The sequence below is a fragment of the Raphanus sativus genome, chromosome 5 (assembly GCF_000801105.2).
Source record: "Raphanus sativus cultivar WK10039 chromosome 5, ASM80110v3, whole genome shotgun sequence".
NCBI classification, from domain to species: domain Eukaryota; kingdom Viridiplantae; phylum Streptophyta; class Magnoliopsida; order Brassicales; family Brassicaceae; genus Raphanus; species Raphanus sativus.
The window spans coordinates 21,076,349-21,140,540 of record NC_079515.1 but is presented as its reverse complement, the minus strand read 5'-3'; the positions used below and the strand labels follow the sequence as shown (position 1 = coordinate 21,140,540).

At 35.2% G+C, this 64,192-nt stretch overlaps 12 protein-coding genes and 1 pseudogene across 17 annotated transcripts; 6 read left to right on the top strand and 7 right to left on the bottom strand.

Moving 5' to 3' along the window:
• Nucleotides 1-6,486: 6,486 nt before the first annotated feature.
• Nucleotides 6,487-7,101, top strand: LOC108858491 (RING-H2 finger protein ATL1). The gene has a single exon (XM_018632407.1). It carries the CDS (start codon nt 6,487-6,489, stop codon nt 7,099-7,101), a length of 615 nt encoding a protein of 204 aa, XP_018487909.1.
• A 6,299-nt stretch (nt 7,102-13,400) lies between these two features.
• Nucleotides 13,401-16,224, bottom strand: LOC108859720 (uncharacterized). Of its 3 annotated transcripts, none has more exons than XM_018633627.2 (7): nt 16,169-16,224; nt 15,815-16,074; nt 15,151-15,372; nt 14,874-15,004; nt 14,382-14,718; nt 13,893-14,272; nt 13,401-13,769 (listed from the first exon to the last, which is right to left on the bottom strand). In XM_018633627.2, the coding sequence occupies exons 2-7, from the start codon at nt 16,068-16,070 to the stop codon at nt 13,596-13,598; spliced, it is 1,500 nt and encodes a 499-aa protein (XP_018489129.1). In that variant the 5' UTR covers nt 16,071-16,074; nt 16,169-16,224; the 3' UTR covers nt 13,401-13,595. The 3 variants fall into 3 exon arrangements, with proteins under 3 accessions (XP_018489129.1, XP_018489128.1, XP_056867112.1); XM_018633626.2 differs by having other exon boundaries at nt 16,173-16,221; XM_057011132.1 differs by lacking the exon at nt 16,169-16,224 and having other exon boundaries at nt 15,815-16,150.
• Nucleotides 16,225-24,909: 8,685 nt separating this feature from the next.
• LOC108859650 (signal peptidase complex subunit 1-like) lies at nt 24,910-25,506 on the bottom strand (annotated as a pseudogene).
• On the bottom strand, nt 25,271-29,105 carry LOC108858490 (NADP-dependent malic enzyme 2-like). The gene is made up of 11 exons (XM_056985776.1): nt 28,807-29,105; nt 27,296-27,386; nt 26,809-26,883; nt 26,580-26,731; nt 26,317-26,488; nt 26,134-26,229; nt 25,956-26,027; nt 25,786-25,869; nt 25,600-25,698; nt 25,460-25,507; nt 25,271-25,384 (listed from the first exon to the last, which is right to left on the bottom strand). The coding sequence occupies exons 1-11, from the start codon at nt 29,103-29,105 to the stop codon at nt 25,271-25,273; spliced, it is 1,302 nt and encodes a 433-aa protein (XP_056841756.1).
• Nucleotides 29,106-31,407: 2,302 nt separating this feature from the next.
• Nucleotides 31,408-31,896, bottom strand: LOC130494931 (uncharacterized). Its single transcript, XM_056985775.1, has one exon. It carries the CDS (start codon nt 31,894-31,896, stop codon nt 31,408-31,410), a length of 489 nt encoding a protein of 162 aa, XP_056841755.1.
• A 2,742-nt stretch (nt 31,897-34,638) lies between these two features.
• LOC108863045 (TNF receptor-associated factor homolog 1b-like) lies at nt 34,639-40,145 on the top strand. 3 transcript variants are annotated; one of them, XM_018637342.2, is made up of 13 exons: nt 34,639-34,800; nt 35,353-35,555; nt 35,781-35,892; nt 36,004-36,092; nt 36,183-36,251; nt 36,320-36,452; nt 36,620-36,778; nt 37,104-37,452; nt 37,641-37,753; nt 37,835-37,982; nt 38,065-38,513; nt 38,596-38,707; nt 38,790-40,145. In XM_018637342.2, the coding sequence occupies exons 2-13, from the start codon at nt 35,381-35,383 to the stop codon at nt 39,945-39,947; spliced, it is 3,066 nt and encodes a 1,021-aa protein (XP_018492844.1). In that variant the 5' UTR covers nt 34,639-34,800; nt 35,353-35,380; the 3' UTR covers nt 39,948-40,145. The 3 variants fall into 3 exon arrangements, with proteins under 3 accessions (XP_018492844.1, XP_018492843.1, XP_018492846.1); XM_018637341.2 differs by having other exon boundaries at nt 37,832-37,982; XM_018637344.2 differs by having other exon boundaries at nt 34,662-34,800; nt 35,388-35,555; nt 37,832-37,982.
• A 398-nt stretch (nt 40,146-40,543) lies between these two features.
• On the top strand, nt 40,544-44,003 carry LOC108856879 (calmodulin calcium-dependent NAD kinase-like). Of its 2 annotated transcripts, none has more exons than XM_018630777.2 (9): nt 40,544-40,704; nt 40,833-41,072; nt 41,554-41,777; nt 42,037-42,101; nt 42,400-42,621; nt 42,717-42,846; nt 42,954-43,270; nt 43,399-43,543; nt 43,618-44,003. In XM_018630777.2, the coding sequence occupies exons 1-9, from the start codon at nt 40,689-40,691 to the stop codon at nt 43,861-43,863; spliced, it is 1,605 nt and encodes a 534-aa protein (XP_018486279.1). In that variant the 5' UTR covers nt 40,544-40,688; the 3' UTR covers nt 43,864-44,003. The 2 variants fall into 2 exon arrangements, with proteins under 2 accessions (XP_018486279.1, XP_018486281.1); XM_018630779.2 differs by having other exon boundaries at nt 40,545-40,704; nt 40,836-41,072.
• Nucleotides 44,004-44,333: 330 nt separating this feature from the next.
• On the top strand, nt 44,334-45,586 carry LOC108857572 (40S ribosomal protein S15-1). Its single transcript, XM_018631565.2, has 4 exons — nt 44,334-44,479; nt 44,574-44,722; nt 44,809-44,866; nt 45,164-45,586. Exons 1-4 carry the CDS (start codon nt 44,477-44,479, stop codon nt 45,410-45,412), a joined length of 459 nt encoding a protein of 152 aa, XP_018487067.1. The 5' UTR covers nt 44,334-44,476; the 3' UTR covers nt 45,413-45,586.
• Nucleotides 45,587-45,740: 154 nt separating this feature from the next.
• On the top strand, nt 45,741-46,446 carry LOC108860353 (PRA1 family protein D). Its single transcript, XM_018634245.2, has one exon. It carries the CDS (start codon nt 45,896-45,898, stop codon nt 46,313-46,315), a length of 420 nt encoding a protein of 139 aa, XP_018489747.1. The 5' UTR covers nt 45,741-45,895; the 3' UTR covers nt 46,316-46,446.
• Nucleotides 46,447-47,515: 1,069 nt separating this feature from the next.
• On the bottom strand, nt 47,516-49,127 carry LOC108861251 (uncharacterized). The gene is made up of 2 exons (XM_018635082.2): nt 48,905-49,127; nt 47,516-48,822 (listed from the first exon to the last, which is right to left on the bottom strand). Exon 2 carries the CDS (start codon nt 48,560-48,562, stop codon nt 47,591-47,593), a length of 972 nt encoding a protein of 323 aa, XP_018490584.1. The 5' UTR covers nt 48,563-48,822; nt 48,905-49,127; the 3' UTR covers nt 47,516-47,590.
• A 2,374-nt stretch (nt 49,128-51,501) lies between these two features.
• Nucleotides 51,502-53,555, bottom strand: LOC130512493 (uncharacterized). The gene is made up of 5 exons (XM_057010550.1): nt 52,924-53,555; nt 52,721-52,847; nt 52,304-52,615; nt 51,989-52,201; nt 51,502-51,910 (listed from the first exon to the last, which is right to left on the bottom strand). Exons 1-5 carry the CDS (start codon nt 53,262-53,264, stop codon nt 51,530-51,532), a joined length of 1,374 nt encoding a protein of 457 aa, XP_056866530.1. The 5' UTR covers nt 53,265-53,555; the 3' UTR covers nt 51,502-51,529.
• Nucleotides 53,556-54,650: 1,095 nt separating this feature from the next.
• LOC130512743 (uncharacterized) lies at nt 54,651-56,418 on the bottom strand. The gene is made up of 4 exons (XM_057011026.1): nt 56,286-56,418; nt 55,648-56,191; nt 55,459-55,558; nt 54,651-55,371 (listed from the first exon to the last, which is right to left on the bottom strand). The coding sequence occupies exons 1-4, from the start codon at nt 56,377-56,379 to the stop codon at nt 54,700-54,702; spliced, it is 1,410 nt and encodes a 469-aa protein (XP_056867006.1). The 5' UTR covers nt 56,380-56,418; the 3' UTR covers nt 54,651-54,699.
• Nucleotides 56,419-59,711: 3,293 nt separating this feature from the next.
• LOC108815779 (E3 ubiquitin-protein ligase NLA-like) lies at nt 59,712-60,791 on the top strand. Its single transcript, XM_057010884.1, has 3 exons — nt 59,712-60,405; nt 60,487-60,545; nt 60,632-60,791. Exons 1-3 carry the CDS (start codon nt 60,250-60,252, stop codon nt 60,735-60,737), a joined length of 321 nt encoding a protein of 106 aa, XP_056866864.1. The 5' UTR covers nt 59,712-60,249; the 3' UTR covers nt 60,738-60,791.
• Nucleotides 60,792-64,192: the final 3,401 nt, after the last annotated feature.

Here is a 64,192-nt window from a genome sequence, read left to right as displayed (position 1 = left end):
ACACTACAGAGAGGAAAATAATACATGGTCTAATTTCAATTATTCAGCATAGTAGCTACGACATACCTGAGCATTCATCAGTTAGATTAATTGATTCCGTCAACAAATGAAACACAGCGGATAGCGAGAGGGGATTCAGAGAGTTTGAAGTTGTTGTTGCTCGGTTTAACTTCGAACAACCCACTTATCGAATTGAGTGAACCTTCACCGAACAGGTGTCCGAACGTGTTGAGACGGTGGGCGTTAACGGAGCCTTGGATGACTGTGTCGGAAGAGCAACTGTATTTGTGAGACGGCACTAAAAAAAATTGTGCAATTGCAGCCTTCCGGTGGATTTTTCGGAAATCATCGCTATTGCTTGATTTGGTTTTCATAGCTATTGCTTGATTTGGTTTTAGGTTTTTCGTGGTTTCTCTTGTAGCAGAGAAATCAATATGAGTTTATATAAGCTAAGAAACAAAAGAAGTCAAAACGCTTCCATGTCTTCGATTGAAAAAATAACTGAAAGGAATTTATTGAGAATTAGTTATTGTGGAAGAACGATTCAGTTGAAGACGAAGTGGATGGTGACATGGCAGCACAAAACTTTTCTATTGGCTGATTTTATGTGTCTACGTGGACACTCTCTTTGCTCTACTTATTCTCCTTTTAGTATTGTATTGATCATCATCATATAGGTGATGATTGGTTTGACTGTGGTTTTAAATTTTAGCTGTAACAATTTAGCTGTAGGTAAATTGGTTGTAGTTGTAAAATTGTTATTGTAGATCTTTTTTTGCAGAGACTTTTGATTTGGTTAAATTTGTTGTAGCTGTAAGTTATAGGCTGTAAATATTTTAATATAAAATATGTGAAATAAGCCTTGTTTGAGAACTCGCTAGACGTTACGCGTTCGGTCGAGTAGCGCCTAGCGCCGAATCAATTAAACGGAGATTACGCGGGGATTAATCGGGGAGGAATTTTACAGTTTTTATGTTCATTTTAGGTATATATATTACTAATGTGAACATAAACGTTGTTGTCTTGTATCCTAGTGGTAAAGTGGCGTGTGTTTGATACCTATGGACCCGGGTTCTACAGAACTAAGGTTCATTTTATAAATTTTCCTGGTTTTTAGGTTAAATAAATTACCAAATGACCAAATTACCCTTTTCTTCAAACTTCTCCATTAGGTTCTCTGCAACATCTCAGCCGCTTTCATTTTTTTTTTTTGCGATTTCATTGATTTGTTTTGTTATTCTTGTAAGTTATTATCAAAATACATCAAATCTAAGAACATATTATGATTCTAAACCTAAAATCTACAAAATCAATCAGTTTTTCTGTTATTCCGATTTTTTGGCCGATTTACACCAATTCGTCACGGTTCTACTCCGCTTCACGTATATCCGGCAGTTAATCGTCCGCCTAGCCCGCGTTTTAGAACAAGGGAAATAAGTAACATATATATAAAATAATTAATTTTTATCAATTAAATAATTTATATTAATATTTTTTTTATAAATTATCAAAGTTTACTGTTATTTAAAATATGATATCTAAACAATAATTATGTTATTTAAAGTATTTTAATAATTTTAAAACACCCAAAATTATAAATTAAATATTTATAGATGTTTTTAATTATGATTATTTAATTTATTTGATATTATAGATGGTTTTATTTTACTTTACAGATTCTACAGCTTATAAAAAAAAGTTTTAAGTTTTTTACCTAAAATACATTAGAAAACAATTTGCTTTAATTTTTTTGCTGTAGCTTTAAATATAAAGTTAAAGCATGATTGGTAAAAAGTTATAGAAATTTGATATAGATTTTAACTATCAAAAATAAAATTAGAACATAATTGGTAAAGTTTAGTGATTTAAATATAAATAAAACTAAAACAATGAGATAAATTTCAACCAATCACCCATAAACAAAATTTTCTATCAAAAACAATATATAATAAAAAATATGTTATCTATTTTCTGGCTTCGCCACATAGGCGAACATGTCAGAAAATCGAGTTTTATGAGTGTAACACGTGTGAATGGCAGACAAACTCATTGTTTCATTTAATCTGCAATCTGATGGGCTTTATTCTGGGCCAACTAACAAACAAGAAAGCTTGTTTTCTCCACCTTCTTCTTCATGAATCTCATTCTTAGGGTTCAACGTTGCTGCGTAGATTTGGTTCTATGTGCCATCTATGGCGGTTCTGAAAAGGTGTGTGGTTTATCACTTCCTCTATAAACGTCAAATCTGTGTCTGTTCATGTTGTTTTGGTCTCTATTCTTAATCTTTGAACGGTTACAAATCTAATTGATTGATTAACAAAAGCTTAACTCTTCATGTATCCACTACAACCACGATCGTGTATTCAATGATTCTTATCCTTGATCCAGGCGGTGATTATCTCCTATAAAAGGTATATCTTCTTCCTTTTAGCATCATCCATATGGTTTTTTTGATATCGAGAGAAGTTTTATTTACAGTATTTTGATACGTGAATTCTTTGCTGAGCCACGTTTACAAATGTCTGACGCACTCACGTGACCGACCAAGCAAGCATCATGTGCTCCTGATCCGCCTAACTGTCGAAGTCTAAGCTCAGTAGCCCACGTGGCGCATTACGATGCATTCTGCGGACCTCATTCGTCAAATAGTCTTTAACCAATGTCAAATTGAAATATATAACCTTTTGTTAGGAGTCTTTATGTTTTTTATATTGAGCAATCAAATATTTACTATATTAGTGGAAACGGTAAAAATATATAAGCTGAATACACTATAGTTTTCAACTCAATATAAAAAACCTTCCTTGAGTTAAAATTACAAATAGTATATGATATGCAAGTCTTTGAGTAATGGCAAAAAAAATCTACATGAGTGGCCATATACCCGTGGTGCATTCAGAGGCGTGCCTACAGTGTATTGAAAAAGGCATTCGCCTCAGACCCCCAATTTATATAACACTCTTAGAACCCCAAAATTTTAATCAGTTTATGTTTTTAGTGGTTTAGACTTTGGTTTTAAAAAAATCTTTTCCACCAGAGTCGACTAACTCATCTTCTGAATTCATGTATATTTGTTTTCTATATGACATAATATAGCACATGATAAATTTATTCTTGTACAGTGTTAGATTTGTATATTTAGTGAAAATGATATATTTTATTTGAAAATTGTTTTCATTATAGCTGTAAATAAGTTTATTTTAAAAACTTGCCTTAGGCCCCTATAATTCTTCGCACGGCACTGGGGGCATTGATCATAACTTATAATTATGGCATAAATAAATCTTTAGTTTTCTCGAATATGTCTATTTCACAGTTGTTCCCATGTGAAATCTACTGAGTTTTCACAAGTTTCTGGAATGCATAGTTTAAAATGTCGGGTCTCAGAAAAATTTCAAAAGTCAAGTCAGTACAACGTAATTAAGTTACATATGATATATTCTTCTGCTGGTCTGTTAAGGTAGTATTTATTTATTTGTAAATATGTAACTACAAATCTGAATCTTGTTTTGTCGATTTGTGATTTTCATATTTTCCACTATTTTTCTGAGAACTGTAATATCTCGGTTTGGGGAGGGGAGGGGAGGGGAGGGGAGGGGAGGGGTAGAAGGGGTGATGCAAACTTAATAAGGAATTCTTTTGCCCTGTACTAAATTGAGAGTTCAGATCCTATTGGAAGAAATTACTGCACAATTGTCTCTCAACATTTCTTACGGATATGAGTTTTTGTTTTCAGTTCATTAGAAAATCTGGTACACAAATTTAATATGTGGGTTACATGCTCTAGAAAATTAAGCTTTGGTTTTTAGATTTTAGTTTCTAGTTATTGGATTTTGGTTTTTGGTTTTTACATTTTAGTTTTTAGTTTTTTGGTTTTTGATTTTGCAGTAAATTTCAGTTTTTGTAAAATCCCGATTGTTTGTTTTAAATTTTGATTTTTAGATTTTGTTTTTTTTTATTTTAAAATTAACAAAATGAAATATTATTAATAGTAGATATTTATTCTGCAAAGTAATATATAAAATACTATTATACAAAACACACATAAAATTATTTTTTAGAAAATAATGCAAAAAAAAACTATCATGAATCTCATACAGAAAATTTTGAAAATCTATACTTAGTAAATTTTTTTAAAAGGAAATATTCATAATCTTATTTAATACTAAATAAAATTTAAAAGAGTAGGAAATTTATTTTATAAGTATGAAATAGTAAAATAAAATATTAGTTCTTTTCCTAGTTAATATTAAGGAAAACCAAATGAATACAAAATATAAATTATAGGTATCAAATAGTAAAATAAAAAATCTAATTTATCTAAATAAAATAAAAATTGATTATATATATATATGTGTAATTCTTGTTATGACTAACTTCAAATACATAAATAAATAAATTTATATTATTGATAATTTTCAAAAAAAAATTCTGAGTTATTTTGTATTTACATCAGTTTATTGTAGATGTATGTTAGTTTTTGGTTTTTCAAAAATTTGATCAATGGTTTTTTTGGTCTGATATCTTAAAAAATTAACATGATATTTTAAACAAAAACAATTAAAAAAATGAAAAACCACCGTAAGTGAAGAAGAAATCGCAAAAATTTGGAATTTGGTTTTTATATTAAAAACAGTTATTTGCAAAAACTAGTTTCTCTATATTTTAAGAAATCTATATTTTCAAAATCATGATTGGATGCAAAATGGATTTTGGAAAAACAAAAACCAAAAAACCAATTCAAAAACTGCAAACAATCATCTTCAGTCTGTCTTGGATTTGAAATCTCCCTAGTTATAAATAAAAAGCATGGCATTTTTTTTGGAACGATCAAGTTTTTAGAGATACAATAATCAGCTTTTGAAAATTAGTTTCCACTATATGTTGTGTCTCCATCGTGGCCACGTTTTCCTTTTGTAGTGTTTGTAAATCTGAGAAATAATAAATGTATAGTATCTCTTTCAAAATATCCATGTCAATGCAAAAGTCGAGTATACATATGCACCTTATATAAAAATCGAATACATAAATTATATACACAGACTTACAGAAGACACAACTGTTATTACTGAAATATTTTAGCTGTGGATTTATGAATTTTACTTAATACTATTTTCTGAAGATAGGAAACTATTGATAAGAAACATTTAATTTAAAATGTTTTCTTTTTTTCTCATGCAATTTTAATACTAAGGCTCATAAAGCCTGTTTTCTTTTTTTCTCATGCAATTTTAATAGAAAGCCTCAGTTAAAAAAAAAACATTTAATTTAAATATACCATGAAACTGTATATCTCACCGAACATGTTCTGTCAGTGTCACTATCACTGTGAGCTAAACTCGAAGAGCATGACATACACGATAAGAGTATGGAAAGATTGTGGCGTCCTTAATTTTTATTTTGTATTCTGTCTGCCAGTGTCATCTGTTACTCTCGGGTTCCATAAATCTAAAATAGGAAATGAAAAATCATAACGAAAACAAAGCGGTGGATTTGACTTTTCTTCTAATTCTCATGTATTTCTTCACGGTGCTAGAAAGAGAGACGATAAGTTTACTACTAACTTTGTGTCTTTTTCTAACGTGTTGAGCCACGGCTTAGATCTTCCATTATTTTGGGGGTTAAAGATTTATGCAAAACTTCAATAAATTTCTCAATTTAAAGTTAAAAAAACTCATACAGACAAAAACGTGAATATTGATCGGTATTTTACAAATCTAATTTTAAAGTCTCAATAATAATTTGGAAAGAAATAATCCTCAAATTAGCAATAACAGTCGTGTTTTTCTTTTGAGAGAGAACTGGCTTTCAACTAACAATCATGGTTACCTGGAGTTTACAGAATAGATAAGCGAATCCAAGTTTATCATCAGTACATATGAATAAATATAAAGTATGCTACATGGAGAAACAACACTTAATTTCACTACCAGAAGATCCAAATAAGTTATAATCAAAATGCCGATTAAGTTAATCCACTTGGAATAAGTAACTAGTTTTCCCTTATTGCTTACTCTTTTAAAAGTACAAAAACTGTTTAAACAAAAGAAATCTTACAGCAAACGAGTCACATAGATCGAGAAAATCAAAATAATAAAAGATTCAGAAGGATGATAGCTTAAACGTTGTAAACAAGAAACAAAGATGATAACTTGAACAAATTAAAACATTAATCATATAAAAGAGCCTCTAAAAATCCCACCAACTCTCTCTCTCTTTCCACGGCTTCGTTTACTTCATTTATGTTTTTCTCCTCTACCACACTCTGCTCCTCTCATCTGGTCTTTCTTTGTCACACGCACATTCGTATATATTTACAAATACATCAGGTTCTTGTTTAGAGAAAGATTCAATAGAAAAATTATTTGATTTCTTCATATTTTTTTCAACTTAGTATAATCCCTACAGTTCTTACCAGGGTAGATTTTACATTTCTTTAACATTTTTTTCCTAAGGTTCCTTCTTTTCATAGATCTTTTTGAGTCAATGGATCTAACGGACCGTCGCAACCCTTTCAACAATCTAGCTTTTCCACCGCCGCCCCCGCCTCGATCCACCACCTTCACAAGCCCTCTTTTCCCAAGATCAAGCTCTTCCGCCACGAGTTTTCCCATTCTCGCCGTCGCAGTGATAGGAATCTTAGCCACTGCATTCTTGCTTGTAAGCTACTACGTCTTCGTGATCAAATGCTGTCTTAACTGGCACCAAATCGACATCTTTCGCCGCAGAAGACGAAGCAGTGACCAAAACCCTCTAATGATATACTCTCCTCACGAGCTAAACCGAGGTCTCGACGAGTCCGCCATCAGAGCTATCCCAATCTTCAAGTTCAAGAAGAGAGGCGTTGTTCAAGGAGAAGAAGATCAGGACAAGAGCTCCCAAGAATGTTCTGTTTGTTTAAATGAGTTTCAAGAAGACGAGAAGCTGAGGATTATTCCTAATTGCTGCCACGTGTTTCACATTGATTGCATTGATATTTGGCTTCAGGGCAACGCGAATTGTCCCTTGTGCAGAACCAGCGTTTCTTGGGACGCAAGTTACTCTCTTGACCTAATCTCTGCACCGAGTTCTCCACCTAGGAACAGGAATCTGTTGGAATAAGTTTGCTCAAAGAACAGGAATCTGTTGGGATCTACCACCATCCAATGTCCAATGCTAAATTCGACTAACTACACAGTATGGGCAATAAGGATGAAAGTAGCTCTTAAGATTCATGAAGTTTGGGATGCTGTTGAAGATGAGAAAGTCGATGGTAAGAAGAACAACATGGCGATGGGTCTACTGCTACAATCTATACCCGAAGTATTGACACTTCAGGTAGGAGAACTTGACAGCGCTAAGAAAGTATGGGAGGCAATCAAAACCAGACATCTTGGAGCCGAGCGAGTCAAAGAAGCACGATTAGCAACATTGATGAGTGACTTTGATCGACTCAAGATGAAGGATACGGAATCAGTTGATGAATTCGGAGGGAAGTTAGCTGAAATTGCTTCTAAATCTGCAGCCCTAGGTGTGTCAATAGAAGAGCCTAAGATGGTGAAGAAACTTATGAGTAGTCTTCCTCGTAAGAAATACATACAGATTGTGGCCTCGTTAGAACAAGTGCTGGACCTAAACAAAACGAGTTTTGAAGATATCATGGGTCGCATGAAGGCGTATGAGGAACGAATACATGATGACGAGGAACCACAAGATGATCCACCAAAGCTTATGTACACTAACGATGATGCTCGAGGATCACAGAACACACAACAACGTGATCAGCACGATCAAAACAGAGAGACTCGAGACTATAACAGAGACTATAGAGGACGTGGCAGAGGAGGAAGGTCCCAATACAGAGGAAGAGGCAGAGGAAGGAATAATGGAAGTAGAGATACATCGAGAATAACGTGTTATCGATGTGATAAGATCGGGCACTATGCCTCAGATTGTCCAGACCGCCTCCTAAAGCTACAAGAAGCCATGGAGAATGACAATAGTGACACACACGAAGCAGACGAGTTGATGATGCACGACGTTGTCTACCTTAATGAGAAGAATTGTCTACCTGAGAAGTTTGAGAGAAGTACAGATGCAGAGGACATCTGGTATTTAGATAATGGGGCCAGCAACCACATGACGGGAGACCAAAGATACTTCTCAAAGCTTGATAAGACAATTACAGGAAAAGTGAGGTTCGGTGATGACTCAAAGATTGATATCAAAGGGAAAGGTACGGTAGCGTTTGTGGACATGAATGGAGAGGCTAGAAAGATGAATGATGTGTACTTTATACCAGAACTGAGAAGCAATATTATTAGTCTGGGTCAAGCAACAGAGTCAGGGTGCGACATAAGGCTGAGAAAAGAACTCCTAACTATGCATGACCAACACGGAAAGCTGCTGGTAAGAGCTACACGATCTAAAAACAGACTCTACAAGGTGAGAATGGGGATCAGAGATACATCACACCTTCACTTGAGTGAGATAAGCGAGTCAAGCCGATGGCATGCAAGACTTGGGCATGTCAACACTGCAACCATGAAGGTTATGATGCAAAAGGAACTAGTTACCGGAGTCTCTAGTATAAACGTGTTGAAGGAACTATGCTCTTCGTGCTTACTTGGGAAACAAACAAGAAACATGTTTCCTCAAGCAACGATGTTTAGAGCAAACCGACGACTGGAACTACTACATGGCGACCTCTGCGGTCCAATAACGCCAAGTACGATGGGTGGAAATAAATATATCTTTGTGGTCATAGACGACCATTCAAGATATATGTGGATAAGTTTGCTCAAAGAAAAGGGCGAGGCGTTTGAGAAGTTTCAGAGGCTAAGAGTAACGATAGAACAGGAGACTGGAGAACGCATAGCAACATTTAGAAGTGATCGTGGTGGAGAGTTCACGTCGTACGAGTTCAACAAATTCTGTGAAGACAAGGGGATCAAGCGAGACCTCACTGCTCCGTATAGTCCACAGCAGAATGGAGTGGTAGAAAGGCGAAACAGAACACTAATGGAGATGACTAGGAGCATCTTAAAACACATGCATATGCCAAACTACCTCTGGGGAGAAGCTGTGCGACATGCAGCCTATCTAATAAACCGTATAGCTACAAGGTCACTGAAGGACATGACGCCGTACGAGGTTCTGCGAGGAAAGCGTCCTAATATAAGTCACCTCCGCATTTTCGGATGTGTATGCTATGCCAAGATCGTGAAGCCACACTTAAGGAAGCTGGAGGATAGGACACAAATGTTGGTTCACCTTGGAACTGAGCCTGGATCCAAAGCATACAGACTGCTTGATCCTGAAAAGAAGAAAATAATTGTCAGTCGCGATGTGGTGTTTGATGAAAAGAAAGGATGGAACTGGAAGTCGATTGACGGAGAGACAAGAAGCTATGAGGACTTTAACGTCACATTAGGAGAATTTGGAAACCACGGAATAAACAAAGCAACAGATCATATGGATCATGCTCAGTTTAAGGCGTTGGAGGAAGAAAACAGAGCTGAAAAAACAGAGGACGTGGATACAAGCACCATAAATGAAGAGAACACTAGGAGTGATCAACCGGTGGAAGCCCTGAGACGGAGTGAAAGACAAGTGGTGCGACCAAAATACCTTGATGACTACGTCTTGCTTGCAGAGGAAGAAGGAGAAATACTACTATTGTGCTTGAATCAGGAACCGAGAAACTTCACGGAAGCAAGAGAACTAAAAGAATGGATAGATGCTTGTCTTGATGAACTACAGTCCATTGAGAAGAACAAGGTGTGGAGCTTGGTTGATCTGCCCGATGGAGTAAGACCAATAGGATTGCGATGGTTGTTTAAGATCAAGTTCAACTCTGATGGATCGATCAAGAAGTACAAAGCACGTTTAGTGGCCAAAGGTTACGTACAGCAGTACGGCATAGACTACGAGGAAGTGTTTGCGCCTGTTGCTCGACTGGAAACCATCAGATTACTTGTAAGCATTGCTGCTACACGAGGATGGGAAGTACATCACCTTGACGTGAAAACAGCGTTCCTACACGGTGAACTGAAAGAGACTGTGTATGTGAGTCAACCAGAGGGTTTCGAGGTGCAGGGAAGTAAGAAGAAGGTATATAAGCTACATAAGGCGTTGTACGGATTGAAACAAGCCCCACGGGCATGGAACGATAAGCTTAATGGAATACTTCTCGAGTTGGGATTCACAAGATGCTCTAAGGAACCTTCTGTTTACAGAAAGACTGTGAAAGAAAATATACTTGTTGTGGCGGTATATGTTGACGACTTATTTGTGACTGGAGCAAGCCCGTATGTGATCAAAGAGTTCAAGAGAGAGATGGCTAGTAAGTTCGATATGAGTGACTTGGGAAAGCTGAGCTACTACTTGGGAATCGAGGTCAGTCAAGAGGAAGGTCGTATAACTCTAAATCAAAGAAGGTACGCATTGAAGATACTAGAAGAAAGTGGCATGAGCAACTGCAATATGTCACATATACCTATGGAGCACGGGTTACAACTGGAGAAATCAATTGAAGAAGACAACATTGATGCAACAAGCTATCGAAGGAGTGTAGGTTGTCTGAGGTATTTGCTCCATACTAGACCAGATTTATCATATGCTGTGGGAATCTTGAGTCGTTACATGCAGAGTCCTAAGGTTTCGCATGGAGCGGCAATGAAGCATTGTCTCAGGTACTTAAAGGGGAGTGCGTCGCTAGGCCTTATGTTCACGCGATCAGTACCAAGTGTTCCAAGACTTATAGGGTACAGTGACAGCAGCCATAATATTGATCCAGATGATGGAAGAAGCACTGCAGGTCATATATTTTACTTTGGAGAAAGCTTGATTACTTGGTGCTCAGGTAAACAAGAAACAGTTGCTCTTTCAAGCTGTGAGGCGGAGTTCATGGCAGGAACAGAGGCTGCCAAACAGGCTGTATGGCTGCAGGAGCTGCTGAGTGAGATCACAGAAGAACCGGAGCAGAAGGTAGTAATCAGGATCGACAATCAATCTGCTATAGCTCTTACAAGAAACCCGGTTTTCCACCGAAGAAGCAAACACATACACTCTCGTTACCACTACATACGGGAGTGTGTTGAGAGGGGTAAGATTGTTGTGGAGCATGTCGCGAGTGATCAACAGAAAGCTGATATACTTACCAAAGCTCTAGGAAGAACCAAGTTCAAGGAAATGAGAGAACTGATTGGTGTGCAAGATGTGACAAGAGAAGATTTCAAGCTTAAAGGGGAGACTGTTGGGATAAGCTTGAAAAGAAAAGAAGATTGAGATGCAAGAGTTTAGCCTAATCCTACCGAGTCATGGAGATAGATACATAATATAATTAGGAGTTATCTAAAGTTATGTAATCTAATAGGATTAGGATAAATACTAGCCTATATAAGTATATGTCGTGTGTGTGACATAACTTGTAGGGTTTGAGGATTGAAGACTTGTGTTTTGAGTCAGTTTCACAAGTTAATAATAAGGGAGTTATACTTATTTGATCTTTGAATTCTATAGAATCTTGAACCAGACGCGGTTTCAGGAGGCGACAATGAGTTCTTTGTGATTGAGCTTGGGATCAGTAATGGTAATAACAGACAAAGCATGAGAAGCAGAGACTTTCTTGCAGATCAAGCTACCTCGGACGAAGCGTTGATAAGTCGAAAGTTTGATCTTCATGCAATGCATAAGAGAGAGAGGATGTTTCACAAAGTGACGAGTATGGGAGATGAATGCATCAATACTCGTGGCAAAGATAGTCAGTTTAGTGAAATCCAGCCCATAAGAAGGTCGATCTCGATGGATTCTTCACTGGATCGCAAGCTCTACCTGGCTGTTCAAGAGGTGATTGGCCGGAACAAAGGGAAGGCGGCGATGGTGGCCGGAGACGGTGGAGGTTGTGCGGAAGATTGTAGCAGTAGTGGTGGTGATAATAACAGAGTGATGAAGAGATGTTTCTTCTCTTTTGGAAGTAGCAGATGTTCTAGAAGTTCCTCAATATTGCCCGTTTAGTTGAACCTTGTCTTTCCTCTTCTTTATTTTTATTTTAAAACTTTCTATATTATTTATGATTTTTTTTTAAAAGAGTTAGAGATGAATCTTTTAAAATTATTTTGGAGGGTGAGGTTGGAGAGAAATGTATGTTCACTGTTTATAAGTCAAAGAAGATAATGACTAGTTGAATAGTTTCAAAATAGTAGTGAATAGTAATCTATACTTAAAAAAAGATGTGAATAGTATTCTCTTTGCATCAAATGTGCTAAGGAATCAAAAAAGGCACACCAACTGTATAGGTGATTTTCTTATCTTTTAAATTCAGAAAAATAAAACAAATTTTATGATAACAGACTGAAATTTGGCTAGGAGTCGAATTCTTTGCTAGCCATATGTTAATACTTTATATTCCAAGAATTCTCACAAAGCTTGTAAATTTTCAAAACCTCTTTTATTTGAGTTCATGTCCTCTTAGACAAGAGACCTCCAACGGTATCAATACAATGATGAAGAAAATGGACAGGGAAAAAAATAAACTTTAAGCAAACTCGTAATTAAGGAATCCAAATATAAGTTTGAGTTTGTAATAAGGTGAATAAGCAAAAAAAAAAAAACTCTAATATAAAACTCCATATTTAAATTAAGTACATAAATAGCAAGTCGACTGAAGTGAACAAACTAAAAGATATATAGCGAGCTAGGACAGCCTAAGCGGTTCTTTCAATCTTTGATCTCAGATGTATCTGCAGCCAAAGCACCACTTACAATCTTGATCTCGGGAGCAAGAGACCCATTTTGTTCCCCTAGCTCAGGCATGTCACACGAAGCGCTTGTGCAGGTCATGTTACTTGGATTAACTGACATTCTAACGAGAAAAAAGAAAACTAGCTAACGTCTTTCCTTTATTGTGCAGGTCATGTTACTTGGCTGGAAGTTAGTTTGGCCATCTTCAAATACCGGGAGACATTGACGCACCATTACTGATTAGAATAACCTGTGCTTGGTGTTCCATTTTGAAAAAAAGTCACTTCAACTTTATGTACAGGTAACACTCTCGCTACACTCTAAAACTGATAAAGAAAAAGTCACACTTAACTAATAGTCTCCAACTTAAGATCATGCCAATGGCTTCTGGTTAGTACATTGCCACCGGGTATGGGACATTACCCTGCGGCAGCAATTGCAATTGGCAATGGATATGGGAATGCCTTATGCAATGGGCTTAAGATCATGCCAATGCCTTATGCCTCTGTTTGACCATTTCAGGCTCACCAAAGCTGGCTCAGGATAAGAACACTTCTCAGTGGATGGTATTTGAAATGCCTAGTTGTGTTAGAATACATTTCCTGGCAGCTGATAACTAATAAGGTCCGGTTTGGCTAGGATGCGAGCTATGGAGATGTAACCAACTAGTTATGGAATATCTTAATTCACTTACAATAAATAAACCGAGGCATGATAATAGGTATATGTTGAAAACACGTTTCCACCTAAAAGTTGACAAACCATTGAATAATTAGAGAAGCACAAAATGCCATAATAGAGAACAGCATGTGCCAATGTATTTAGCTTTTCTTCTTCTTTCATCTTTTTCTTGACGTCTTACGAGTTTTGCTTTACGAGAAAGTTCTGCTGAAAAGTTCAATTTCTTTATCTTTGGCTTTACGTTCCTCTTCTGCTTTACGTTGGCAGCTCCTCAGACCAGCTCTAAAACACGTCAGAACATGTTTAATCGTAGTAGCGTCCTCTTTCTCATAAGAACTGCAATCCTGAGGGTAAAATTGCAACTCCTGCTCTTGACAACACGGAAAGAAAAGGTCAAAAAATTTGGTAAAACACACAACTAGCAAATTGTTAAATCAAAAGGACCCACCCGAGTTATACAAAGGAAAAATGCTAAATGTCTTCTTTACCTTTAGTCCATGTTCTTTACTGTTGAGATGCGTAATAAAACGTTCAAAGTCTTTCGCATCAACCTTGAGATCACATGTTGAGCAAACCAAGGCAGATTCACCCCTTTCGTCCTTGTCAAGTTCATCAACGTCTGAACGTAACACTGTCAGTAAGCTACGCCAAAGGAAGAAGCACCCTTCACTTGTAAAGCTTAAGCTGAGTGCAGAGTCTACTTTTCTAGCATCATAAGGAAAGAGTGACCGGATAATATTGTATCCCTGCGACTCTAGACGCTCAAGAGTTACACCGAAGACTCGTTCACCGGATAAGAGCATGAAATTAGTAGGAGATGGGTTTTTGGTGCTCCACCAATACAGACTATCTTTAATTCCATTCACCTCTGTTTAAGAAACACTAAACACTTAGAGAACCTAAAAACCCTAATTATTATTATTATTATTTTTTAAAATAAAATAAATAAATTAGGATGTTGAGATATTGTTATTAACCTGTAGGAACGTGATGGAGAGCGATTCCAGAGGAATAGATGGCTTGCAGGGCGTCAAGAGGGACGTCTGTTAGAATACCAATGGCAATTATGGTGAGAGGACCCATGTAGCCTAAATTGTTCACAGCACTTTTTATACACGGACCGATAATACGAACATCGACGTCAGCGGGAACCGGACACCTGTTAAGGTCCCACCAGACCCATGTTGGAGCCTGAGCCTCAGTATCGGTCGGCGCCTTGGGGTAAATCATAATCTTCTGGGCAGTAGTAGTAGCATCTTCCTTCTGATAATAATAATCGCAATGAGGCTCGGGGAAATATGGATCCTCCTCCACCTTGACAACAAAGAAGAAGATAACATTTAAGTCCAATTTGGCAAAACAAAACTAGTACTCCCTCCATTTCGTTCTATATGTAATTTAAAATTGTTAAATCAAATAGACCCTATAGTTAGACAATGACAAATGTATTAATTGGGTAAGGTGCTTACTTCATGCCCTGGACTGCTGAGGTGCGTGATGAAACTTTCAAAGTCTTTGATGTCAAAATAGCCATCGCATGTTGAGCAAACAAAGGCTGGGATTTCACTGCACTTATCTCCCTCCTCCAATTTAAGTTCACCTAGTGGAGAAAATGATTATTAAAAATATGTATAAAAGATATACATAAATAATATATATATATATATATTTTTTTTGAATTTCATACAAGCAACCTTGAATCAAATTTAAATATTTGGAAACTGAGAGAAGAAAAAAAGAGAGGACCTGCCCGTAGCATTGCTAGTAAGCTTTGCAATCTATGGTTTGAGGTAGAGTAAAGAGCAGAGGAGGAGGCAGAGAAACTTGGCCGGATAACATTGTATCTGCCGCCCATTCTTAGAGTCGCAAGAGGTGGATCGAAGCGTACAGAATCAGATACAAGCATGACATTAGCTGGAGGTAGATTTTTCCAGCCCCACAAAAACAGTTCCAAGTAAACGCCATTACCTGTTTCAAAATATATTCAGAGAAAGGATTAGAGAGATGGATTACTCAAGTGCCATTAAAACGGATCACCATATTTCAGTCGACAAGAAACCCGATCCGTACCCTGTATAAAATACCTGAATGGGTCTTAGTTATTAGTGGAACCCATAACCCCAAAAAACCCAAACATACATTTGAAAAAAAAAGAAAGAAAACTGATAATATACAGTATAAATATGGTTTCCATGATGTGATATAGTCCGATGGATGTATTATATCGGATCTCAATCAATACTATGTGACCTATGAGGTGTGTTACAAAATCGAACTGCAATAAGAAAAACCCTCCTCAGCCTGCCTGCCTATTCCTATCTATGTTTCACAAACTAAACAGTTAAGAATCTAAACCCTAAACTAAATAAACAGCTGAGAATATAAATTCGAATGATGAGATATTTTTAACCTATAGGAACGTGACGGAGAGCGATTCCAGAGGAATAGATGGCTCGCAGGACGTCAAGAGGGACGTCTGTTAGCATGCCAATGGCAGTGATGGTGAGAGGACCGGTGTAGCCTAAAGTATTCACAAAGCTTTTTATACACGGACCGATAATACGAGCATCGACGTCAGCCGGAACCGGACAACTGTTGATGTCCCAAAAGACCCATGTCGGAGCTTTAGACTGAGCATCCGTCGGCACCTTTGAGTTCATCATCATCCTCCTTTGAGATTTAAGAATAAAAACCAAAAATATATCAAATTCAAAAGTTGGGAGAATGAATCGGACTATAATCTAGATGATCGAAAATCACCTACCCACCTCGCTTTTAGTCGAATCTAAAACGCTAGAAGAGAAGAAAAAATATTTGTAAAATAACTTCTTTAAGATTAATTTTCCTTTAATACAATCCTAAAGCAAATATATTGTGAAAGAATAATTGATGGTAATTTTTCTCTTAAAATTTTGACATGTGTTAAAATATATAATGATTAATAAAATATATAATAATATAATAACAAGAATGAATTTTGTTAAAAAGTAACTATAAATTCATTAATAGTAATTTTCCATGTTTAAATCTCAAACAAAAGATAATTGCACAATATTATTTGATACTAATCTTCCATCTAATATTGTGAAATGTGTTTTACATATATATAATGATTAAAAATATATAAACTAAGATAACAAAAGCGAATTATGAAATAAAATAATTTTAAAATTTATTTAGTAGTAAAAAAGTACATTAAAAATTATTTAATAATTTTTTAAAAATAATTTCTTTAAAATCCTAAACATAATTTCGAAAAATTATTAATTAACATGATTGTGACACATGAAAATTATATATTTAAAGTTGTGATATATGTTAAACTATATCACAATTAAAATAAATATACTAAGATAATAACAATGAATTTTTCTTAAGAAAATAATTATATAGTAATTTTTAATTTCTAAAGTCTTAAACAAAATATAGTTGCAAAAAATTATTTGATATTAATTTTCTTTTAATATTACGACATAGGTTAGAATATCTCATGATTAAAAATATATATACTAAAAACAAAATTTAATTTAATAAAAATATTTAATAGTAAAAGTTAATTATTTAATTGTAATTTCTTACAAAATTTCCTTTTTAAAAAATCCAAAAGAATAAAAGAATTGAAGGAATATGTGTCAAGAACATAAAAATTTATCATTTAAGGTTGAACTAGGTGACCGGCCCGCACCCTGTGCGGGCATTGTACAATTTCAAATTACGGACAAAATATTGTTCAAGTTTGGAAGTAACAGATTTTATATCATAAGACCACCGTTTTTGGGATAAAACATCAGGCACAGTAAAAATGATGGTAGTCAATATTTTAAAAGGACGAGATAGAACAAAGTAACTTGGGTATCAAGAGGTAGTTATTGTGTGTATGTATAATTGCAACGTCCCAAAATAATTTATGTGTTTAAGAAGATATTTTTTTTTTCAAATCTGGAATTAATAGTGTATAGTTAGAGAAGTAACATATTTTACATTATCACTAATTAGAATGAGATGGTATATATGTTGTAATTATTTATTTTAGGTGAAAATTATTTTATGCATAAATTTGACTCGTAAAATTTATGGAGACATGTTAAAAGAAAAGATAATAAAACTGAAAATATTATCCATAAATTTTATAAAGTATGAAGTACAATTCTCAATAAAGAAAACAACTTCAATGAGAGACCTGAAAAAAAAAATCAAATTCATTTATGGATTAAATAGTACAAAGTTTTAGAAGTAGCGGATTTTATATCATAAGACAACCGTTTTTGCGATAAAGCATCAGACACAGGAAAAAAATAGATAACAATTAAATATCATGCCTATGGAATATTCTGAAAAACTTGTTTGTAGACAACATTCAATGTTTTTGTCTTCGGCTTCATTTCTTTACCAGTTATTAGGATTTTTAATCCAGATCTCGACTTAACTCTTGAAAGTGTAACATATAGCTGCCATGAGAGAACATTGGTCTAGGCAGAAACATTATTAATATCTAATCAAATGTTTTATGTATTATTAAAACTAAATTTGTTCTTCATATGTTTTATGTATTATTCATATAAATATGTATTATTCAAATACAATTCATATGTTTAATGTATTATTAAAACTAATTTTTTTCTTCATTCAGTCTTTGTGGTTCAAAACTATAAGCCTTTTAGACATTACTTCATTCAATCTACTTTGATGTTTAAATTATTATCATATACTTTGAAATATGAAATAAATAAATCACGCATGTGCGGACATCGATATGATTTATATAATGCATGTATAGCTATTATTATTAGTGCATAAGTGGATCGTAATTATATTTCACTCTCGTTGTATTTTTGTATCTTACTCATTTAGGTTTCTCCACATATAAGTCTCTCTCCCTCTCTCTCATCATAAACCTTTTAATTTTTTGAAAAAGATAAAAAGGTAATTACGATCATATCGTGCGTGCGGTCATTCATATGATTCATATATTAACCGTCTAGCTATTAGTATAAATATATAAGTAGATTATAATTCTTTCTCAATCTCTATGTATCATTATGTCTAATTCATATACTACATGTTACTGTTACTGTTATTATTATAAGTGCATAAGTGGATCGTAGTTCTCTCTCTCTCTCTCTCTCTCTCTCTCTCTCTCTCTCTCTCTCTCTCTCTCTCTCTCTCCCCCCTCATCGTAAACCTTTTTTTTTTGAAAAATATAAAAATGTAATTTTTTTTTAATTCACCGATTATCTTTTAACTACCACAATTTTAATTTATATGGGAATGTTTCCTAGTTTAATATTTTATCATGAATTTTTCTTGGGTGAATTACCTACTAATCATAGTTTGCCAATTAATGTACAGCTTTTTTAAAGATAATAAATAAAATAATAATAATTTGTGTTAAGTTTTTAAAATAAATAAAAAATATTAGTAGCTGCCAAAAGATGAATTTTTTTTAACAATTTTAAAACCGTCACAATAGAGTTAAATCATAAATACTAAACACTATACCCTAAACCCTTGGACAAAACTTAAACCCTTGGATAAAAATCCAAACACTAAACTCTAAATTCTTGGATATACCCTAAACCCTTGGGTAAATCCTAAACACTAAACTGTAAATCCTTGGGTATACCCAAAACACTAAATCTCTCTCTCTCTCTCTCCCCCTCATCGTAAACCTTTTTTTGAAAAATATAAAAATGTAAACATTAATTAACCGATTATCTTTTAACTACAACAATTTTGATTTATATAGGAATGTTTCCTAGTTTAATATTTTATCATGAATTTTTCTTGGGTGAATTACCAATTAATCATAGTTTGTCAATTAATGTACAGCTTTTTTTAAAAATAAGAAATAAAATAATAAAAATTTGTGTTAAGTTTTTAAAATAAATAAAAATATTAGTAGCTGCCAAAAGATGAATTTTTTAACAATTTTAAAAACGTCACAAAAGAGTAAATCATAAATACTAAACACTATACCCTAAACCCATGGACAAAGCTTAAACCCTTGGGTAAAAATCCGAACACTAAACTCTAAATTCTTGGATATACCCTAAACCCTTGGATAAATTCTAAACACAAAACTGTAAACCCTTGGATATACCCAAAACACTAAATCTCTCTCTCTCTCTCTCTCCCCCTCATCGTAAACTTTTTTTTTTGAAAAATATAAAAATGTAATTCTTTTAATTCACCGATTATCTTTTAACAACAACAATTTTGATTTATATGGGAATATTTCCTAGTTTAATATTTTTTCATGAATTTTTTTTGGATGAATTACCAACTAATCATAGTTTGCCAATTAATGTAAAACTTTTTTTTAAAGATAATAAATAAAATAATAATAATTTGTGTTAAGTTTTTAAAATAAATAAAAAATATTAGTAGCTGCGAAAAGATGAATTGTTAAAAATATTTTTAACAATTTTTAAACCATCACAAAAGAGTAAATGTATAAACACTAAACACTATACCCTAAACCCTTGGACAAAGCTTAAACCCTTGGATAAAAATCCAAACACTAAACTCTAAATTCTTGGATATACCCTAAACCTTTGGATAAGTCATAAACACTAAACTGTAAATCATTGGGTATACCCAAAACACTAAATCTCTCTCTCTCTCTCTCTCTCTCTCTCTCTCTCTCTCTCTCTCTTCTCTCTCTCTCTCTCTCTCTCTCTCTCTCTCTCTCTCTCTCTCCCCCCTCATCGTAAACCTTTTTTTGAAAAAAAAAATGTAAACATTCTTTTAACTCACTGATTATCTTTTGACTACTACAATTTTGATTTATATGGGAATGTTTCCTAGTTTAATATTTTATCATGAATTTTTCTTGGGTAAATTACCAACTAATCATAGTTTGCCAATTAATGTACATCTTTTTTTAAAGATAATAAATAAAATAATAATAATTTGTGTTAAGTCTTTAAAATAAATGAAAAATATTAGTAGCTGCCAAAAGATGAATTTTTTTTAACAATTTTAAAACCGTCACAAAAGAGTAAATCATAAACATTAAACACTATACCCTAAAACCTTGGACAAAGCTTAAACCCTTGGGTAAAAATCCAAACACTAAACCCTAAATTATTGGATATACCCTAAACCCTTAGATAAATCCTAAACACTAAACTGTAAATCCTTGAGTATACCCAAAACATTAAATCTCTCTCTCTTTCTCTCCCCCTCATCGTAAACCTTTTTTTTAAAAAAATATAAAAATGTAAACATTCTTTTAATTCACCGATTATCTTTTAACTACCACAATTTTGATTTATATAGGGATGTTTCCTAGTATAATATTTTATCATGAATTTTTCTTGGGTGAATTACCAACTAATCATAGTTTGCCAAATAATGTACAACTTATTTTAAAGATAATAAATAAAATAATAATAATTTGTGTTAAGTTTATAAATGAAAAATATTAGTAGCTGCCAAAAGATGATTTTTTTAACAATTTTAAAACTGTCACAAAAGAGTAAATCATAAACACTAAACAATATACCCTAAATGCCTAAACCCTTGGACAAAGCTTAAACCCTTGGGTAAAAATCCAAACACTAAACTCTAAATTCTTGGATATACCCTAAACCATTGGGTATACCCAAAACACTAAATTGTAAACCCTTGGGTATACCCAAAACACTAAATCTCTCTCTCTCTCTCTCTCTCTCTCTCTCTCTCTCTCTCTCTCTCTCTCTCTCTCTCTCTCTCTCTCTCTCTCTCAAATTAGTGTTACTTTCCTATTTGTAATTTGTTAATTTTTTATTAATAACTTACTTTATTTTCATTGCGTATTACTTACGCAACTTGGTATCATATTTATTACTTTGTTTAAATAATTCACCTTTAGTTAATTTGGTTTTAATAACTTACCTTATATTAAATACGAATTACTTTGGCAAGTTGATATCATATTTACTGCATACCAATTTATGATAATATAATAGGTGTATTAATGTTCTAAGATCACATATCCTAGAAAACAATCAGATGAATGTTGTAACATACACTGAATTCACTGTTTGAATTTTGCATCATATACTCAAGTCACTCAACGCGAGTATACTATTGATAACACGTTAAAACTTAAACAACATCAATGAACTTCCGTTCAAATGCATGATTGATTCAATCTCCTCCAAAGATAAACTCTCAATTTGATCTTCTGATAAACTCAAGTCTGAAAGAACAGGTAAAAAAATATATTTACCCAGTCACAATTTCTAATGACGTTTTCTTTTGATAAAAACATGAGATAACTTGATTTATCCGTACTTTTCCTTTGGTTACATAATATATCTTGTGATAGTTTTCCCAAGTAGCATTCCAAACGTTTTCTGGATTTGTGATACTATGTGTTAGCAATAGGATACAAAACAACTTGCGTAGATCCTTTGTTGATGCCCAATAACATGCTTCTTTAATAGTTTCAATATTTTCTTCATCATCGTCCTTCCGGATAACATAAGAAGTTATCTGTTTTCTAAAAAACGTCATTAGATTAAGCTTTGAAGAAAATAAGCAACTTAAATGTAGATCATAAGAAAATGTAAGATATATATATAACAGTGTTGATATGATTGCACGACAAGTTAGTATCAAATAATATATTTATACAATTTTTTACATTCTTTTTATTGCTATATAGATGTTCTGAATTTAATGCATTATCATAAATCATTCTTACTTATTACCAATCAATCTTGTGAATTAAATATGACGAATATATGTTACGTGATGTTGTAATCATCATTAATTGGTAATCATTAATGTGATAAATATGGACATATTTTTTATTCAAGGCAAATTGTGACAAATAAATAATAAACAAGTAATAATATAATTGTTAAATGATGATAATAATAATTATAAAAATGATCTTATTATATATTGAGATCTGAAAACAGAAAATAATCCAATAAAAAATATAACTAAAAAAACAATAACGAATACATTGACTAAATAATAACATGTCATTAGAACGAAAATTAGATAATTTCATCTCTTCCAACAGATTATTACTAAAATATGGGCGTTATTACAATGCAATTGTTTTGAAAATTGTCATGAGCACAAGAAAAGAAAAGACTAAATGCGTTTTTCTTTGAAATAAATAATAATAAAGAACGCAGATAGTGACAAAAATCATTGCAACATAAGTAAGTTTTCAATAATCAAAAAAATCCCAAGCTATATATGATAAGACAAATCCATTTTTATCATAGTAAGAATGCGGAAGTAAGACAAAGCCATAACAATAGGAAATAAATCTTTTTAAAAATCTTCGAGATCACTCCCCCTTGATTTTCTTGTGGGAATGTCTCTTGTTGAGAGAGTGTTGATCCTCAAGGCTACTATCACGATCTTTTTGGCTTTTTCTTTTAGACAAGAGAGTTCCTGAAAAATCCAGAACCAGAGAAAATATCACCTGAGGACTGTAACATCAGGACCTGCTAAAGAAAGAGTTCATCTCATTAGTATGCTATTGTAATATAAAATGTAAGCAATTATAAAGTGTAATACCTGTTTAGGAGGCAAAGCATGAAATATTAATTTTTCATAATAAACATTTAAATTGAATAAATAAAGTAAATAAATCTACAATATCATAAGCTGATTTGAATTAAATATTAGTCTTCTTACGCAAGTTAGATTTATTTAAAATAAGGCAACAAGATTAAAAACAACTTTGAAAATTTAGAAAGATTTAAAAGTCCAATTAATGTGATATCACATTGCGCAAGAATAAATAAAGTTATTAAATCTACAATATCATAAACTGATTTGAATTAAATATTAGTCTTTTTGCGCAAGTTAGATTTATTTAAAATAAGGCAACAAGATTAAAAACGACTTTGAAAATTTAGAAAAATTTAAAAGTCGAGTTAATGTGATACTCCATTGTGCAAGAATTAACATATTCTCAATAAATATCAATAAATGTGATTAAAACTTTCGCAAAAAAGTATTCAAATAAATAAGGTAACTTACATTTATAATAGATTCATAAGAGATCATATTAATTGGGCAAGAAAAGAATTAATAATCGATGCATGTTCTATCAAAAATATGCAGATATGTGTTCCCAACTTTCCCTAAACCCTTGGACAAAGATCACCTAGACCGAGAATGCACTCACCATTCTCCAGTGTTTAGTGTCTTCCCTAAACCCTTCCCCACTAAAACTCATAAACACTAAACACTATACCCTAAACCTTTGGACATGTGGCAACACATGACTAGTCTGGACCACTTCTGTGGGGCCAGGATACCTCTGTATAATTCAAAAAATAAACCTTTGGACAAAGCTTAAACCCTTGGGTAAAAATCCAAACACTAAACCTTAAATTCTTGGATATACCTTAAACTCTTAGGTAAATTCTAAACACTAAACGGTAAACCCTTGGGTATACCCTAAATAGTACAAAGTGAACGGCCCGCCCCGCCAACCCGCGGATCACGTAGTGTTTTATTTACTCATAATTTCGACCCGCATGACCTGCAATGAAAGATTCAAATATCCGCACCCGCCTCGCCCAGATTTGCGGGTAATCCGCGGGACCCGTGGTTTGCATTTTAATAAAATAATTATTTTAATTATATTTTAATAATATTTTAATTATATATTAATTATTTTTGTAATAAAATAATTAAAATTATATATTTAGTTTGCATAATGAAATTGTTTAAGGAAATACCTTATATTTGTATTGTCATAAAATAATATGCATATGATATGATTTTAACTTGCGCAAGTAATCAATATTAGTAAGGTAAGTTAATAAAAAAATAACCTAATTAGATACAAATCGTTAAATCGCATTAAGCAATGTAACCAATATGAAATCAAGAGTGAATGATTTACCATATTTGTAATAAAGAAACTTATTAATACATGTATTAATTAGTATTCTTACGCAAGTAATATATAATAAGGTTAGTATTTAGTGTTACTTTCCTGCATTAAATATGATATCAATTTGCCCAAGTAATCTATATTCAATATAAGTAAGTAAATTACATTTGTAAAAGTAACACTTCCTTTAGTAAATTACATTTGTAAAAGTAGAAACCTCGTTGTTGGTAGCCATGGCTTCAACAACTTCCTTTGTAAAAGTCTGACCCACACCAGAGGTTCCAATGAGAACTGTTGGTTTGATTGCCTGTTTGTAAAAAGATTCAACAAAGAGTGAATGAATATATACATGAATTTAAAAAAAAAAAATACTAAAACCAAGAGATTTTAAAGATGAGTTCATCACGTACATTCACAGCACCAATGAGGTCCTTGACAGGTTCGTACGCATGCGCCCATGGCTGCTTGAAGTGCTGAATCGACACTTTGCGGGAGCTAACGATTAGTCCCTGGGGAAATAAAGTTTAAAAGAGGAAACATAAGAGATCTTTTTTTTTGTCATTTAGACTATATCTTATTCATAAGCTTTATAAGCAAAATCCAGAACATGTCTTTTTTTTATATTAAAAGGTGTAGGAAAAAAAGAGAGATTACAAAAGAAGATTTGCTACTTCTTAGAAGACTTCTTCTTCGAACTAACAACGACTTCGGGTTTAGGATGCTTCTCTGCTTCACTTGGATCCAACCACTTGGGAGGATGACGGTTGAAGAAAGGCCAGTTTGGCACCGTGATCAACGTCGTGACACCAATACCTCCTGCATAAATCCACATCATCGTCCTAAACGAAGCCGTCGTGTAACCAAACGACGAACGCCACAACTGCGGCGATCAAGAGCAGGATCTGCATCAACTGCTCCGCTAGTTTCTGTCCTTGCCAATCCATTTCTGGAGAAACGATCTGAATCTTCTCGACGGAAAGTGATACTGGGGAGAAACATAAGAGATCAAGAAAGGTTAAAGTTAAAGAGGATGAGAAAGTTCTTGTTGGCTGCCAAACAATATACCTTGGAGTTCACGAGCCAAATCTTCTTCCTGGTCTCCTCGATGGGAGCTCCCGTCTACAAAACAAAAGAGATATGATTAATCACTTATTCTTTGGCAGAGAACAGAGCAACTTTCAAAGAGCTACTAACCTCTTTCGGAATTTTAAGAGCAATTAACTCAGCAATACCAGTTCCAGCCTACACAGAACCAACGTTATCAATCAGCAAAACATATATGCAAGATATATAGATGATAAGCTTATAGAGAGTATAATGCTTCCTGGTCTCACCTCTCCGGCACCCAAGAACAAGAAGGTATTGTCAGCAAGGCTTTTACCAAGCACCTTCTGAGCGGCAATAAGCCCAGCAAGCACCACAGGTGCAGTACCCTGCAACACAAGACACAAGTTCTTGATAGCTGACACCTCAAAACCAAAATGTAACAAAGAGAACAATTTTTAGGAAATGATCTTTACCTGGATATCGTCATTGAAGACAAGATGAGTATCCATGTACTTAGACAGAAGGTCAAACGCATTGTGGTTTGCAAAATCTTCAAACTGAGAAATAAAAAGAGTATATATCAGGACATCTTTAAAAAAATAATATCTCTGAGCAGAATCCATCATATATATGGCTCTCTTACCTGTACCAACACTTTCTCTCCATAGTTCTGCTTCACAGCGCGCATGAACTCGTGCAGAAAGTCTGAATACTCCTGAATCACAAACACCAAAAACAAACATTTCAGTTTCTGTTAAGAAACCATTGTAGGAAAGCAAAATAAAAAAAAAAACAATGGGGAAGAGAGAATGGTAAAGAACCTGCCCAGTTGCCCTTCTCTGTTTAAGGCCAATGTAGAATTCATCATCCAGCAACTTCTGGTTGTTTGTACCCACATCTATGGTGATTGGAAGGCACTGCGATAAAAATGATAATTAGTAACCAGTTTCTAGGGCACAACATAGTAGTATATATTGCAGCCTTGTGTGTTAGATGATGCTTACAGCTGATGGACGGATTCCTCCCAAAGCTGTGTAAAGAGAAAGCTTCCCCACTGGAATTCCCACTCCCTGGCAACCAAGATTACCCAGACCGAGAATGCGCTCACCATCAGTAACAACGATAACTTGAATCCCTCTCTGGGGCCAGTTCTTCAACACTTCAAGAATCTTTCCCCTACAGAACCATACATTTACTTTTTTTTTATTTAGTATTTAAAAAAAAATGAAAGTGAAATGGGAAATAAGATTAAAATAAAACCACACACTTCTCTTTCAAGCTGATGTAGAGACCTTGTGGCTTCCTGAAAATGGTACCATACTTCTGGCAAGCCTCACCAATTGTTGGTGTGTACACAACTGGAAGCAACTCCTCCACGTTGTCAATCAAAAGCTTATAGAACAACCTCTCGTTCCTTTCCTGCAAAACATTTCAGTTACATGAGCTACAAATCCATATTCTCTACTAATAGTAAACATGAGGCAACAATGAATCACCTGAAGATCCATGAGGGCCATGTAACGCTGTAGAGGAACAGTGTACTGGCGGAGATTGTGCATCAGCTTCCTCTCCTAATCAAAACATAAGTAACAAATCTCAAGTCACGTGAATAAAAAAAGAAAAAGCCAAAACAAGAAGAGTTAGTTTATCAAAGGTTCAGAAAAATTCCACGTAGAAGAATCCCAAGACCGAAAAGAAGTTAGTTATATATATGTATCCATGTGTTAGTTTTTGAAACGTCACACAGATAAAACGGTTAACCGATCGACAAGCAAGGAGAAGAAGACTTACGATTGAGACCGAGTTTGTAAGACAAGCCTTTCTTGTTGGTGGATCTGATCTTGTCAAGACTCTCCTTGAAAATCGAGAACCTATTGGAACCAATCCACTGTCCGGAAAAGGTTACAACCCTCCCCGTGTGAAATATCATCTTAAAATAATCCGATCTAACCTGTTTCTTGAAAGAGAAGCAATGTGTTTTACCTGTGAAATGACAGCGTATCGAGCAAGGCCCCAAGCAGCTTCTTTCACAGCGAGAGCAGACGGACCGTTGGGAATTCTCACGACAGTACGCCTAATTAATTTGTGCATCTACTACAAAAAATTCCACTATTGCTCACGACCGTTGGGAATGCTCACGACAGTTCTTTGTGCATCACGACGATACCTTTTGCTCGAACTCGACATTGATCTTTATATATATAAAGTGAGGGTGAAGAATATTAGTGACGCCAAGAATATTACTTGCGAGACTTGCGCAAGTAATCACTATTATTAAGGAATCTATCTTATTAAAACAGAAACATTATGTTGGACCTAACATTTATTTTGTAAGTTTTTAAATTAAATACATCTTTATACTTTATAGTTAAACATACATTAAATCACTAATGTTTATTTCTTTATACTACTATCTATGTTTCCAAATATACTTATTTTTTATACTACTATCAATGTTTCCAAACAATATACTTATTTCTTTATACTACTATCAATGTTTCCAAACAATATATTTTTTATACTACTATCAATGTTTCCAAATAATACAATAATTAATCTTAGTTATTTTATATCTATCATTTTCTCTTTAAAATTTTGTAGAAACGTCATAATTTCATAAATTGCAAAATAGTGAACTTTAAAATTTCGATTATAAGATTACAAATTATGAAACTATTACAATTTAAATCTAATTAGATTACATATCGGTCATCCATCAGTTCAATCGGTTAGTCTCGGGTTTTAGTGTTTTTTAATATGAATATTTTAAAAACATAAATTGAATTGTCAGATCTCCGGATTAACCGGTATAATCACAATCAGGTTGAATTTAAAAATACTGATTTAAATGCAAAAATATTTTAAATACACACTATTTAAAAATTACCAAAATATTTGTTAAATTATTAGTGAAATTTTCATCGTAAAATATCCCGCGCTTCAAAAGCGCGGGTCAAAATCTAGTGTAAATTAAATTACGTTTGATTAAAGGTAACATTTTAAATTTGTAATGTTAAAAACGATTATGCATATTATATGATGCGAGACTTGCGCAAGTAATCAGTATAAATAAGGTATGTTGATAATAAAAAGTTTTCTAATTAGATATAAAACGTATTATGCCATTAAGACATTAATGACATATCGACATTTATTAAATTGTTCTGCAAGTTATGATTAATGATCGATATTTATTAAGATTCTTCCGCAAGAAATGATTAGTGCGATTAACAATTAATGTGACTTTCCAATTAGTAGCTCGATTATAAAAATAAATCAAAAGAAAATTACAAAAATTCGACCAATAGAATCGCTAGAATTTTCCTGAGAATGCTGTAGGAATGTCATGTGGCAAATGTATTCTCTTTTATTCAACGTTTTTCCTGGTTAAAGCATTCTCCTGCTAAAGACAATGAAACACCACCTTTGTCAAACAAAGACCTATTACTACTACTTTAGAATCAAACACAAATAATAATAATAATGTTCCTTACCCCTCCTCCAGAATAGGAGCAAAACCATATTGTCTGGGATCCAGACGAGGACCCAAGTCGAGAACCTTGTACCAATCCGGTTTAGAAAAGTTAACAGTCCTAAAACCGGACTCTCTCAATGAGCGAAGAATCGGACGGTAACCAGAGTCACTGCTGATAACAACAACTACAGTACCCGGAGGATACTGTAACCTTTTCCATTTATCAATGCTGCTGAAGATCCTGTACTGGTTGCCGTGCTCTACTTCCATATCCACAGATTCAAACTCTATCCCAGTAGCTATAAACCTTTCGACCATGTCCTTAGTAATCCTTTTCCCGTCTCCAACTGCCGCAACTTGTAGAGAACCCCAAACCCTAAACTTTCCATCGCTGATTTTATGGCCCCACAGATTCGGAGAGGGTCGTAACCTCTTGGAACGACACAACTCTGTACATCCCACCACACAAATATGCGCGATTCACTTTGCTCCTCCTCCTCCATCGTTGCGTGAGAGACCTCCTAGCTTATGATCGAATTTAGAATGCCAGAGAATAAATTTGGAGCTATCGGCCGCGAGACAGAGAAGAGAAAGAAATCGTTTATTAGGACAAATATATATATATATATATATGGCGACGATTACTTGCATGGGCCGAATAATTAGCCCACTATGTTTATCTTTTTTTTCAAGCCCACTAAGTTTATTTTACCGCACGGGCCCACTATTTTACCTATTAATAAAAATGTTATGTCCAATTACTTATCAACACATCTATCTTATTAAACAGAAACATTATGTTGGACCTAACATTTATTTTGTAAGTTTTTAAATTAAATACATCTTTATACTTTATAGTTAAACATACATTAAATCACTAATGTTTATTTCTTTATACTACTATCTAATGTTCCAAATATACTTTTTTTTATACTACTATCAATGTTTCCAAACAATATACTTATTTCTTTATACTACTATCAATGTTTCCAAACAATATATTTTTTATACTACTATCAATGTTTCCAAATAATACAATAATTAATCTTAGTTATTTTATATCTATCATTTTCTCTTTAAATTTTGTAGAAACGTCATAATTTCATAAATTGCAAAATAGTGAACTTTAAAATTTCGATTATAAGATTACAAATTATGAAACTATTACAATTTAAATCTAATTAGATTACATATCGGTCATCCATCAGTTCAATCGGTTAGTCTCGGGTTTTAGTGTTTTTTAATATGAATATTTTAAAAACATAAATTGAATTGTCAGATCTCCGGATTAACCGGTATAATCACAATCAGGTTGAATTTAAAAATACTGATTTAAATGCAAAAATATTTTAAATACACACTATTTAAAAATTACCAAAATATTTGTTAAATTATTAGTGAAATTTTCATCGTAAAATATCCCGCGCTTCAAAAGCGCGGGTCAAAATCTAGTGTAAATTAAATTACGTTTGATTAAAGGTAACATTTTAAATTTGTAATGTTAAAAACGATTATGCATATTATATGATGCGAGACTTGCGCAAGTAATCAGTATAAATAAGGTATGTTGATAATAAAAAGTTTTCTAATTAGATATAAAACGTATTATGCCATTAAGACATTAATGACATATCGACATTTATTAATATTGTTCTGCAAGTTATGATTAATGATCGATATTTATTAAGATTCTTCCGCAAGAAATGATTAGTGCGATTAACAATTAATGTGACTTTCCAATTAGTAGCTCGATTATAAAAATAAATCAAAAAGAAAATTACAAAAATTCGACCAATAGAATCGCTAGAATTTTCCTGAGAATATCTGTATGAATGTCATGTGGCAAATGTACTTCTCTTTTAATATATATGAGGATTTTCCCATGAAACATTTGGCTACAACTTGGAAGATGTCTGAAGACATATATTCATGATTAAACCAAGAAAAAGATCAGGACTGGTAAAGAAACAAAGATTTGGAAGTGGGATTTTGATATGCTGACACTGAAAGGGAACTTAACCAGAGGGATTTTAACAATTGATGGCAACGAGTCACCTCAATATCACTAGATGGATACGGAAAGCACTTAACAGCGGGCCTAAACTCACCCTGTCAATGACTCCAAATTCTTTAGCTGTTGGTGCATCCTTGTAATATGGCCTTCTCATAACGTTAGCAACAGTCTCCACAAACTAATCAGCCAAATAGTTCCTCCACTCAAAGCTCTTAACTTGGAAGAGAAATGTTTTCCACTCACATTCCCAGTGAGCTTTGATAGTAATTTCCACAAGTATAACCATGTTTGTTATTACCAGGAACACGTGAGAAATACAATGATCTTCTTCTCAAGGTTAATAATATGTAGCACGAAATGAATACAGGGATAAATAATCAAGGTGAAAAGCATGATCAAATATCTTACAGAAACACATGAAAACAAACAAAAACAAACAAGATTTTAAGATTTAACACTGCAGTAGATCATGGCGCACGATCGCTATTCAACGTTTTTCCTGGTTAAAGCATTCTCCTGCTAAAGACAATGAAACACCACCTTTGTCAAATAAAGACCTATTACTACTACTTTAGAATCAAACACAAATAATAATAATAATGTTCCTTACCCCTCCTCCAGAATAGGAGCAAAACCATATTGTCTGGGATCCAGACGAGGACCCAAGTCGAGAACCTTGTACCAATCCGGTTTAGAAAAGTTAACAGTCCTAAAACCGGACTCTCTCAATGAGCGAAGAATCGGACGGTAACCAGAGTCACTGCTGATAACAACAACTACAGTACCCGGAGGATACTGTAACCTTTTCCATTTATCAATGCTGCTGAAGATCCTGTACTGGTTGCCGTGCTCTACTTCCATATCCACAGATTCAAACTCTATCCCAGTAGCTATAAACCTTTCGACCATGTCCTTAGTAATCCTTTTCCCGTCTCCAACTGCCGCAACTTGTAGAGAACCCCAAAACCCTAAACTTTCCATCGCTGATTTTATGGCCCCACAGATTCGGAGAGGGTCGTAACCTCTTGGAACGACACAACTCTGTACATCCCACCACACAAATATGCGCGATTCACTTTGCTCCTCCTCCTCCATCGTTGCGTGAGAGACCTCCTAGCTTATGATCGAATTTAGAATGCCAGAGAATAAATTTGGAGCTATCGGCCGCGAGACAGAGAAGAGAAAGAAATCGTTTATTAGGACAAATATATATATATATATATATGGCGACGATTACTTGCATGGGCCGAATAATTAGCCCACTATGTTTATCTTTTTTTTCAAGCCCACTAAGTTTATTTTACCGCACGGGCCCACTATTTTACCTATTAATAAAAATGTTATGTCCAATTACTTATCAACACAATTAAAACAACTGACTGATTTTTGGTTTTAAATGATTGGAATCCAATATTAGATGTGATATTTACAGAATTGATGAAAAACCTATGAGAAAAACACAAGATTTTGGCGAATCATGACAAATCTGTGATAAAACATGTGTTGAAAGTAATTTAACTTCGAGCTTGTCTACGATCTTGATTCTACAGACTACAATATACACTTACTAATGAAAATCCAAGCTGAAGTTCGTGAGCTGATAATCGTATGATTTCGTTTTTTTTTTCTATTCAATCAATCTTTGCAAAGAGAATTAAAATGTGATGCTAACGAATTAGATGGAAGTAAAATCATAGTATTTGGTTATATATGCATTTTTCAACTTCACTACAAATATTCGCTGGTGATCAAATAGATCTAAAATGAATTAACGGCATATATCTAACTGTGCCCCTGCTAGGAAAGGGTTAACTATCGATACGGTTACGGATATGGAAAATGCTTACCAGTTTGATCATACTTGTCAGCCTTTTTTTTTGGCAACCGATCATACTTGTCAGCCATCCTTCATGTGTTGTACTTGTTGGATTCTTAGACAAATTTTTAGTATTTTTACCAATGGCAGGGTATTTTTTTTACTTTCACAAATGAAAAGGGGTTAAGAATTTGAGAGAGTGTTGTCCTGTGGGTTGTAGTATAAACGTGAAAAAAGCTAACTAGGTTTAAACCTATCAGGTAGGCAAAAGGAATGGTTCAGACTTTTTTTTTTTAACTGGTTTCATATTAAAAATGCAGAAAGAAATCTATACTATTAAAGTACAAGCACATTTAGATTTTTACTCTGTTTACCTCTATTAAAGATGCTTTCTTTTGTATTCATTAATGATATTTTGGACATTCTGCATTGGTTTCTTTTTTAATTGTTTTTGGTTTGTCATTAACCACCGGTTTCCTAATTCAATTTTGGTATGTGATTATTCCGTGTTTGATACTGCATCATTTTAATATTTTTCCAACCGGACATGTTTGAAACTGCATCGTTTTTTCTCAAACTATATAATGGTTTGGTTTTGAACCGCTTTTTCCTAAATATAATCGAAACTATCTAACAAAAATTATTTATAAAAAATAAATATTGTTTATTGGTTCAACCAGTGGTTCAACCGGTAACCAGATTTCGATTTTAGTAGTTTTATTGGATTTTTAAATTTTTTTTTTTCAAATCCGAACTGAATTTATCTTTGATCAACCGGTAATCCGTTCAACCGCAGGTCTCAGTCGAATTTCAAAACACCGATCAAAACTATAAAACTGTTATATTGATTTATATTTAAATATCTAATTCAAAATTAAAAACCTAAAAATACATGTATAATATAGTTTTACCGAACATAAATCTGGATATAAAATACATATATGAGACGGATTATATAAATACATATATAAGACGGATTATATAAATGTGATTATATAAAATTTTCACCAAACATAAACCCGTGTTTTGAAAACGCGGATCAAAATTTAGTAGAAATATTATTACAAAAGCACACCTGCTCTAGTAAATTGATAGCCCAAAAGCCCAATAAAAAAAAACTCATATTTTTAGAACCCAAATATCCTTGAAAGTCCAGTTGAAGCCCATAGTCCTTAGAAGTTGAAAGAACCAAGTTGTTTGTCGTGTAGGTGAAGCTTGCTCAGAGAGGCGAAGCTCGATCGAAGCGGTTGGAGGAGACGGTATTGACAAGTCAGAGGTCATCGCATCCATAGCTGTAACATCTGGGAAGATCTTGTGGGATTCTCCACTCTGAAGCTATTTATCTTGTTCCTGAGCTGGTGATCGATAACACAATGGTTCAGACTTTGTTACATGTTAGATAACAGAATTAGAAGTTTAATGTGTCGGGGGATGTTTCTTTTTCTTCTTGTTATTGTCTCAACGGTGTCGTTAAATGCGTAAAGGAAGAAAACTGGTTTACACCGAAAAAGAAAAACTAATAAAGATTTACAACTTATTAGCTCCTTTGTAAAATATTTGATAATTTAGATTAGCTATCTTCAAACAGGTAAATCATATGAGGTTGAATTGGACCGCGTAAGCTCGCTGGAGTTTTAAAAACGTTAAAGAATGCGTAAATTAGAGTCTATCTAGGTGTAAAACTTATTACTGATTTTCAGATCCACATATAGACAAGGTAAGATAAGTATTTTGTCTTAAAATAGAAATTTAATATTGCAAAAAGATCTGTTTCCTAACAAAGTAAATGTTTCCTCAGTTAAATCTAACCGTGTCAAATATTTTTTTTTATCATGAAACTGTTTACAATATCATATCATAAATTTCTTCTGGCATATATATTTATTCTCAACTAAAATTATAACAAAATAGATTATTTTGTGTAGGAAACTAAACTAAACTAAACTAGTTAATTTAATGTAAATCAAAATAATTAAGTTACTAATTGATTTTTATATATATTAAGTTATTTTCCTCTGTGTGTTATGTCCATGAGCTGTTTCGTGCGACCTCTCTCTCTCTCTCTCTCTCTCTCTCTCTCTCACTATTTATCTCTCTTTCTTTTTTCCGTCGACATCTTTTTTTTGGTTCTGTTCTCTCGAGCTGCCATTCATCGAATAAGCCTCTCTCTTCCACCATCACAGGTTCGCTTCGATCTACACGATCACCTCCTTAAATCCCCCGTTCGATATCCATTTCTGATTCCGCCAGGGCTTAGAGGTTCCTGTAATAAAATTAAAAAAAAAAAAACGATTTCGATCGTTGATTTCATCTGGGGGTTTGGTTTAGGTTTTCCGATTTCTTTATGAAATTGAGCGGTTTCTCTGGAGATTGTAGTAGTTGATAAATAAATCAAAAATTTGGATTATTGTTGTTTCTCGTTCAAATCTTATTTTCTTGATTGGAGTTTAGGGTTTATTGCCCCCCCCCCCCCCCCCCCCCCCCTTCCTTTTGATTTATCTGGTGTGGGTTTTAAGGGCCCAACATGATCCAGTTGTAGGTTTTGGCAATAGTGAGTCGCATGATCACTAATCCAGTGTTCGGTCTAATCAATAATTCACTCCTGCCTAAAGATATTTTGAAACATTGATCACTATACCTGTATTTCAGTGATCAAATCACTTGGTTGAACTTGCCCTTGGCATATTTGTTTTCACAATTGGTCTTATTAGTTTTTTTTTTTGCTTTTTTTTAAGCTTTGACAAAAAAAAATCATACTGGGGAATGGCAGAGACTGTTGATGAGGATTCAGGAGTGGGAGAGGAGAGTATAAATGGACAATACAGTCTATCAGGAGAAGCACTCTCTCAGTGGAGGTCTTCTACTCAAGTGGAGAATGGTACGCCATCCACGTCCCCCTCCTACTGGGATACCGATGATGATGATGATGAAGACTATGGTACGTGTTTCTTCTTGTCTACTGTTCCACTCTGTAAGGACTTGGTTGTGGCTATCTTCAGAATTAATTTCTTCATATGTGATTGGTCGGGGAGATGTGACTCAAGTCTAAATTCTTCTTTTTGTAAAGTTTGCATCACATCTAAAAACCGGCTACTTCCTCTCACTTAAGTCTCTGCCTTATTATACTTTTATATGAATTTTTTAATTTTCTTTTTTGTCCCAGGCCTTAAACCTTCTCAGTTATTTGTGAAACATAAATGGAAGATAGAGAAATACTCAGAGATCAAGAAAAGGGAGCTCCGTAGCAGTGTTTTTGAAGCTGGCGGCTACAAATGGTACTTAGCATATTTTAATCTTTCTTATCCCTTAAAAATTTTGTGTCACAATTAAAACTTAGGTTCTGGTTGTTAATGCTCTGTTTTGTTACATGTATCTTAATTTGTCAGGTATATTTTAATTTATCCCCAAGGATGTGATGTTTGGCATCATCTCTCCTTGTTCCTGTGTGTTGCAAATCATGAAAAACTTCTTCCAGGTTAGTATTTTTTTTTACTGTGGTCTGTATGGTCCCCTTTCTCTCTCTGGATGCATGGTCACATAGGTACTTTTGTTATCTTTGAGACAGGCTGGGGTCATTTTGCTCAGTTTACTATAACTGTGGCCAATAAAGATCCAAAGAAATCCAAGTTTTCAGGTGAGTTTGTGAGCTCTAGTTTGCTTGCCCCTTTTAAATATGCAGACATTTGAACTCACCTCTTGCAGATACGCTGCACCGGTTCTGGAAAAAGGAACATGATTGGGGATGGAAAAAGTTTATAGAGTCACCGAAATTAAATGAAGGGTTCGTAGATGATTCTGACACTCTTACAATTGAGGCTCAAGTTCAGGTCATCAGGTAATGCGAGACTCACCTCTGTGTAAACTCACGTCTATTTGTCCATGCAACCATTCACTTACATCTCCACAAATTTTCTCAATTTTAACAATATGATAGGATTGTGTTATTTATTTCCGGTGTGATTTATGTATTGTGGTTAATATCCCTGTAACTGGTCCTCGTAGGGAGAGGGTGGACCGACCTTTTCGGTGCCTTCATCGTGGCTATAGGAGAGAGCTTGTTAGGGTGTATTTGACAAATGTGGTGCAAAATTGCCGACTTTTTGTGGAAGAGAAGAGAAGCAAGCTTGAGAGGTTGATAGAGGACAAGGCAAGATGGACGAGGTATTTTACCCTTAACTCTTTCGATTCCAAAAATGAGCAGAAAGTAGCTGTAGTTACCTTTACTTTTGAAAAACCCTTGCTGTGCTTAGAATTATTTTGTTTTCACCATGCGTTTGGAGTCCAATATAAAGTTGCTTTAGTGTCACATTTAAATTCTTTTATTTGGTGGCTGTGGCTCTCCACTATCATAGTGCTGAAGGCCAGGATTTAAACTCATCTAGCATAGTGCTGTTGCCATAATAATATATTTCAACATTTAATATATCTACCTCTCAACTTAAGCAATTTGCCTAAAAAGGAATGGATTATCATCATTTGGTTGCAGCTTCGGTGTTTTCTGGTTAGGGATGGACCAAAACTCTAGACGTGGGATGTCAAGAGAGAAAATGGACATAATCCTAAAAGGAGTGGTAAAACACTTTTTCATAGAGAAGGAAGTTACATCCACTTTGGTGATGGATTTCTTGTATAGTGGATTGAAGGCTCTTGAAGGTCAAACTAAGAGCAAGAAGTCTAGGCCAAGATCGTCAGATCCCAAGGAATTGCCAGCTCCGCTTGTTAGTGTGGACAAAGATATGTTCGTATTAGCTGATGATGTGCTGATTCTCCTAGAGAGAGCTGCCTTAGAACCATTGCCTCCTAATTCGGATAAAGGTCCCCGAAACCGTACAAAGGTCGGTTTCATGGGCTGTATATATATATATATATATTATATTTTGGCAGAAATGCCATTATCTGTGATTGTACCTGCATTCATTTTGGTTTTGTTCCATTTTTCTGTTTCAGAGGACTTGTTGCATTGCCCTCTACAAAGTTACTTGTATTGAGAATTTTTTTTTTTTGTTTTTCTATGCAAATCTAGGATGTAAATGATGGAGAAGATAACAACAATGAAGCCGTGGAGCGTGATGAGAGACGTTTAACTGAGTTGGGTCGACGAACTGTGGAGATATTTGTTCTTACCCATATCTTCAAGTAACAATACATCAATATGTCTCTATAAGGTATGCCATTGTGGTCCTCGTGCTTATGTGTTGTACTTCAATATCTCAGCAGCAAAATCGAGGTTGCATATCGTGAAGCTGTTGCGCTAAAAAGGCAGGAAGAACTAATTCGTGAGGAAGAGGAAGAGTGGTTGGCAGAAACCGAACAGAGGGCGAAAAGAGGAGCAGCAGAGAGAGAGAAGAAAACGAAGAAGAAACAGGTATGATTTTGCTTCTTCTGCTTGTTCTATACGGCTTAGTGAATGTTGATGAGTGTTTCTTTGGTTGTTGGACATTGATTAGGCGAAACAGAAACGAAACAGAAATAAAGGGAAGGACAAAAGGAAAGAAGAAAAGGTGACTTTTGCAACACATGATGAGGAAGAAAAGGATTTGGTCACAGAGAAAGCACAATCCCTAGTTGAAAAGACTGATACTCTTGGGGATGTATCCGACATATCTGATTCTGTGGATGATACGGCCGCCGGCATTCTTCACCCTGATTTAGAAGATGGGGACAGTAGTTCTGTTCATTGGGATACTGACGCATTGGAAACTCATCATCCTCCATCAGTAGGAGAAAACGCCATTTCCATATCTACAACAGCCAATGAAATTGCAGAAAGAAAGAATCAGTCCACTGTGGAAGATAGTTCCTCGACTTGTTCTAACGATTCTATCAGGTCTGGGTTTACCAATGGATCCTACAAAGGGAATGCCTTGAATGTCCAAAACCAGAATTCGCCAAACAAGTAAAGTTTTTCTTCTTGACCTCCCCTTACTCCCTTGTGCCTGTTCTGATTCCTGATGGTAAGATACCTTTGTGATTTGCAGAGGAAAGAACCAACCAAGGAGTCAGAATTCTACTTCTGAATCTGACTGGGTTGTTGTCTCCCACAACCAAGAGCCAGAGAGCTCTAAGAATCATCGTAGTCCCGTTGGGAAGGTTGGTCACACTGCTCATGGTTTCAGTGTTTAGAAATTATTAAGATCACAAGTGAGATGGTGATTAATTTTTTTTTTTTCAGGAACGCAACGTGGCTCAAATCATTGTGAACTCGGTTGACATGGATCGACCTAAAGAGAAAAGCGCTGCTGTACTTACTGCTGCCAAGAATCCTTCACCACTAACTCAGACAAAACTGGAGAAAAAGAGCGCATACGCTGTTCCAAACAAGAATGTGATGCCAGCAAGTGGACCACCTTCATCAAATCAAGTAGTGCCGCCTTCTTCAGATATGCAAAAGATCTCTGCTCCAAAACAACAACCTGCAACAACAACAACAACTATAACAAGGCCTTCTAGTGCTCCAGTAATCCCTGCGATGCGACCAACCCCTATTGTCGTCTCCTCGGTTCAACCAACAACATCCTTTCCTCGGTCGGTTAGCTCAGCTGGTCGTCTAGGTCCCGAGTCTTCACTACGCAACCAGCAAAGTTACACCCCTCACTCCTATAAACACGCCATAGTCGGCAACTCTCCTGGTTCAACAACTAGTTTCAACCACCACCCAACCACATTTCCATCAGCATCTTACTCACAAGCAGCGACATCATCTTATCAGTCAAGCTTCCCGTTCAGTCAAGATGGGCTCTTCTTGGGAGGAAGGAGTTTAAATTCTGCAAACATGGGCGTGAACAACCCTTGCACTCCCACCGTGACTAGCAATTGTTCTCTGAACCACATTGAGATTGGGCGACAACAAGCACAAAACTTAATGACCGACGAGTTCCCTCACCTCGATATCATCAACGACCTGCTTGAAGACGAGAACTGCAGCAACATGGTGTTTAATGGAAGCATGTTCAGTTCACAACCCCAGATGTTGAACAGGCAGTACTCTTACCATGGTGGTGGTAGTGGTGCTGATTTTGGCATCTCGGGTGAGTTATCGTCTGGTGGCAGGTCCAGGAGTTTTGGAGAAGAGGGATTCCACTACATGCCACATAGTGGTCTCTCTGCAGCAGGAGGGCCATATGCAGATGGTTTGAGACCGACGATGACGACGCAGTGGCAAATGGCGAATATGGACTTGTCTTTACTAGGTTTGAGGAATAGTAACTTGGGAGATACAACAACACCATACCATAACAACACATACTTTGGTTTGGACTCTTCGAATCCGACTAGTTTTTCGTCTGGGATTAATGGCTACTCTGACTTCAGGCCCTCCAATGGTCACTGAGGGCAGGCAGCATCATGAAGAGAGGGAGGGATTATAGGGGTTTTTCAGGAATTTGGGATTTGTAACGTTTTTAATATATTAAAAAGGTTACCATGAAAATACATTTCCTGTAAAAAAAAGAGTGTTTTCTTGTCTTCCTCTTACTTTTCAAATGAATCTCGTTTTCATATTTATATATACATACTTTTGTTCTGGATTTTCCTACAAATCTAGATAAATACACATTCCAGTTTTTTTGGTAGTAATAATAGAAGGAAAAAGGAAAATAATAACAATTTTTTGTAAAATTTATTGGTGGCTTCTTATCTTCAATTGACGATCGGTTAAACTTACTGGTGACATTTTCTCAAATACACGATGTACTATATTAGGTATCCTCAATTATTCATGGTTGTTACCACGTGTAGCACGAGGTTTTTCTTTATTGTCATGGCGGCTGAGTTAAGGGGGGGGGCAGTAAGTAACTAATGGTGAATGTAAAGTCACCAACGGGCTTAAAAAGGTTTTTTTCCTAATTTTTTACAACACGTACTTACTAACTGTTACAATAATGACCATCGAAGACTCCAAAAATCTGTATTAATAAGAGAAATCCCCCAAGGAGAAGTCAGAGACAGATAAGAAGATAAAAATCCACAAGAATTAAGCAATGGTCACGCTATGTTGAGTTAGTGCTTCCAATCACAGTCTCAACTCAATCATATACCCAAATACACATTTCAAGAGTTTTCAATTACAAGAATGATTAAATCTTCAGGTAATGCTCGTCATGTCTCTCTCTCTCCGCTCACCACTCAACATATACAAACACTTTGAATAATATATAATATAGTTCTTCTAATTTCTCTCTCTCTCTCTCTCTCTTTGTTGGTTTGTTCGTTATAGAAGGAACGCGAGATGTATCTAGTGGTGGATGTAAATCTGTTACTCTCACCCATCTCCTCCTCGCTTCTCTTGGTGGTCTTGCCGCAGCCGCCGCTGCTTTTGCCGGAGAATCATTCCTTCGCCGCAGGAAAGCTCATCAAAGTGATTTCATGGGGAACAAAGATCAGAAAATAGCCCCTTTGATTGAAAGGAAAGATTCAGGTCGACGATCAAACCTCGAGAAATTTTCCCACTATGTTGGTAAGTATATTATTGCATCTTTGATTCGTTTTAAATGATGATCTTAGCTAATATTAAACCCAAAAGCAAAAATAGCTAGTACTTTCAATTAAGAAGAAAGGAAGATAATAAATATCGACCAAAACATTGATTATAGTAGCTAAAAATAAAGACTTTATGAGGGCTAAGCATATGTACACATACCGAATTTATGAGGGCTTTATAAAGGTTATCGATATTAGCATAGCATGTACAGGATGTAATATACTAATATACACATGTATAGGAATGGTGGCAACTTTAGCATACATACTTGCCATTATAGGGTCTTAATGCTACAAAGAATTTGCATAAAAAAGGAAAATGAGGCTTTTGTAACTTGAATTATTTTATGTATGCATCTGCTTTTCTGTTTATTAATTAATAACAATTGCACATTATGCATATGCTTGATTCAGTGATTTGATTAGTATTGAGCATTTGCATATATGTCAAAATGCAGCTAGACAGCTAGGATTCGAGGATCCAAATGAATGCCCACAACTATGCAAATTGGCATATGCATATCTGATGAAAACAAAGGGATATGATGAGAATGTGTATGAGTATTTGGTGAATGAAGCTGATGCTGATTCTCTCTATGTTCATATCCTTGAGGAATTTGAAAGATGCATTCTCACGTATTTTGCTTTCAACTGGAATCAATCTTCCAACCTCATCTCTCAGGTACTTAATGTTACTTCTAAAAGAAAAAAAAAATCAATTTTTCACGTATTTTTAATTACATGTTGACAATGACAACTATAAATGTGATGTATTTTGAATCTTTCAACTTGGACGAAGCCTTATTTAAATATCTATATTAATATTCAACTTTCCTCTGGTGGAGTAGGTTAGATATTATTACCATTACCAATCTTTAATAATGCGTATGAATATATAAAATACTTATATGATCTCATTTCTTGTTGCATAACTTCCACAGGTTCTAAGCGATGAGTCAGATCAGAAAGTACTAAAGCTCAAGGATTTTGTGATGGCAGCGACAAGGTGATTGATTAACGTTCCATATTCCATAATTTTATATAGTCTCACAAGTTACGTCTATCAATTAATATAATTTAACAAATAAATTCATATATTTAAATACATGTATTGGGTAATCATCGTTACCTTCTAGTGTTAGGCTTAGGTACACTTTCATTGATGTGTTTATGATTCCAGCTTATATATTTTAATTATATTACCATGATATCATCACTTTAGTTTATATTAATAAACATTGTCGAACGACCATTTCAAAAAAATCTCAAATTCAACTATTTTTATGTATTTAATTTTTTTTCAGGAAACAGAGGTTCGAGAGGGTGACAAAAGATCTAAAGGTGACAAGGGTGTTTTCAACATTAGTAGAAGAGATGAAAGCCATCAAAGTTAGCAGCAGCGGCGAGGCGCACTGTACAGAAGTAATGTCTCCGGTGGCTCACAACAAACGAAGTCCCGTGCTCCTCCTCATGGGTGGCGGAATGGGCGCCGGAAAGAGCACCGTCCTCAAAGATATCCTCCAAGAGTAATGTTCTAATAAACATCATATACAATATGTGCATTCTTGTATGTTTATATAATAAGCAATTTAAATTACCAAAACACGTAATATTATTATAGGCCGTTTTGGTCGGAGGCAGGGGAAGACGCAGTGGTGATAGAAGCTGATGCGTTTAAGGAGACAGATGTTATTTATAGAGCTCTTAGTTCTAGAGGTCACCATGACGATATGCTTCAAACTGCTGAATTGGTACGTTAACCATTTTTTAAATCCTTAGTTCTATGACAGATGGACTACATATAAAATGTTACATTTGGTTGCATCGTAATATCTTATATATAACATAATATATACAGGTTCACCAATCATCTACCGATGCTGCATCGTCCTTACTAGTAACAGCATTAAACGACGGACGTGATGTGATAATGGATGGAACCTTATCATGGGAGCCGTTCGTGGAACAAATGATCACAATGGCAAAGGACGTCCACAAACAGAGATATAGAATGGGCGTAGGCTACAAAGTGGCCGCGGACGGTACAACAACAGAGGAGTACTGGAGAAAAGAAGAAACTGAACAAAATGGGAAACAACAAAACTTGAAACCTTATAGAATCGAACTGGTCGGTGTGGTTTGTGATGCTTATCTCGCCGTAGCACGAGGCATACGGTACATATTTTTTTATTCGAATTTTTTATCCACAATTATATAATATATAGCTAGTTCTTTTTTCTTTATAATAGCTAGTTCTACGAATGACAATTCATATTTAATTATTTGTTCTTTTAATTAAACAGGAGAGCTCTAATGGTGAAGAGAGCTGTAAGAGTAAAATCTCAGCTCAAATCACACAAGAGTTTTGCTAATGCATTTCCAAAGTATTGTGAGCTTGTTGATAACGCTAGGCTTTACTGCACAAATGCCGTTGGTGGTCCTCCAAAGGTAAATGTTTTTTTACAATATAACTTGAATTTTTAATTGACGGATACTAACATGTGAGTTGTTTTTTAATGCAGCTTATAGCGTGGAAAGCCGGAAATAGTAACCTTCTGGTGGATCCGGAGGATATTGAGTGTCTAAAACGAGTCAGCAGTCTTAACCCGGATGCTGAATCCATTTACGATCTTTATTCGGATTCGAGCCTGTTGAGCAAGCCTGGTTCAGTTTGGAATGATGTTGTTTTAGTCCCATCGAGGCCCAAGGTCCAGAAGGAACTTACCGATACCATCAAGAAAATTGAAAAAACCCAAGCGAAAAGTTAATGATATTGTCAACAAGGCCCCTAAAAATATTGTCTTTTGCTATATGTGATTTGTTTTCACCATGTCTTTTGATGTTTTTTTGTATTAGTCTGAATAAGTTTTTCTAAAACGATTAAAATGAGTTTTCACCTTCTCTACTACTTATAATGCATATAAATGAATCAGGATTTTCAAAATTTGATTACTAAAATAACTAAAGCATAATTAATTTTACATATAATGTATTTTACAATATGTAACCAAAGAGTTCTTGATAATTCACAAAATTCAAAATTAAAATTTCTTAAGAATATTGATTAATTTTAGAATCTCAACTTATCCAATTTTTTCAATCAATGTTTTGGATATTTAGTGGTTAATACAACATTTAATCTAAGATTACAAAAGGGTTATATAATTCACAAAACGAAGGTGCTGGGGTGATATAAAAAATAAAAGGAATACAGAGACCCGAAATAATAAATAAGAATTCTTATACTAGGGCTCCCAAGTGTGTAAGGTATATATAAGAGTGTTAGCAGAACTAAAACATCCTCCCTTTTTATCGCCTCCAAAAGACTTAACGCAGACCATCGTCTTGTAACCGTATCCTTTCACTGAGATCTAAAGAAACATGGTGAGTTCTTCAGTCTCAACGATCTCTGAACTTCATTCTCTGTAGTTTCATTTCCTGAGGATGCTAAAAAAAACTATGAATGGTGAATCTGTAGGCGGATGTTGAGCCAGAGGTTGCTGCTGCAGGAGTCCCGAAGAAGAGGACGTTCAAGAAGTTTGCCTTCAAAGGAGTCGATCTCGATGCTCTTCTTGACATGTCTACTGATGATCTCGTCAAGCTCTTCCCTTCTCGTATTCGCAGAAGGTAAAAAAGACTTGACACTGTTTTTGAAATGAGGATGTTGTATGTTTGTTCTGACATTTGTCGCTGTGTCTGAAAATTGGTTTTAGGTTCTCGAGAGGTTTGACCAGGAAGCCAATGGCTCTGATTAAGAAGCTGCGTAAGGCGGTAAGCATTTCATTTCTCGTCCTTTTATCACTGTTGTAGTCGAACGGACTTGAATGTTAGATTATAATCTGCTTACGCGTGCTGATTGAATGATTTGGATTAGGGTTTAGGGATGTGGTTAGCTTTTAAGACTCAGATTCTTGTTATTGTTAGATCATAGTATCAGAAGCTTTTAGTTAAAATCAGGAGTTAGTTCTCGTTGTTTTAGTTTCTTCCGTGACATTATTTTTCGCTGCCCACACTTTAGAATTTAGAATTGCCGAAGCTGACTATCTTTACTTTTGGTTGATAAACTAGAAAAGGGAGGCACCACAAGGTGAGAAGCCTGAGCCAGTGAGAACCCATTTGAGGAACATGATCATCGTCCCTGAGATGATCGGAAGCATCATTGGTGTCTACAATGGGAAGACTTTCAACCAGGTCGAGATCAAGCCCGAGATGATTGGTCACTACCTGGCTGAGTTCTCCATCTCATACAAGCCGGTTAAGCACGGTAGGCCTGGTGTTGGTGCTACCCACTCCTCCAGATTCATTCCTCTCAAGTGAAGATCTTGCGGGAATGCGTTCCATCTCTTTACATGGTCTCTTGCCTTGATTTCTCAAAGTTTGTTGACCCTTTTTTTGTTGTTGCTTCATGATTAAAAACTTCTTTAGATACTATCTCTCAACTATTATGTGACCAGGATCTTAAAAATCAAATCCTTTTGAGTTTTATTTTAATTTCTCAATGATTTTATCATCAATTATACATTATCTGCTCCTAACGATTACATAATAACTTAAGATAATTAAATCATTGCGCCACTGTAAACCAGACACACTTGTTGTAAAATTAAATGTATTAACAGATCATTACCTCGAGAAAATAATATTAAGATAGGCTTTTGCTTAATGAAATGAGCTTACAGGAATTGTGCTTGGGCCGAGGCCTGGGCCTGGGCCTTTTTAAACAGCCAGGTTGTCTCTCTTTTAAAGTCTTTCTTGCTTGTGTGGGGGTTAGTAGAGTTTCTGAGATTTCAAACAATAACAATGGCGAATCAAGTTCTCTCGGAGATGAAGGAAACAGCTCAATGGATCTACGGCGCGGTTCGTCCTTGGGGCGAGTTCCTCGATCCCTCTGCTTTCAGCTCCCCGTCCACCCACGAAGACGAGGGCATGACTCGCTTCGCTCAGAACATCACTCGCTTCCGCAGCAACTACGCCATCGTTCTCACCGTCCTCCTCGCTCTAACCATGATCACGCGCCCGCTCGCCGTCCTCGCTTTCCTCGCTGTGGCTTGGCTCTTCTTCCTCTCCTTCGCTCGCGAGGACCCGCTCACAACCGTTTTTATTCTCTTCTCTGTTGCTATTGCGTTGCGGTTCCAAGCCGTTCCGTTAGGCATTGTGTTCGTGTTACAACACGCGCTGTGGAGAGGAACGGATGATCTTGTGGCGGACCATCTGGAATGACGGTGGGATTTGAGCGGCAAAATTCGAATTTGGGAATTTAGGGTTTTGTAATTTTTTTTTTCAATTGTTTTCTATGTTTTAGCTTAAAACATTGTTCAGTACTTGAAAGGAAATCAAACGAAGCTTCTTAAGGTGTTTTACCTAATCTGATTCATTAGCAGCTAAAATATTTTAAGTTTCAACACAGTGAGGAGGATACTTGTGTTAAGAGCAACGTGCGATTGTGTTCATGATGAATCACTACGGTGCCTCCTAGTTAAGCCTCAGTCTACCATATTTCTTTGTGTTATCTTTCTGAGCAGTGTACAACTACTGTGTATCATTGTAATGGTGTGTATGGTTCTAATACAATTCTTTGAGTTGAAGAGATGTTTAGGAGAAATTGGCTTCGTTTCCGAATTTGAAGATTGGAAGACTAAGGCGAAAGAGAACTTAACCGGTCCCGCTATGGATTTCACCTGAATTTTAGAGTTTACACGGGCCGTCGCAGGACCTGAAATTGATTGTTGTACAGACAAAATGTCCATGACAGAAATTATGTGGTAAAAGGCCCCAATAACTAAATATATGTGATCTTAAAATAATTTAAAAAACTGATTCATGTATTTATTATTAGCTAATTAAGGAGTTATTTACAAAATAAATCTTTTAACAATGAACATACATGTTTTTTATTATTGAATCATATACTTAAATATTATGTTTTCTATTTATTACCAATAATAATGGTAGTTAAGAGAACATTTGGTAACGAGCACGTAATGAAATTGAGAAAATCAAATCATCATAGTTAGGCCACTGTAAGCCAAGGCCCTATGTTAGATAGATTATTACCTCGAGAAAATTATACAAGGGGGATGATTAGTAAGTGTTGTGAGTGCTTCCCACAGCTCCTTAGCATTTTGTAAAATCCTCAATTGTTTTTGTGTGCATTAAAACATTGTTATAACACTGAGTTATACTTTAAAAAGTAACAACAACATGCGATTATTACACCAAAAAAACAACATGCGATTATTATGTTCATGAATATGATCACTATTGAAAAAAAAAAAAAAAAAGAATATGATCGCTATGGTGTACTATTGTGTTTTAGCATCAAACCGTAACCCTTTCTTTGTTTACACAATCCTAATATGATTGCACTGGTGTGTATGGTTCTAACACATTTCTTATGAGCCTTTTTTGTTTTTGGTCAATTTCTTTTTTTTTTTGGTGAACATGTTAAATTCATACCAAGCTTTTCAGTTTACAAGAGTTGTGGATAACCACTTATTAGAAGAAAGAACTACAGAGGAAACAGAGAACAGAACAAGAGGAAAGAAAGACAACAGGACAAAGAGCAAAAATAAACACGCTACAGACCAGAGGGAAGAAGAGAGAGATACACTTGCAGTAGGGTTGAGGTTGGAGATGGAGGTTGAGCAGAGATGAGACGGTCTCGAAGGAGGCGATGAATATGAGCTCTAACGCGGCTACAGAGGTGGAGACTTGCTGGAAGACGCGAACGTTCCGCTCCCTCCAAGTGCAGTAAACAACGACCTGCAAGAGTAACTTCAACACAACCCGAAGGCCTGGAGTAGCAACCACAAGCGGAAGTGACAATAGAGAAGCCACCGCATTGATGGAGGAAGGAACAGATAGACCAAAGTTCCCACAGTAGTGCAACCAGAGAGCTTCAACAAAGGAGCATTGGAAGAATAAATGCTGGTGGGACTCAATTCCTGAAGAACAAAGAACACACTGCAGTGGAACATGAATCCCCCACTCGTTAAGCCTATATTTTGTAGGCAACCTTGCGAGAGAAGCCATCCAAGAGACAAAGGAACATCTAGGAACAGCCTCCTTGAACCAGATGAGAGAGTGCCAAGTCACTACTGGAGCCGACTCCCTAACCGAATCCCAAGTTGATTTAACAGAGAACTTAAGCACAAAGTGCCCAACTCCATTACGCCATAAGTAGGTGTCAGGACCACGTTCTATGGAGGGTGGAGACATGGTCGTGAGAACAATCTGCAAGGTTTCCGCCTCGTCCGATCGAGCATTAGGAAGAGCCCAGAAGCCATTGGCCACTGCATCACAAACCCGAGCTTCTAGCCTCAAGCGAAGGTCCCTTGGTCCTGTCTCTCCCAACGCCGAGATCAGAGGACCCATATCGTTCCAGAAGTCATGCCAAAAGCTTGCTGACCTGCCATCGCCTACATTACATCTTAAGAAAACCGCAACCAGCTCTTTTTGCCTAAGCATACTTCTCACCGTAGGAGAAAATCTCTGAGCATCAGGGGTAGTCCAATAACTCTTTCTATTGAAAACATTTGAATGCAGCAAGGCTACCCAAAGAGAACCTGAACCGGAGAAATAGTTCCAGACTCTTTTCAGATCAAAGACTAGCTGGTACTCCTCCAATCTCCTCAAACCGAGGCCATCCTCCTGCTTTGGTTTACAGATCTTATCCCAGCTAACTCTGGCTCCAGTCGCAGATGTCGTGCTATTTTTCCAAAGGAAGGCTGAGTATAAAGAATCGATCAAATTCTTATGAGCTAAGGTTCATCAAATTCTCAAGTATCTTCCTCAAATTCATCTACTAACCCGTTGATCAGCGTGACTAAGTCAGAAAAAGAGGTTTTGTGAGAAATTGTGTTCGTTTCCCAATCTGAAGACGAGAATAAACAGGCGAAACAAAAGTTAACCGGCCCGGCGATGGATTTCACCTGAATTTTAGAGTCTCCACGGCCGGTTGCGGAACCAGAAATTCATTGTTGTTGTACGGATAAAATGTCCATGACAGTATTACTATGTCGTAAAGGCCCATAACTGAGTATGTAATTGTGATTTTAAAGTCTACATCCGCACAAGGTGTAAAATTTCACTTTCTTAAGAATTGATATATTTTTTGTATGATTAGTGTTATATATTTTATATGTATCATCATTAATTATTTGCTAAAAAAAGTATTTGAATTTTTTATGTTCTTGTACATCATACTCGAACTCGAATCAAATCGGACAAGATGGTTATTTTTGGTTATTCTTAAGTTATTTTTAGTTTGAATTCATAATAATCGAACTGAATTGGTTAATACGGTTATTTTTGGTACAAATATGCGAACATATTTCAGATATACTATTTTTTGATATTTTAGATTTCTATTTATCAAAACCTGGCAAATCCAAAAAATCTGATATCTGAAAAAACAATTCGTAACTGACCCGAATGTCTATGTCTACAACTATATAAACAAATAAAAAAATATTTGTTAGCCATTTTGAATTTTTATCACAAATAAAGCAACTTCATTCAAATATATCAAATTATTATGGTTAATATGTAAAATAAATATTGTCCAATATTATAGTAAAAATAATTAATGAAGTAGTTAAAAAGAGTGAAAAAATAAATGTAAGAAATATAGTGAACAGTTGAAAGTAGGTAAGTTGGGTTTTTTACTTATCTAATAAGTGGTTCTCCAAAAAAAATATCTAATAAGTGATGTCGATTTATTTACAAAAGATAATAAATGAAATAGTTATAATTAATTAAAAATGGAATAAAAAATCTATAAAAAATCATTTAAAACAGACAAGTATTGTTTTGTACTTTAGTTTTAATAGAATAAATATATAAAGTATTTAATTTGAATTTTATACTCTATCTATTTGTTTCATAAAAAGTATTACTTTAATATTTTTATACAGATTAAAATAATTAAAACACATTTATGTTTTCACTAAAACATATTTAATTAATAATTGTTAAGATAAATAAATGCATCTTGTGATTGATATTAAGTAAAGTAGTCTAAATTATAATGAAAATTAATATTTTATGCGACAAAAAGTGTTAAAATGAAACTTTTCTGAAACATAGAATAATTAAACTGAGTTATTTTACAAAGGAAAAAAACGAAACTATGAATTTTAAATGGTTAATGATCATAAATAGCTTTACATGTTTTTTATTGTCTTTATATACGTAAATATTTATTATTATTAAATTAATAATCCTCCTATATATTAAAAGAGAAGTACATTGGACACGTGGCGCTCACACAGCTCTTCTCACGAAAATTCTCGCGATTCTATTGGTCGAATTTTTCTATTTTTCTTTTTGATTTATTTTTCTACTCGAACTTCTAATTGGAAAGTTACATTAATTGTTAATCGCACTAATCATTTCTTGCACAAGAATCTTAATAAATGTCGACAATTAATCATAGCTTGCAGAACAATTTTAATAAATGTCGAATAATCATTAAATGTCTTAATGGCAAATACGTTTTATATCTAATTAGGAAACTAATTATTATCAACATACCTTATTTATATTGATTACTTGCGCAAGTCTCGCATAATATAATATGCATATTCGTTTTTAATTTTACAAATTTATTATGTTTCCTTTAATCAAACGTCATTTAATTTACATACCTTATTATAACTAATTACTTGCGCAAGTCTGGCAAGTAATATTATTTGCGTCGTTAATACTCTTCACCATCAAAATACTATATATAGAGTACAAAGTGGCGTTGAAGCAACACAACCATTCTTCTATATTGTTAGATGTACACTACAAGAAAACACGATTTTAACGACGACCATTTTCCTCGCTAAATCGTCGTAAATACGTCTTTACGACGATTTAGCGAGGAAAGGCATATCGTCGTTAAAGTTTGGTCGTAACGGATATTTAATCGCCATTTCGTCGTAAAAGTACGAGGGACCCATTTCGTCGTAAAAGGAAGGTTAAAATTTCGTCGTAAAGAACACGTAGATTTCCACGTAAAGTAGACGCTATAGTTCCACGTAAAAGACACGTAATTTTCCTCGTAACATACACGTAAACTATCCTCGTAAGAAAAACGTAATTTATACTCGTAAAGTAAACGTAAATAATACACGTAATGTAGACGTAAACTTTCGTCGTAAGGGAAACGTACAACTTGACACGTAGATTCGTCGTAACGTTTCGTCGTTCTTTACACGTCGATTTACTCGTCAATTCCTCGTGAGTTAACGAGGAATTTGCTTCGATTTCTAAAACTAATTTATTTTTAAAATTTAAAATTTTATATTATAGAAAATAATTATTTCAAAAATATTAGAAATATAAATAATAACTAATGCGAAAATATTAAAAATTTGGAATAAATTAAAACCGAAAATATTATATAAATAAAAGTTTAGAATTTTAATATTACACAGAAAAAAAAAACTAAGTCGGGCCGGGGCGGTGGATCGTTTCCCGGTAGAGGTCTTCACTCCTCCTCTGTAGTTCCTCCTCTTGCTGCTGAGTACGAGAAGGCTCGGGAACCGGGTTCCGTCGTCGCATATCCGCCAACAACTCCTCCCATTGGGGATTTCCAGAAGATATAACTTCCAGAAACCCCTCCACTCCACCCATACGAGCTTGGAATGATTGGCGCGTAGACTCCAACTCCGTCTGCGTCGACGCCAACTGAGTCCGCGTCGAGTGTAACTCCGAACGCAGCTCAGTGACTTCGTCGGCTCGTCTCTGACCATAAGACGATGTCGCTCTTGGGACATCGTTGACGGAACCGATTCCCAACGTACGTCCCTTTTTCTTAGGGACGACCTACAAAGAAAAAATAAAGTTTAATGTTAATAATTTAAAAAAATAGATTAAAAGTAGATTAAAAGGTAAAATTTTTACCTCCTCGTAAATCTGATCCACTTCTTGAGTGGATAATACGACCGGTATTCCATCGGAAGATTGCTGGGTCAGCTGGGTTTGGCGGTCTTCAATCCGAGCAACGACATCGTTGTAGATTTGCTCGGACCTCGGATCCACAAATACCCCCGCCTTGGTCTTGTGGGTCCTCTCGTAAAGCTCTTTAAGAGACGGGAGTTGTCCCGTCTCTTTGGCCTGAAAATATTTAAAATTTAAAATGTTAGAATCAATATACATATATAAGTACATATTAATTATTAAAATATTTAATATGAAAAAAAATTAGAAATTAATTACCATTTCCAAGCGGACACGGGCATGGGGTTTTTGACCCGTACAGTGAAGCATCGGGCCGTTGCCGTGCTCGTCTTTGCTGTTACGAGAGGCAGAGCAGGCGTTGGAGATCGCAATGGATGATGGCAGCTCCCAGTAACGGATGAGACCATCGTAGACATCCTTGGTCAGCTCAGCGGGTTGCCCGTCCTTGTAACCCTTGTAGATCCAGTCCTCCTTCCAGTTGCCTACGGTGTCCAACAACCGCTTCTTCGCCTTTGCGGTGAACTCCCGTTTCACGTCCTCGTGAACCCCGATGGACCACTGGTATCTTTGCTGCATTTTTAAACCCAAAAAAATTAATAATTAGTTAAAAAATATTAATGAAATAAAAGTTAATAATAAAAATTAAACATAAAATAATTATTTTAAAAAACTTACAGCAAACATCTTGAACCACGTGTTTCTAACGTGGTGCGGCGTCTTTTTCCAGTTTGGGTGAGCCTCTGAGAAGTATCCTTTGATGATATCGGATACGCTCGTAGCGACAGAATTGTCGACCCCAAACCTGAAAAAAACAAAGTTAAAGTATTAAAAAAAATATTAATAATTTTAAAAATATTTAAATAAAAAAAATTACGTACCACAGAGTCCCCTCTGGTCGGTCGGGGTCTAAAACCGGTAAACCGGCTCGGCCTGGTTGAGCGAGAAGATCCTCAACCGTGTACCGAGCAAAAGGAGCGGTCGGCGGCACCCGCAACTCCGGATGAATGTATCCGGGTGCAACCGGATCTGGAACCGCCTGAGGTGCAGCAGGTGGGGGTGGTGCACCAGATGGAGGAACCGGTGGTGGCTGTGACTGAGACTCCGGGACAATCTCCGGGTTGGAGGAACCGGGAGCGGAAGATGATGATCCAGCAGCAGGATCACCACAGAACATCTGACTGTAGTGGGGGGTTTTCTTCTGCTTGTTCTTTCTAACCATCTGAAAAAAATTCAGATTGTTAGAAAAAACAAGTAGAAGAAATCAAACTAATCAAAATTCTCTACACTAACCACCTAATCAACTATAAACCTATCTAAATTCACTAAACTAAACCACCTAATTCTAGAGAGAGATTAGAGAGAACCTTGGGAGGTGTAGGAGAGGAAATTGGGACGAAATGAAGTGGCTGGTTCTCGCGGGTATATATAAGATTACATAGGGACGTAAAGTCCTCGTAAATTTACGACGAAACAGCAAGGCCCGTGTAATTATTTACGACGATTTTGCAAGGCCCGTCTTTTAACTTTACGACGAAATTGCAAGGCCCGTGTTTTTTGGTCACGTGGATATTACGACGAAACCGTGGATTTAGCATTTGTTTTTTACATTCCCTAAACCCTAAACCCCAAATTCCTAATTTTTATTATTTTTTTAATCATGAAATTTTAATTATATAGGTTTAATTTATTTTTTAAGTGAATCGAAACCGTATATATATATATTGAGGTTTGGGGTTTAGGGTATAGGGATTTCATAAAAACATGTTAATTCTTCGTAAATAGGCGTGGTTATTACGACGAAAAAAGAAACAATCCTTGCTAATTCCACGTAAGCAAGTTTCGTCGTAAAGACCTCGCTTGCTTACGTGGAATTAGCAAGGATAATTTCTTTTTTCGTCGTAAAGGACACGTTGATTACGAGTTTTTAACGAGGTTATTTTGTAAATCCCTAAACCCCTAACCCTTTACCCTAAATCCCTAAATCCCTAAACCCCTATTCCATTACTAGTAACATCTATATGTGTTAAGTTAATTTAATCAAGAAATTTTAAATATGCATGTTTATTAAGTCTTCTTGAGTGAATTGAGTTTAGCAATGTAAACCTTATATATGATTCACTTATAAGTTAAGGAAGTTTTGGTTAATTTTGGGTTTGATGTTTTAAATTCTTAATTTTTTTAATCATACAATGTTAATTATACAGGTTTATTGTGTCTGCTAAGTGAAAACATATATAGATTTAGGTTTGGGGTTTGGGGTTTAGAGTTTTAGGGATTTAAACACGAAACTCGTTAAATCAACGTAAATTAACGAGGTCTTTACGACGAAACAGCTAAAAGCCTTGTTATTTCCACGTAAGCTGATTTCGTCGTAAACTCCACGCACGCTTACGTGGAATTTGCAAGGCCCTTGTTTATTTTTAACGTGTGCTTTACGACGAAATCAGCTTACGTGGATTTTGCAAGGCCCGTGTTTTTCTTTACGAGGAATTAACGTCGATAACCTTAAAATCCCTAAAAATGTAAACCACAAACACCAAACCTCAAACATCCTTTAACTTATAACTCAATCTCAAACACCAAACCCCATACTTTAAACCCCAAATGCATTAATCAAGTCTGAAAATAAATAATATTTTTTAAAAATTACATCATCATTCAGATACATCATCATTCTCTTCAACACTAGAAACATCATCACTTTCATTAAACTCGTCCTCAACAGCATCGTCAGTGGTATCGTCGGGAAGATCTTCATACTCATGATTATGCGGATCAATGAGTAGGATGTCTTCCATTTGTTGTTCAGGTTCTTCGACTTCATTGATGTGTTCTTCTTGCAAAGGTGGTTCTTCTCCACCGATTATTCGTCCACGGGGTGTAACTTTGATAACAGCTAACCAACTTATTCCAGATTCTCGCAACCTCGGGTATGGTAGGAAGCTAACTTGGTCTGCTTGCGAAGCTAATATGAAAGGCTCGAATTTGTTGTACCTCCTTCCACCATTGACAGCAACTACACCGAATTTGTTAAATCGAACACCTCTGTTGACCACGGGGTCGAACCAGTCACATTTGAATATGACGCATTTCAGCTTCAATAACCCAGGGAATTCCACTTCAATAATCTCCTGCAAGATCCCGTAGAAATCGGTTTCGCCTTTCACACAAATTCCATAATTGCTGGTCGCCCGGTGTTTACCATACTCGTACGTATGAAAAGTAAAGCCTCGTGAGAAATACATTGGTGATGTGGTGACCTTTGCAAGTGGACCCTGAACTAATTCGTGAAACCATATGGGATAATCTGGATCCTCATATTCAACCTGCAAAATTAAATTAAAGAGAACATTGAAACAAACGTCTTTCGTTACACCCCGTGGACGAAACAAATATCGGATTGGAGTAAATACCTGACTCTTCAACCATTTAATAAAGTGTCGATCTTTCCTTTTATCTACCTCACTTGTGGATATGCCTGGGATAGCTTCTTGGACTTGACTAACAAATAGGCTGTAAAATGCACATATTTTATTAGTTATATCATCATTTGAAAAATATATTTTAATTACAATTAGTTTAGAACTTTCCATATATGTTACCTTTCAAAATAGCGCATAAATGGATCCTCACAATTAAGTAGAATGTAAGTGTGTGCACTATGGGCGTCTTCATCACTCGACCACCAAACCTCTTTCGTTTTCCCACCCATTCGCCCAATCTGGCTAAAGATATCCGGAACACCAGCAACTGCATATGTTGGGGCAACACCACCATCATCATATCTTCTTGGAGCTCTTTGTCGGGTCCGTACATTAGGTGCAAAGTAGTACGATGTGAAGTGAGATGTTTCTTCCGTCAAACTTCCAGCAATTATAGAACCTTCAACCTTTGCGAGGTTTTTTGCCTTTCCCTTCAAATATTTCATGGCCCGCTCATACTGATACATCCATCCATAATGTACTGGTCCTCGAAGCAATGCCTCATACGGGAGGTGGACAGCTAAATGCTCCATGACGTCAAATAATGAGGGAGGAAATATCATCTCCAAGTTGCACAATAAGATCGGAATGTTCTCGTGAAGTTGTTCTACGACATCCTCTTTAAGAGTGCGAGTGCTCAAGTCCCTGAAAAATGCTCCAATGGCTTTGTATATTCCAAAAACAATTAAGCAAATTATTAGTGCATATTTTTGAAAAATAAATTAAGAAATTAATTAGTGTGAGTAATAATATATTACCTGCAAGTGCTTCATGTACTTTTGTGGGAAGTAGCTCCGCAAATGCAAAGGGAAGTAGTCTTTGCATAAAGACATGACAATCATGACTCTTCATCCCGGAGAACTTTTGGCCCTTTTCAACACATCTAGAGAGGTTTGAAACAAATATCAATATTGTCCATTGCTTTTTATATGTAACTCGGGTCTTGAGCAAATATCAGGCAAGTCCAACCTCGATTTTTGATTGTCTTTTGTCTTCCCTGGAACATTCAATATTGTATTCATGATGTTCTCAAAAAAATTCTTCTCAATATGCATCACATCTAGGTTGTGGCGCAAAAGAAGATCTTTCCAATACGGCAACTCCCAAAATATACTCTTCTTGTGCCAGTTGTGCTGAACTCCATAATAATCAGGCATATTACCGGGAACATGCCAATTACCACCACAACGAACTGTTTCTTGAGCTCCGTAGTAATCGATTTTCTGTTCAATTTGTTCTCCAGTTAAATACGGAGGAGGAGTGTCTCTCACAACCCTTTTCTGCCTAAACAATTTCCTGTTTCTTCGATAAGGATGATTAATGGGAAGAAATCGCCGGTGACAATCGAACCAACTTGTCTTCCTACCGTTCTTCAGCTGAAATGCATCTGTCGTTCCATTACAATATGGACAAGATAATCTCCCATGTGTAGTCCACCCAGACAACATCCCATAAGCAGGAAAGTCACTTATGGTCCACAAAAGCATCGCTCGCATCGTAAAATTTGTCTTCGTTGAGCAGTCGTACGTCCTCACCCCTGTTGCCCACAAATCTTTCAACTCTTTTATCAGTGGCTGTAGAAAGACATCCAGAGACCTTTTTGGATGGTTCGGACCAGGTATTAATATGGTCAAGAACAGAAACTCCCGTTGCATGCACATATCTGGAGGCAGGTTGTATGGCGTCATAAAGACTGGCCACAATGAATATTGTCTCCCTGACATACCGAAGGGACTAAATCCGTCCGTGCATAATCCCATATACACATTTCGGCTATTGCTAGCGAATTGTGGATATATTTTGTTAAAATGTTTCCAAGCTCTTGCATCTGATGGATGAGTCATCTCACCATCCGTCTGAGTATGCTCGGCATGCCATCTCATTTTTCCAGCAGTCTCCTCAGATTGGTACAATCTTTTCAATCTGTCGGTAATTGGTAGGTACCACATCCTTTGGTACGGTACCCTATTACGTCCTCGTCCTTGCGGTTTGAATCGTGGCTTCTTGCAGAATCGACACTCTTCTAACTTCTCATCATCTCCCCAGTAGAGCATGCAGTTGTCGATGCAAACGTCTATCATCTCAGAAGGCAACCCCAGACTATAAACTAGTTTCTGAATCTCATAATAAGAATCAGCAGAGACATTGTCTTCCGGCAAATACTCTTTAAACAAGTCTGTCCATGCATTCATGCAACTTTCAGGTAGATTATGATCAGTTTTAATACTCATCATTCTAGCAGCCAACGACAATTTAGAGAGACCTTCTCTACAACCACTGTAAAGTGGCTGATTCGCAGCATCTAACATTTCATAAAACTTTTTTGCATCTATGTTAGGTTCTTCAACTTCATCATCATCATGAGCAACAAATGCATCAGCTACCATATCATGAACCCTATCATAATTATCTACCATCTGCTCCTCCTGATGGTATCTATGTTGATTATGCAAATGATCAACCGGTTCATTCTGAAAATTGCTATTACTACTACTAGCTTCATTCTCATAATTATAACCTTCTCCATGTTGAAACCAGATATAGTAATTTGGCATGAAACCTCTATTTATTAAATGCTTCCAAACATTTTCACGAGTTGCCAGTTTTGAATTGTTGCATTTTCGACAAGGACAAAACATCTTACCGCTTTCTTGGGCGAGCGGTGTAGAATCTGCTTGATGCATAAATGTCTCTAGTCCTTCCAGATACTCTTTCGTCACTCTCCCGTTAGCATCTCTATGCGTGTACATCCATCTCCGCAACTCTAAATAATTTCCATCACCAGACATTTTTTTTTTCACGTTTTTAGATTTTTTTTTCTTTTGCATGTGGTGTGTTTCAAATGTTCCTCAAATGACATATTTATAGGAAAATTCGAAATTGGTAGGTGAGATTTTACTACGAATTAACGACGAAATATGGGTAGTTAGACAAGATAAAAAACGTGTGTCACCTAAAATTAGGTAACACTCGCAAAAACCACGTAAATATTTTCCTCGTTAATTACACGTTAATTATTACGTGTTTATTACGACGAAATGCTGTTTCCTCGTAAAAACGACGTTCCTTTACGTTTGGTTTACGACGAAACTCTTTCGTCGTTAATTAACGACGAAATAACGTGTTTATTGTCTTTTCACGTAACTTCCTCGTAAAGGCCTCGTAATTTTACGAGGAAATTATTTCGTCGCTAACTTTCGTCGCTAAGCCCGTGTTTTCTTGTAGTGGTATAATGTTTGTTGCTTTTGATTTCATAGCTTTATATTGTTTTGAATGTCAAGTTTATATATATTTTCTCCAGTTTTCTGATTTTGATTTTGTTATATATGCAGATAAATTTTTGATTTTGGTGGTCCTATACCATTTGGAAACGAAGCTCTCAAGCTTTTCAAGACCTCGACATTGATGGTTAAATAACGAAGCTCTCAAGTTTTTCAAAACCTCGACATTGATGAGACACCACTTGGGATCTACCATGTATCCCTTTCTTTTATTTTTATTTATTTTTAAATGTCTTTATTCATTTTTGTGAAAGTTTGTGATGGAACCTTCTTCCCGGAGCTTCTCAAGGAAATGTAAGATGTAGTCTATGGTTTAACGAGAATGCTCGGAAGCTGCTTGAGTTACATTTAGCTTCTCGTTTCAGAAAGTGTCTTGATTGGTTCAAAGGCAACAAAAATCGCAAAAGGAGTCATCTCGGTTTGATCCAACAAGGCCGAGACTTGGTTAGCTACGCTCTCATTAACTCCGTCGCCATTAGCTACGCTCTCATTAACTCCGTCGCCGAGACTTGGTTAGCTACGCTCTCATTAACTCTCAAGTTTTTCAAAACCTCGACATTGTTGAGACACCACTTGGGATCTACCATGTATCCCTTTCTTTTATTTTTATTTATTTTTAAATGTCTTTATTCGTTTTTGTGAAAGTTTGTGATGGAACCTTCTTCCCGGAGCTTCTCAAGGAAATGGAAGATGTAGTCTATGGTTTAACGAGAATGCTCAGAAGCTGCTTGAGTTACATTTAGCTTCTCGTTTCAGAAAGTGTCTTGATTGGTTCAAAGGCAACAACAATCGCAAAAGGAGTCATCTCGGTTTGATCCAACAAGGCCGAGACTTGGTTAGCTACGCTCTCATTAAAAATACGACAAGGTGTATTCATATTATCAACACATTCTTTATATTCAATTTATACTAATAATTTTTCATTGTTACAAAAAATAAAAATAAATAAATTAAATAATAATTTTGCATATTATTGGTCCTGCAGATTCATGAGTCTAGCCAAGGACAAGCGTTTAAGACAGGTCCAGAAAATGCATATCGAAATCCTTCAGTCCCCATGGCTCTGCGAGCTTACGGCGTTTCACATCAACCTGAAAGAGTCTCAGAAGGACTACTCTGGAGCTGTTTTGGCTTCTCCTCCTGCACTGTTTGATGGTTGCTCTTTGGTGTTTGACGATGGAAAGCCTTTTCTTTCCTGCGAGCTTTCTGATTCTGTTAAAGTTGACATCGACTTGACTTGTTCAATAAACTATTAGTTGACTTGGTAGTAATCTCAAAATATAGAACAAATAGTATCAGCCTATTATGATAAAAGTCTTGGCTCTCTTGTGTCAGATTCTATTTCATAGACTAAGTCCTTTTTAGTATCTTATTGAAGAATCTTGTATATAAAATAAATCTTTTTATATGAAAAGATTCTTCAACTTATGGGTTACAATTGATGGCAAAAAAAAAACAGGACACGGTGTTTGATCCGATATCTCTCACCTGCGGTCACATATATTGCTACATGTGTGCTTGTTCTGCTGCATCAGTGAACGTAGTAGATGGTTTGAAAACTGCAGACCCATCTGAAAAATGCCCGCTTTGCCGTGAGGTTAAGACACATTCTCCACTGCTTTATTGATCTACTATAATCTTGCATCTTAACCCTTGTAGTTCGCCCATTCGATAACAGGTATGTGTTTATAAAGGTTCTGTTCACTTGGATGAGCTAAGTATCTTGCTTAAGCGAAGGTAAAATAAATATACAACCAAACTCCTTATTGTAATCTGTCTTTTAACTAAACTACAAGATATTAAACCTGTAACGATGCATGCAGCTGCCGAGAGTATTGGGAAGAAAGGCGTAAAACAGATAGAGCAGGGAGGTTACAGCAAGCCAAGGAGTATTGGGACCATCGATGCAGAAGCTTCACTGGAATATAACAACTTGGTTTGGGAGAGACATTCGTACTTGAAGATTATTGGTTTTGATTCATTATAAGCTAATAAAAAAAAAAACTCAATATTGATTGTGATCTGCTTTCATCAGTGAGAGAGTGTTTGTTTACAGAGTGACCATTTGTTTGTGAAAACTATATGGTTTCTTTTTCTATAAGTTTTGAAAATGTTAACAGCTTTGGAGAAAAAAACAACTGAAAAACTATCTTTGGATTTATAAAAACTTTGATAAACATATAGTTAGGCCTACATATAGTTGCAGTGTTGTTGTAAGATTATAACAAAAAAAATGAGAGCGCAGAGGAGACATAAATCTGATACATAATGTTTTTTTTTTAAACTTTGTGATACATAATGTTTCCATCAGCAGGGAACTAAAACAGGGTTCTTATCCTTAGAAATGAGAATAACATACTTGAGAATTATTTTATATTTAATTTATTATAATCCCGACCCGTAATTCAAAGTGTTAGATTTTTTTTGAGAAATTTATTTTGTTTATTCAGTTTATATAATAAATTATTATATATATATAAAAGTTTAAGAAAAGTTAATTTTTTATACAAGTATTTTATAGTTTATTAATGTTAAACCATTCTACCAATATATTATATTTTTAGAATAAATATTTTATTTTTATGAAAATAAAATATACTAAATTATCAATTTAAACCGGTATTTGCTAGACAAATACACAGTGACGTATAGTACCAAAAGAAAAATGCAGAGTGATATACAGTCACCTAATGTTAACTTGGCAAAAAACATCTTATAAAGCAGATTTACAAAAATAGCTGATGTTTTTTGTTTGTAGTTTCCGATAACTATACTGTGTGTAGCAGTATTTCTAATAAATCAGCAGTAACCGCCGTGGGTAATCCAGCTGACTTACAGGAAAGGGGAATGATTGCCTGAATTTAAACGACAAAGTTAGTGTTTACGGTATACCCAAAGATTTACAGTTTAGTGTTTAGGATTACCCAAAGATTTAGGGTATATCCAAAAATTTAGGATTTAGTATTTAAATTTTTACCAAGGATTTAAGATTTGTCAAAGGGTTTAGGATATAGTGTTTAGTGTTTATGATTTACTCTTTTGTGCCGATTTTTTTGAAAAACAAAGAATCATTTTTTGGCAGTTACTAATATTTTCCATTTATTTTAAAAACTTAACACAAATTATTATTATTTTATTTATTATCTTAAAAAAACTGTATATTAGTTGGCAAAATATGATTAGTTGGTAATTCACCAAAAAAAATTCATGATAAATATTAAACTAGGAAACATTCCCATATAAATCAAAATTGTGGTAGAGAAAAGATAATCGATGAATTAAAAAATGTTTATATTTTTATATTTTTTCAGAAAAAAGGTTTTACGATGAGAGAGAGAGAGAGAGAGAGAGAGAGAGAGAGAGAGAGAGAGAGAGAGAGAGAGAGAGAGAGAGAGAGAGAGAGAGAGAGAGAGAGAGAGAGAGAGAGAGAGAGAGAGATTTAGTGTTTTGGGTATATCCAAGGGTTTGCAGTTTAATGTTTAGGATTTACCCAAGGGTTTAGGGTATATCTAAAAATTTATGGTTTAGTGTTAGGATTTACCCAAAGATTTAGGGTATATCCAAGAATTTAGGGTTTAGTGTTTGAATTTTTACCCAAGGGTTTAAGCTTTGTCAAAGGGTTTAGGGTATAATGTTTAGTGTTTATGATTTACTCTTTTGTGACGGTTTTAAAATTGTTAAAAAAAATTTATCTTTTGGCAGCTACTAATATTTTTCATTTATTGTAAAAACTTAACACAAATTATTAATATTTTATTTATTATCTTTAAAAAACTCATTAATTGGCAAACTATGATTAGTTGTTAATTCACCCCAAAAAAAATTCATGATAAAATATTAAATTGGGAAACATTCTCATATAAATAAATATTGTGGGTAGTTTAAAGATAATTGGTGAATTAAAAGAATGTTTACATTTTTATATTTATCAAAAAAAAAAAGGTTTACGCTGAGGGAGGGAGAGAGAGAGACAGAGAGAGAGAGAGAGAGAGAGAGAGAGAGAGAGAGAGAGAGAGAGAGAGAGAGAGAGAGAGAGAGAGAGAGAGAGAGAGAGAGAGAGAGAGAGAGAGAGAGAGAGAGAGAGAGAGAGAGAGAGAGAGAGAGAGAGAGAGGAGAGAGAGAGAGAGAGAGAAGAGAGAGAGAGAGAGAGAGAGAGAGAGATTTAGTGTTTTGGGTAATACCCAAGGGTTTACAGTTTAGTGTTTAGGATTTATCCAAGGGTTTAGGGTATATCCAAGAATTTAGAGTTTAGTGTTTGGATTTTTACCCAAGGGTTTAAGCTTTGTCCAAGGGTTTAGGATATAGTGTTTAGTGTTTATACATTACTCTTTTGTGACGGTTTTAAAATTGTTAAAAAAATTCATCTTTTGGCAGCTACTAATATTATTCATTTATTTCAAAAGCTTAACACAAATTATTATTATTTTATTTATTATCTTTAAAAAAATTGTGCATTAATTGACAAACTATGATTAATTGGTAATTCACCCAAGAAAAATTCATGATAAAATATTAAACTAGGAAATATTCCTATATAAATCAAAATTGTGGTTGTTAAAATATAATCGGTGAATTAAAAGAATTACATTTTTATATTTTTCAAAAAAAAAAGTTTACGATGAGGGGGAGAGAGAGAGAGAGAGAGAGAGAGAAGAGAGAGAGAGAGAGAGAGAGAGAGAGAGAGAGAGAGAGAGAGAGAAGAGAGAGAGAGAGAGAGAGAGAGAGAGAGGAGAGAGAGAGAGAGAGAGAGAGAGAGAGAGAGAGAGAACTATGTTGTGGTGATGGGTTTATCAAAGACTCTCCACCAGGATGGAGAGAGAGAGAGAAAGAAATTATTATTTTATTTATTATCTTTAAAAAAAGCTGTACATTAATTGGCAAACTATGATTAGTTGGTAATTCACCCAGAAAAATTTATGTTAAAATATTAAACTAGGAAACATTCCCATATAAATCAAAATTGTGGTAGCTAAAAGATAATCGGTGAATTAAAAAATGTTTACATTTTTATATTTTTCAAAAAAAAAAGGTTTACGATGAGGGAGAGGGAGGGAGGGGGGGAGAGAGAGAGAGAGAGAGAGAGAGAGAGAGAGAGAGAGTGATGTCTTGCATATTTGCATTGTTTTAACCATTCATTCATAAGCATTGGCATCATATAGACTAGGATTTAGGCATGCTTAGGTTGCATTTGGCATACATATGTCTCTATCAGGTATTGGATTATTACATGGAGTTCTTGGAGACATTTGGAAGTAATGTGATCAAAAAGGGGGTGAAAGATGAGCATGGATGGAGGCCTTAGAGATATCTTCTGTTGCTAAGAGTTTGTGGAGACACAGGAAATTGAGTTAGCTTTCTAATGGAAGTGGTTTCAAGTCATTTGG

Coding starts and splice junctions, on each gene's coding strand:
- LOC108858491 (XM_018632407.1), top strand. CDS start 6,487: ATGGATCTAACGGACCGTCGCAACCCTTTCAACAATCTAGCTTTTCCA.
- LOC108859720 (XM_018633627.2), bottom strand. CDS start 16,070: ATGATGATGAACTCAAAGGTGCCGACGGATGCTCAGTCTAAAGCTCCG. Junction 15,373..15,814: donor TCTCCGTCACGTTCCTATAG/GTTAAAAATATC, acceptor ATTTTGAAACAG/GTAATGGCGTTTACTTGGAA. Junction 13,770..13,892: donor GTAAAGAACATGGACTAAAG/GTAAAGAAGACA, acceptor TGTCAAGAGCAG/GAGTTGCAATTTTACCCTCA.
- LOC108858490 (XM_056985776.1), bottom strand. CDS start 29,105: ATGGTCGAAAGGTTTATAGCTACTGGGATAGAGTTTGAATCTGTGGAT. Junction 26,489..26,579: donor TACATCAGCTTGAAAGAGAA/GTGTGTGGTTTT, acceptor ATGGTTCTGTAG/GGGAAAGATTCTTGAAGTGT. Junction 25,870..25,955: donor GAGAGAAAGTGTTGGTACAG/GTAAGAGAGCCA, acceptor TTTATTTCTCAG/TTTGAAGATTTTGCAAACCA.
- LOC130494931 (XM_056985775.1), bottom strand. CDS start 31,896: ATGGAGGAGGAGGAGCAAAGTGAATCGCGCATATTTGTGTGGTGGGAT.
- LOC108863045 (XM_018637341.2), top strand. CDS start 35,381: ATGGCAGAGACTGTTGATGAGGATTCAGGAGTGGGAGAGGAGAGTATA. Junction 36,252..36,319: donor AAAGAAATCCAAGTTTTCAG/GTGAGTTTGTGA, acceptor CACCTCTTGCAG/ATACGCTGCACCGGTTCTGG. Junction 38,708..38,789: donor ATCGTAGTCCCGTTGGGAAG/GTTGGTCACACT, acceptor TTTTTTTTTCAG/GAACGCAACGTGGCTCAAAT.
- LOC108856879 (XM_018630777.2), top strand. Junction 41,073..41,553: donor GAAATTTTCCCACTATGTTG/GTAAGTATATTA, acceptor GTCAAAATGCAG/CTAGACAGCTAGGATTCGAG. Junction 42,102..42,399: donor TTTGTGATGGCAGCGACAAG/GTGATTGATTAA, acceptor ATTTTTTTTCAG/GAAACAGAGGTTCGAGAGGG.
- LOC108857572 (XM_018631565.2), top strand. Junction 44,723..44,808: donor CCTTCTCGTATTCGCAGAAG/GTAAAAAAGACT, acceptor AATTGGTTTTAG/GTTCTCGAGAGGTTTGACCA. Junction 44,867..45,163: donor TTAAGAAGCTGCGTAAGGCG/GTAAGCATTTCA, acceptor TTGATAAACTAG/AAAAGGGAGGCACCACAAGG.
- LOC108860353 (XM_018634245.2), top strand. CDS start 45,896: ATGGCGAATCAAGTTCTCTCGGAGATGAAGGAAACAGCTCAATGGATC.
- LOC108861251 (XM_018635082.2), bottom strand. CDS start 48,562: ATGCTTAGGCAAAAAGAGCTGGTTGCGGTTTTCTTAAGATGTAATGTA.
- LOC130512493 (XM_057010550.1), bottom strand. CDS start 53,264: ATGGTTAGAAAGAACAAGCAGAAGAAAACCCCCCACTACAGTCAGATG. Junction 52,616..52,720: donor CGTGGTTCAAGATGTTTGCT/GTAAGTTTTTTA, acceptor TTAAAAATGCAG/CAAAGATACCAGTGGTCCAT. Junction 51,911..51,988: donor TGGATCAGATTTACGAGGAG/GTAAAAATTTTA, acceptor TTTTCTTTGTAG/GTCGTCCCTAAGAAAAAGGG.
- LOC130512743 (XM_057011026.1), bottom strand. CDS start 56,379: ATGAAGAGTCATGATTGTCATGTCTTTATGCAAAGACTACTTCCCTTT. Junction 55,559..55,647: donor TTTATGCGCTATTTTGAAAG/GTAACATATATG, acceptor TGCATTTTACAG/CCTATTTGTTAGTCAAGTCC. Junction 55,372..55,458: donor TTAAATGGTTGAAGAGTCAG/GTATTTACTCCA, acceptor TTAATTTTGCAG/GTTGAATATGAGGATCCAGA.
- LOC108815779 (XM_057010884.1), top strand. CDS start 60,250: ATGGCAAAAAAAAAACAGGACACGGTGTTTGATCCGATATCTCTCACC. Junction 60,406..60,486: donor AATGCCCGCTTTGCCGTGAG/GTTAAGACACAT, acceptor ATTCGATAACAG/GTATGTGTTTATAAAGGTTC. Junction 60,546..60,631: donor AGTATCTTGCTTAAGCGAAG/GTAAAATAAATA, acceptor CGATGCATGCAG/CTGCCGAGAGTATTGGGAAG.